The following is a 72,089-nucleotide window of genomic DNA, read 5'->3' as shown; positions in this document are numbered from 1 at the left end:
ATATGGTCAATGACGCGATGAGAGCGTGCATGAATTTTGAAAAGCTCCGCCCACGTAGCATATTGCACGTTTTCCATGTCAAGGACAATAGGAAGATTGTGTTTGATATTAGAGTTAGAAAGATTTGTGAGAGAAGGAGACGAGGAGGAGGAGGAGGAAGGGGTGGCGCCGATCATGGGTGCCGGTGTGAAGTGGGCGGACGGCTGCTAGGGCAAAGCGGAAGAGAGAGGAAAAAGAACCCTAGGCTCTGATACCATACAAGAAGATAATTCCTTAAATGAAAATATGTTACAACCTAATTATTTATACTTAGCACAAGATAAGATACACAGGATATTTACTAGGCTATAATTCAGGAGAAGGATACAACTAATTGATTTACATAAATACACAGAGAGTGATATGAAAAACTAATGAAAGAATATTTTCATATCATCTAACATTATGCAAAAAAGTATTAGATATGTGTGATAAACTTTGTGCTAAAATAGAAATGTGAAATTAGAATGGCTGTTATTTTCATAGAGTTAAGAAAATAGATAATCATATTAATTTCATATATCTATATAAAAAGGAAATACTAGTTCGAAATTTAAGACTATCAAAGAAAATATTTTTAAATAAAGATTTTATAAAAAAACCATTTTGAAAAAGGCTTTTAGAAAAACCGAGTTTAAAAAGATTTTGTAAAAATCGATTTTAAGAAAACATTTTGGAAAAGAATTTCGCAAGTAAAAGAAGTGTTAGTAAAGATAAAAGGAAAACTAATTTGGTCATCAAGTTTCAGATAAACATTGGTTTGAGAAAACTTATCTTATAAGGGTTAAAGATAAAGATGAAGTTATAAGAGGATAAAGATTGTTTTCTAAAGAAAAAAGTTTTATCTCTTAATCTTAGGAGTAATAGATAATCATAACTTAGAGAAGGATTTTCTAAAGGAAAACTTGGGGTATCTGGTGAATTTTTTTAAAAGTTAGGGGTATTTGGTGAATTTTGGAAAAAGTTGGGGTATTTGGTGAATAATTTTTTTTGTTAGGGGTATTTGGTGAAAAACCCGTATTTTCTTGGTATTAGTCGTTTAATAGTGGTTCAAAGCAAATCGAAGCTAGTAATAGAACGGTCATATGTATTGATTGTAGATTCTCTTTTTCAATTAATGTATACACATGTATAAGTTTGTATGATTCATAATATGGAATGATTTTTATGGAGAAAGTAGCCTCATTTAGTCGACCAACGAGGTAATGAACTGTTCCCCATGGACTGCGAACCTTGGGGGGTTACATAGGGAAACGGGAAACCTGCCCATAGCTCTATGGAACGATAATTGGGCGAATTCAAGTAATACGAAACTTGAATATGATAAGTGATTGGAATTGGAAATATGAACTCCAGACTAGTCGCGGTAATGGCCATGGAAAATGAAAAGGTTGGGTGACGACCCCCACAGTCGGAGATGTAGGCTTTGTCCCATCCGCCGCGTTCTCTTTCTCCAAGGAACTATGTTTTATATAATAATCTTATTACTGTTTTATGCATTGATTGACTCATGGTAACTTGTAATTATCTGGTGATTCATGGATTATTTCGAAAGCAAGTACCACTAAAGTATGTTTTACATGGTAATAAACTTAGTAGTCAGCTTTTTGGCTGACGCTTGTTCTTGGAACATGTTCCTGGTGGGGAGCAGTGGTTGTGTCTCTGCTTTTGCTATGCTCAAGTGATGACTTGTATATATGCAGTGTTGCATGCTCTGTAGTTATGTTTAAAGTGTAGCTTTTGATCTCAAACTTTATGCTTTACGCTCGTGAGAGGTCCTTTTAAAGGTAGTTTTTGTAATCTGACTTAATTGGTTGATGCTATATATGTATGTAAATTAGTAAGTTTAAGGAATAAGGGTTGTATATTATTAGTTTGGTTGCATAAAAGTATTTCTCTATGTAAGTTCGTTGTTTCTCGCGATATCATCCAATTTCCCTTAGATGATGTCATGGTTGGTGCGTGATATCATCCAGTTTTGATATAGCTTAATCTAGCCTTGTCCATCATCCACAAAGGGAGATCCTCTAATAAGGTAGTTGACTGCCTTGCGAAGTAAAGCTTGGTGCGTGATGCAGAATTTTTGGCATGGCTTGATTAGTTCATAAATCCTAGCTATCATTGTATGTATCCGAGTATCAATCTTTGAATGTATCTACGAATATAGACAATCTTGGTAAAAAAAAAATGAAAATTTGTCAAAAACTACCTTTTTATAACCATTGTTTTGTCACAAACCACCTTTTATAACCACTGTTTTGTCACAAACCACCTTTCTTAAAAAATCGGCCATGCAATCACTTTTTTTGTTCTTTTTTGTGTTAGAAGCCACCACTTGTCGGATTCCGGCCATTGACTCAACTTTTCCGGCATTGACCGTCATATGCAACACATGTGAGGTATGTAAACCCTATATGCACCCCTTTTTTCAAAATTCCCCCTCTTTCTTCCTCCTTCACTCCTCCCTCCTTCGATGTCGCCGTTGTTGGATGGTTGCAAGCTGTCGTCGTATATCTTGTTGGTGTTGGTATTGCATCTTCTCGTCTCTCTCCTCTACATGATGCGTTGTTGTTGCTCGTCTTTTCTTTCTATTGTGGTTTGTATCTACTGCTACCGTTGTTGTTGTTCCTTGCACCGTCACGAGCAATACTCGCTAGTGTTATTGTTGTTTTGCTCCATTTTTTTGCCTTGTGTTGTTCAAGCATTGATTGTTGTTGCTAATTCGAAGAAGAAGAGATAAAGAGTTGAGAATGTTGAATGAACCTTTAAAAGAGTGAGTGAGGAAGAAGTGGATTTAATGGAGAATTGAGATGTTAATGGTGTGTTGGGGCGGTGATGAACAAGAAAGAGAGGGGACGGTTGTGGTGGTGGTAGCGAAATCATAGGAGTGGCAGTGGAGGTGCTTGGGACACCACAAATAGAATGAGGAAGAAATGAGAAGAAGAGATGAAGAAATAAGGAAGAAATAGAGGTGCAAAAGGGGGTCAATGTGAAAAGTTGAGTCTATGTCGAAAATCTGGCAAGCAGTGGCTTCTCACAAAAAAAAAATAGAAGAAAAAGGTGATTACATGTCTGATTTTTTTTAAAAGGTGATTTGTCACAAAAAAAATGTGATTTTAAAAGGTGGTTTCCTACAATTTCCAAAAAAAAAAAATGAAGAGATAAGTTTTGAAACTTCAACTTCTTATTTAATACAAGCGCACTCAATTAATTTTATGTCGATCGCACCAGCTTTTATAACATGTAATACTTAAAATAGAAAATATATATACAAGCTAAGGCTAGGCCCCGATTAACCATGATGGAAGATCCTTCCTTATTTATTGAAAGCTTACGAGGCTACAATTGTACATTTTATCATAGGATAAATAATATACTTACTCCGTTTCAAATTATAAGGCATTTTAGCTAAAAAAATTTATTTCAATATATAAAGCATTGTACAATACCAATGTAAAATTAAATGCAACTTCATACTATCAATATAAGTTTATAGGTTATTTTGTATTATCAATACAATATTTAATGTCAATTCTTATTATCCATGCAAATCTAACTAAAAATAACTAATTTTGATATATATGTAAAGGTAATTTACATGCCTTATAATCTATACTAATATATTAAAAGGCGTGCGTAAACCAGACACGGTGCCACGTGGCGCTTTCCCTATGGAGTTTTAGTTCATGTAACCCATGTACAATAAAAAAAAATAGAAATTGCATAGTATAGGTTTTGATCTCGTGACCTCAAGTTCATGAACTAAAGTTTTAACCACTAGACCAAGTTGTATTTAGTGCTATCATATCAAAGTACAATATTAATAAATGAAATTTTTCTTACCCGGGGAATAATCCGGGCCTAATAACTAGTTTGAAAAGAAAGGAATATATTGTAATTAAAATGACTAATAGGCATTGGAAATATTGATTTTCTCTTATGGCTATGGGACATAATTATGGTAATGTAATTTTTTTTTCAGAAAAAACATGAGAAGCAAGTTGGTCTCCTAAAGTATGTCAAAAAATAAAAATTCTCCGGACTCCGAAATCATGTCTCATCTTTCATTTCAAGAGGAAGTTTGTCATGCACGTTTTTATAAATACAGTAGTTGATGAGGAAGTCTCACTAAATGCAAAACCAAACCTCTCATGGAACACAGTTTATCACCGAATAATTTGACCACCAGATTAGATAATATATGCGGCTAGAATATAGCCACCAAATCATAATTTAGTACTTTCGTAGTCCATATTAAAAAGATGCTTCACAGCTTCAGACCCCTACTCCTATTTGTCTTTTTTTTTTAAAAAAAAAGTTCTCTCTGGTGGGGAATGAAACTTGGTAGGGAATGTAACTGTACTATCCCTTGAGTTTCTTTGCAAAGTAAATCTTCCTCCGTTTTGTTTTAAATTAAATATTTGGTGAAATGACACTATTTATTAATCAATTCTGACTTCAATTTATTGCCATTATATAAAGAAAAACATAGTCAGGTGAGATGTTCGTTGTTAGTTTCGTCTCGATGCAATACTATCAGATTATAACTTTTTTAATATTTTTTTTACATATGCATAACTAAAGATATTAATGACTATAGAAGAGTTTTGAATTGCGTGAAAAAACAAACGTTTCATTTGAAACAGAACGGGAGAAGTATTTGGAGTAAATAACTAGCGATTAGCCCGGATGATATTTCAAGTCATGACATGTATACTTCCTCGGCTTCTAATGAAAAATAATTTGGTGATCTTATACGTTGTTAGTCCGCATTACAGATATAGAGAGATCAATGACATTAAATTTAATCATTTAGCTAGGAGAACAGATGTTATCATAAGTATTACATTTAGGCCTTGTTTGGTTGACAAAATAAATCATAAGTGCAAATTCCTAGGAAGTAGAAGTATATGAAGTTGTTTGGTTGGCGAAACCATGGGAATTTTCACTTCCTAGGAAGTTCTACTTCCTCCAAAATGGAGGAAGTTACTTACCTAGGTCCCCCTAGGTAAGTAGAGCTTCCCATAGGAAGTTCTACTTCCCATTATCAACCAAACACAATTTTACACTTCTTAGGAATTTCAAATACATGGGAAAAATAACTTCGTAGGAAGTATGACTTCCTATATACAACCAAACAAGGCCTTATTACGCTTTCTCTCCATCTCTCTTGCGAGGGCCATCAACCGTACCCTAGTTTAGGATCACTATCTCATTAATAGTTCGAGATGTAGATAGTACGTACTTAACAGAATTATTTGGCCATGCTTGCCAATGCATGCTTCATCCATTCATATATTTAATCTCCAAAAATAAAAATCATGAAAGTTTGATATTCTAAAAGTATATATCGAGACATATCTCTAAAAATTACATAATTGTATTTTTCCTTACGTAAAATTTACAAAAGAATGTCAAAATAGAATGTTAGTATGAAAATCAAATAGAGTCCACTATCTTCGAACGTGCGTAAAGTACAATTTTTTCAAATGACGGAAATGTGTTATGATAATTAAATAGAAGTATATGTTTATTTTATTTTTTACGGGAAGTATATGTTTAGTTGATTCAAGTAAAAAGACGCATCATATCAGAAAAGGAGTTAGGTACAGCATATGCAATAATATAATCAGCATGAGCCATGATGAATTAAGTTAATTAGAATAAGTTGAGTGATGTGTTGCTCTTTTAGCTGTTTTGGCTGAAGAAGTTTTAAATGACGTGGTCCCTGTATAAATTGCTGCTGCTCTGGATGGATTTCAACCACGTGAGATTTGACAATGGGACTAATATTAATATTAAAAAAGATAGCTAGGAATTAAGTGAAAAAATTGATTGCAACCCTTTTACTACTACTCCATAAGCATTGGGATGTGAGATTTTGACTTTTTGGTTAACTACATGCTATACCAAGACAGACCAGTCATCACGGAAATCTGCCGGAATAAAGGCGCAGAGAAAGATGGTGAACTCAATCTCCAGTTTGGTAGAGATGGGGTTAGGTTTGTCTTTCATGTTTTAAATTCCTATCTTGTGTAAATAACTTATGTACCGACGTTTTTTTATCTACCACACACGCCCAAAATCTTTTGAAAGAAAATAAACTGAATTGAACTGAATTAGAGACTTGGAGTTAAATTATTTAACTAGATTTAAATTAAATGAACCGAATTGAGAGAAACTGAATTATAGAGAGAAACTAGACTGAACTGAACTGAAAATAAGTCCAAAAGAATAAGACTTACTCCCTCCGTTTTTTTTATCTATACACTTTCCTTTTTGGTCTGTTTCTACTTAATCTAATTTTTTTTATGTTGGCAAGATAAATGGACCCTACTGAACTGACACCTCGCACATGTACAACCAGTTAGGTTTGCAGGTAAGAGAAACCTCACCTCCAAGGTGCCCCCTAGTGGGATTTGATCCCATGACCTTGAAGTTATGAGGCCAAATCTTTACCACTAGGTCAAGTCTTGCTTGATGTTTCTTCTTAATCTACACATTATTGTTTTTTCTATTCTTGGTAACATGTTTCATCTACTTTCTCCTCTTTTTCCACTCATGTCATCTACTTTTTAATATTTTAGCCAACTTTTTAGTTTATCTCTCTCACTTTTCAGTTTATTTATCCACCTTTTTCAGTTTCCCTCTCATACTTTTGGACTTCTTCCTTAGTTCTCCCTCAAAGTGAAGTAGTAAACTAAAAAGAAACGAAGGGAGTATATATTTTACCGGTTCAAGCCCTAGAGGAGTATCTTCAACCTATTTTGGATTTATGGCAATTTTACATATTGAGAATTTTTTACTCTGCCCTTACGATGATTTTTAAAAAACACTTCTCTGATCTACTCTTTCTCTCTTTATGTATATCATCTTACAATCTTTTTCCACTCAATTCTCTTGACAATGACAAAAAAAAAGATCATCGTCTTATCTGTAATTAATTTCAAAAGTATTATTAAAATGGGTTTTTATTTATAGAACTCGAAGACATACAAACTGACTACAAGCCTAGTTAGGTCTTAAAACCACTTGTTGACATCAGTAATATCATATTAACCAGACTTGTAAAAACTTTGGATTCGAAAGACACATGACTCCAACCCATCTTGCTCTTTCCTTTCTTCATTGCTAGCTTTTTCTTTCCGGGGGATGAAGTTAGAGTTTCCATGGAATTATCACCAAAATGAAAGAATCAAGTATCCTCACCCTTACTTTTATCGGTTTGGGACAATACATTGCACGCACTTAGACAAGTCTCGAAACAGGGAAAGGGTATGCAAGCCACTTCCCACTTTCTAATTAATTTTATGCGCCAAACAAACAACATATGTGATTTGTAAGAATTCTATGTAATTCCCCCTGTAAATATCTACTTGTAACTAAATAAGCACTTAAGGTTGTTACCGAGTTCGCGTACTTTAATTTTTGTTGGGGTTAATTACATGGCTAATCATATACTTAGGGTTGTAAAATACAGATTGTTTCTCTCAAGATTAAGGATGCTAATGCGTGCTGAGAGACTTGATATAGGTCCCAAGAAGGTACGCCTGAGTTCCGTTATCCGTACGTCGGAATCCTGCAAATCAAGGTTAGCCTACCCCGGAGGTGGTCCCGTGATCGCCCCTCCGACGCTCAAGTCAGTAAATGATTGAGGTAGAGAAAGGAAGTGAAAAATATAGAGAGAGATGCTATGGGTTTTGTAGCTTTGGACTGCTTACCTTTGACTGATGAGACAACCCTTGTTTATAGAGGATGGAACCTCCAATAAAGGAGGGTATTTTAGTCAGCTCTAACTGGTGGAGGATTGGCTTCCCTAGATATAGGAGTATTTTAGTAACTTTGTCATAGGTGGGCTGGTTCAACAAATGGGGCCAAACAATTAGCCCCACGCTAAGTAATCGGAGTGGAAATTGCCATTTTAATTCGGTTGATTGGCGGAATAAGGTGATTGCATTTTTGCCGATATTAAGCGGGATCCAAGAATTTTCATACCGGCTCGTATTAGAGGAAATCTTCTGGCGCTAGGATTAACCAAGCACGAGTCGGGTCTAGGGGTGAAACACCCCCAAACTTTTGCAAGGCCTTGGCGGAGTGGCCAACCGACTCCCATCAGGAGCCGTGGCCAAGCGATTCCCCTGGCCGAGCGACTCCCCTGGCCAACCAGGTGCCGTGGCCGAGCGTCTCTCCTGGGCGACAAGGTACTCTGGCCGAGCGACTCTCCTGGCCCACTAGGTGCCCCGGCCGAGCGACTTCCCTGGACGAGCGACTCCACCAGCCGACCAGGTGCCTTGGCCGAGCGGGTGCCATGGCCGACTGCCGAGTGGGTGCCCTCGCTAAGTGACTCCTTTGGCCGGGTGCCATGGTCGACTGGCCGAACGGGTGCACTGGCCGAGTAGGTCCTTGTGCGGATTGGACGCCACTCGATGAGGAGCTAATGAGCCCCATGCCGTCCGAGTGGGTGCTAATGAAGTATGTAGCTTTAATTTGGCTAAGTATGAGAGCGACTCGTCAAAGGAGAAGGGATCTCCTAATGGCCGAGTGGGTCGGACGCCACTCATATGAGGAGATAATGATCCCCATGCTGTCCGAGTGCGTGCTAATGAAGTACTTAGTTTGAATTTGGTTAAGTATAAGAGCGGCTTGACAAAGGAGATAGGGTCTCCTACTGGCCGAGTGGATCGAACACTACTCGGATGAAGGGGTAATGAGCCCCTATGTTGCCCGAGTGGGTGCCAATGAAATACTTAGCTTGAATTTGGCTAAATATGAGAGTGACTCGTTAAAGGAGAAGGGATCTCCTAATGGCCGAGTGGGTCGGACGCCACTCAGATGAGGAGATAATGATCCCCATGCTGTCCGAGTGCGTGCTAATGAAGTACTTAGTTTGAATTTGGCTAAGTATAAGAGCGGCTTGACAAAGGAGATAGGGTCTCCTACTGGCCGAGTGGATCGAACACTACTCGGATGAAGGGGTAATGAGCCCCTATGTTACCCGAGTGGGTGCCAATGAAATACTTAGCTTGAATTTGGTTAAATATGAGAGTGACTCGTCAAAGGAGAGGGGGTCTCCTAGTGGCCAAGTGGGTCGGAGGCCACTCGGATGAGGGGATAATGAGCCTCATGTTGTCCGAGTGGGTGCCAATAAAGTACTTAGCTTGATTTTGCTAAGTGTTTGAGTGACGCTCCTCGAAATACTAAGGGAGGTCATGGACGCTCCTTGGCCAACCGGGGGCTTATGATCCCCAAGTGGCCGAGGGAGGTCCTTAGCCTTATCTCGGTTAAATATTGGAGTGACGCTCCTTGACATGCTAAGGGAGGTCGTGGACGCTCCTTGTTCGAGGGAGGTCCTTAGCTTTATTTCGGGTAAGTGTTTGAGTGACGCTCCTCGAAATGCTGAAGGAGGTCATGGACGCTCCTCGGCCGACCGGGGGCTTATGATCCCCAAGTGGCCGAGGAAGATCCTTAGCCTTATTTCGGCTAAGTATTTGAGTGACGCTCCACGAAATGCCGAGGGAGGTCATGGACGCTCCTTGGCCGACTGGGGGCTTATGAGCCCCAAGTGGTCGAGGGAGATCATTATCCTTATTTCGGCTAAGTATTTGAGTGACGCTCCTCGAAATATTGAGGGAGGTCGTGGACGTTCCTTGGCGAACCGGGGGCTTATGACCCCCAAATGGCCGAGGGAGGTTCTTAGCCTTATTTCGGCTAAGTATTTGAGTAAGGCTCCTCAAAATGTTGAGGGAGGTTACTGACGCTCCTTGGCCGACCGGGGGCTTATGAGCCCCAAGTAGCCGAGGGAGGTCCTTAGCCTTATTTCGGCTAAGTTAGTAGGACGCTCCTCTTATGACTAAGGAGGTGCCAATGATGGAGCTTCTCGACTCAGAGGAGCTGAGGAGATCCATGTTTTCCAAGGAGGTCTCACGACGCTACTCAGATCCCGAGTAGGTCCAATTGTTGATACTTAGCCATTTTTCGGCTAAGTTAGTACGACGCTCTTCTTCTGACTGAGGAGGTGCCAATGATGGATCTTCTCGACTCGAGGGGGTAACGAGATCCATGTTTCTCGAAGAGGTCTCACGACGCTACTCAGATCCCAAGTATGTCCAATTGTTGATACTACTTAGCCGTTTTTCAGCTAAGTTAGTAGGACGCTCCTCTTCTGACTGAGGAGGTGCCAATGATGGAGTTTCTCGACTTAGGAGAGCTAAGGAGATCCATGTTTCCCGAGAAGGTCTCACGACGCTACTCAGATCCCGAGTATGTCAAATTGTTGATACTTAGCCGTTTTTCGGCTAAGTTAGTAGGAAGCTCCTCTTCTGACTGAGGATGTGCCAATGATGGATCTTTTTGACTCGGGGGAGCCAAGGAGATTCATGTTTTCCTAAGAGGTCTCATGACGCTACTCGGATATGGAGTAGGTACCAATTGTTGATACTTAGCCGTTTTTCGGCTAAGTTAGTAGGAGACTCCTCTTCTGATTAAGGAGGTGCCAATGATGGAGCTTCTCGACTCGGGGGAGCTAAGGAGATCCATGTTTCCTTATGAGGTCTCATGACGCTACTCGGATATGGAGTAGGTACCAATTGTTGATACTTTGCCGTTTTTCGGCTAAGTTAGTATGACGCTCCTCTAATGACCGAGGAGGTGCCGATGGAGAACTTCTTGGTTCATGAGACTTTTTAGCCCCATCCTTCCTCCTTTGAGAGTATTTATTTGTCCAACAATGGGGTGTCAAGTTATTAGCCCCACACTAGATGAACGGATAGGGTAGCATCATTTCTTCCCAAGGCGATCGTCCAGCGAAAATCGAGAGAGATCCATGTTCTGGGGTACCCTACCTCTTCCGAGAGGGGAGGTGGCTCGGGATTATGCGTCACTTCAAGTTAGGTGCCCTGATGTGCGAGTCATTTTATTTATCCGAGTTGGTTCTTTGGATCAGGGGGGGTCATGTTTGGATGCAGGTAGCTTGCGCACGCCAAGTTGGCCGAGCGGGTTCGGATATGGCGGAGATGGGTGGCTTTGAGCGTTGCCACTTTGACATATTGAATGTTTCAATATGTTGTACTGAACCATTTTCGGCTATGTTAATGATACTCCTCCCTCATGACCGAGGAGCTGCCATGGCGAAATTCTCGCCTTTTGAGTCTCCTGTTGCTCGCCTTTGTTGACCCGATAGTATTCAAGGTATTTACTTAGTTTTTCTTGATCGATCTGGGTGATGTAAGGCTTTTGATAGCGTGCCTTTGAGACTGAGATAAATTTCTCATTGGTTGAGTAGGCATCTAAGGCCGAGTAGATGCCCTAGCTGAGTGAGCACCCAAGGGTGAGTGGGTACATTGAAGGAGTAGGTATTGTTGACGAGTTGGTGCCTTTGATGACTAGGCACCTCTATCATAAACTTGAGGGTGCCATTATTTATTCTAGAGGGGATTTGCAGTTCAGAGTCACCACACCCCTTGTTCGGATCAGTCTTCATGAGTTGTGCTCTTCGATACATATTCTTCCGAGTGATAACATGTTTCTTGAGAACCTTGAAGAGACATGAGTAGCTTACTTAGCTGAGTTGCCCTTTGAAGGTTGACGCGCTCCTTCCCTCTGTCTAGATCCCACCTGGTTAGGCTGAGCATCTCAGGAAGGACGAATGATCTCCTCGCGACGAGTGGAAACCATACCGATCCGAGTTTGCTGGAGAGTTTGTTGAAGATGAGCTGCAATCAAGGTAACATCTATTGCAGTTATGGGTGGAGGGTTAGCTGCTTATATCTGACCCGATGCCGTAGGATGATCGACTTCGCGATGGATTCCCCATTTGGGTGGAATCATCATCATTGGGATAGAGGGATAGCACCGTAGGTGCATATGGGATGCTTGAGCTCTCCCGGGACAGTTGGCTTGGGAGCGTGCCTTCTTGGTTGGGGCCATTGCTGAGCAACAATGAGGTGAGTTTTGCTGAGTAGCAACAGGGTGAATCTTGCTGAGTGGTGGCGAAGCAACTTCTTGTACTATCCTCACAGACGGCGCCAAACTGTTTCTGTCAAGAAATTAAGGATGCTAATGTGTGCTAAGAGACTTGATGTGGGCCCCAAGAAGGTACGCCTGAACTCCATTATTCGTACGTCTGAATCCTGCAAAATAAGGTTAATTAGCCTACACCGGGGGTGGTCCGCAGATCGCCCCTTCGACGCTCAAGTCAGTAAATGATTGAGGTAGAAATAGAAAGTGATCAATGTAGATAGAGATGCTCTGGGTTTTGTAGTTTAGAATTTCTTACCTTTGATTGATGAGACAACCCTTATTTATAGAGGATAGGACCTCTAGTAAATGGGGGTATTTTAGTCAGCTCCAGCTGGTGGAGGATTGGCTTCCCTAGATATAGGGGTATTTTTAGTAACTTTGCCATAGGTGGAATGGTCCAAGAAATGGGCCCAAACACAGAACTTTATCAATTAACCAAGCTTTACTATGTAGAGTTACATTGATGAGATTGATCTAAGTGGTAAGAATAATGTATGTATGTATGATACAACAAATCTATGAAAGGTAGGATCATGAAAGATATATCTTATGGACATTTTAAGGGGAAGCATCAATTTTGAACTATGACTCATGCATTCAGGGCCGTCTTAAAAAAATGAAGGCTATGTGCTAATAAATGCATTCAGGGAAGTATATAATGTCACAAACTTTGAGAGAAGAAAATCTGAAGCAGAGAGCTTCTGCTCATATTAATGATAAAAGTTTGGTTTATATAATAGAGATTCCGGAATATTAATCAACATTTAGATTTTAAAATATTATCAATATAATTATTAAAAGGAAGTTCAAGTTTTTATCATTTCTTTTGATTGTGTCAATCAAGTATATTGTAAAATTAATTTTTATCAGAGTTTTTCACACATACGTAAGAAGAGAAAATCATTGTTCTTAATTTAACATTTAATTGAAATTTCAATTTATTTCCATTGTTAATTTGTTCAATATATATGGCAAGTAGGATGGAGAAAATATTATTTATGTATGAAAAGTTAATTTCATTAAGGGTATATAAGACTTTTTGTAACAAGGACATCATCTTCCTCTCCACTTCACTTATATAATAGACATTTATAATCTTGTTTGTTTGCTTCTCATATTTCAAGCTTTAACATCCAAAATATGGTAAAAAAGTTTCTAATATCACAATTCTTAGGTGTAACAACCATAAACTACCCGTTCTTTTGTAAAAATAACTCAAATAACATGAAATAAATGACAAATGACTTGAGATTCATGTTATTATTTTTATAGTTTATGTCATACTTTTATGAAGTCTATGTCATTATGCATGTCACACTATAAATTATGATGTAACATGTTACACTCAAAACACATTCTTCTAATATTAACCTTTAAAAAGGAAAGAGAATATACCCCAAGAAAATGAAGGGACAAACTACATTGAGTAACACAAAAAGAATGGAAGGATAAGAGTTACCCTAACTCCTCTTCATAATAATATTGACTATATATATTATACTGATAAGAATTCATGATATCTATCTCTAAATAAAGGTAGATTAAGGCAAAATTGTCTCATAATTTGCATAGATTCTAAAATGATTGTATAACTAACACATACATATCATATTGGATCAAATGTAATTCTATTATGGGAAATCATGGTTGTTCAAATGTAATGTAAACTCAATTTCACATCCTACGTTATAATTGATCGAACTTCTACAAGAGCTTTGTAGATCAATTGTGGTACTCAATTAGAATTTGCTTAAATTCAAATGATTGAAGATAAAACTGATATTTTGTTGTGACACCGTACCTCACACAACCAAAAAAAGAAAAAAGTATTAGGGTGTAGATTAAACAAAAACATTTTAAAAAATATGTAAATTAAATAGGAACAAAGGTAGAAAACTTAATTAACATGTAAAAAAAGAGGCTACCTTTGTAGTCCATGAATCAAAAAAAAAAAAATTAGGATTTTGAGAAAATATAAGGAGGGAGAATTTTGAAGTTATGCCTAGTAATTACTAATTAATAGATGAGAGGAAAGGATTAAATTAGAATGAAAACAATTTTATTTTTTCACTAATACACTTTTTATTTTGATTAAGGTTTGTAATTTGTACATAATGAAAAAATAGTGAAGTGGGATCTTGTTAGATTCGTCTCGTGACGTACTTTCATAAAATGTAATTTTTATAATTTTTACTTTTATATAATTATAAACAATATTTGTGGTCAAAATAATGCATCGACATACGTAAAAGTAAATTTGTTGCATTTAATTTGAAACAGAAAAAATATTAACATGGTGATTCGGAGATGAGAGGAAAGGAAAGGATAAAACTAGAGATGAAAACTATATAGTATATATACACATTTCAGGCAGACATAGTCATTAATAAGTGCATCCTTTCTAGTGATTACTCAAAAATATATATGAACAATAACTATCACACATACAGACATATAATAAGTGCATCACTTATAGTAAGGACTTAATAATTAATATTGATGAAAGTACAATAACATCAAATTAATTTTTTTTTATTTGGTGCAAACAAATAAAAAAAAAATAGCAACAATAATATCTCTCAAGTGATCATACCAGATCTGTTAATAAATAGTATTAAAATGTAATTATTCAATTATTACTACAAATCATTAATTTAAATGAGAAATTAGTACCCAATTAAGAGAGTACCCTTGTTCATTAAGACAGCTCTTGGCCCACTGTCCATAAAGTTTGATGTATAAATGGATGAATTTGTTATTTAAAACAATACACCACTTTCTTCCTTTCTTTCTCTGTCTGACTGTCTTCCTCCTCCTCTTCTTCTTGTTCTTCACTTACTTTATGAAATTTATTAGTTTGGGCTTCCTACTCTCTCATCACCATTATTAACTCTTAATTATTAATCTTGATTAATTAATTCAAACCTAAAGTTTTGTCCTTTTTTATATTCTCTATACTTGCAAATTGAGATTTGCCAGGGATAATCTCCACTTCATCAAAGATCTCTTCAAATCATCAAACCCTAACCACCAAATCTTCTTCACTTTTCTACATCCATTGAACCAAATCTTTAATCTTCATCATAGAATAATTATCTATATTATTATTCTCCATGTTTCCATATCAAAGTTGTGAGTTATCTTTCCAATCTTCCAATAATTTGGAAAATAATAATACTAATACAAGCAATAATTATTATTTTCAGCATAAAGTTGACCAACATGCTCCAACTGCTCCTCCTACTACTGCTACTACTACAACTCACCTTGTTCATGAGCCTCACAATGCCCTTAATTCAAATCTTAAAACCCCAAAACCACGAAAACCGCGGTCAAAAAATTCTACCGTTGGTAAAGAAGGTGAGGTTAGTGGTAATGATATTGCTAAGAAGAAGGATATTCATCGAGAAGTTGAACGCCAAAGAAGGCAAGAAATGTCCACTCTTCACTCTTCCCTCCGTTCTCTCCTTCCCATGGAGTATATTAGGGTAAATTGTATTCCTTCTTTGAATCTCTTTCTCTCTTTTGTTTTAGGGAAGGAACAATTTTTTTTTATATATAAGTAAGAAGACATGAGGTCTAGACCTTGAGACCCATTACAAGCCAGACAACCTCCAACTTCCTCTTTAAATCCGAAGCAAATTGTTGTTTTGTTACGGAAGATGGAAAAGCTCACGAAGGCAACCCCAATTCTCTAGGGAAGGAACAAATGCAGTACGGAAAAAAATATCCTTCAAAAATGAGAAAATGAGGGGATTTGTAGTTAGGGGGTAATATAGAAATTTAGCTTTCTACTCTTGATTCAACAAATTCTTGGCTGAGATGGTCTGAAGTCTGAGTTACATACATTAAAAAAAAAATACATATGTACAGAAGTTGTCAAGTTTATATTAAAAGAAATGCTAATGTTAGACGACAGACGTTCTATTAGAAATTGAGTGTTTTCGCTGTTAGACTATTATGTTTCCTTCTGAAATACTCCCTCCGTCAGTCCGTCTCCATCGTAATATAGTTCTTACATTTTTGTTTTTTGTGTTCCAATATATTGTGTCTATTTTTTCTTATCTTTCATTTCCACATAAAACTTTTCAAAATACCACTACTTTTCTTTTAAAATATGTGTCTGATTTATTGTTTTACACCATCCCAAAAAACTTTTATTGATCTTTTATATTATTTTAGATGAAAAAGAAGAAAAAAACGAGTTTTAAGACAAAAATACCCAATAAACATTTACTTGAATATACATTTTTGTGAAATCCTGAAACTCTTTTTATTTTCCTTAATTTTTGTGAAAGATGAGAAGTGAGCACTATATTATAGGACGGAGACAGTAAATGAAAAGCTTCTCTCTGTCAATTGTGCAAATTATGGGTTTATCAATGCTGTATGTTGATGGTGATGTATTCAATTTTCAGGGGAAAAGATCGGTATCGGATCACGTAACAGAGGCTACAAGGTACATTAAAGACTTGGAGAACAATGTTAAGGAGCTAGGAGATAAAAGAGACAAGCTCAAAGAATCATTATCTTCTTTAGAAAACCAAGTAATTACTAAAGATATAGGATGCTCATCATCAAGTAGTATGACTTCTACTACTTCAAGAAGTAGTAATAGTAAAACAGGTGATTATAATGTAAGCATTCAAAAATTTTCAAGAACACTTCAGATTGAGATTGCTGCTGGTGTTGAGGAAGAAGGTCCATACCCTCTTTCAAGAGCACTCAAGGTGTTAGATAAAGAAGGTCTTGATGTTGTTAGTTGTGTTTCCTCTAAAGTTAATCAGAGATGGATTTATGTGATCTATTGTGAGGTAAAAAAAATTCTCTGTTGCCTTCTTTATTGAACCATGGACTAAAAACTTAGGTTGATCTAGTGGGTAGTTAATGTCCTTCAAGTTAGATTAAGCTAAGGAAAACACGGAAAATAACTAGTCTACTCACTGGGTAATATATGGTAAGTGATGATAGTGGAATCCAACTCACATGATTAATAACATTTTAATGATTCTATTAGTAGTGGGTAGATTACCCACCGGATAGATGTAGCAATGTCCGAAAAACACTAAACTACACTAATTTTTTTTAAAGACAAAATGTACATCACTACTACTGCCTTTGCTTATTGTTAGTAAAGACAATAAAGTTTAACAACCCTTATAATTTGTTTTTCCACATAATAATTAGATCATAGGTGCATAGCCCAACTCCACAGTTAATATTGTGTTGATGTTGCTGTTGTTAGGTTACTGATGCGACGTCGGTTGACTCAAGTCACTTGCAAGACAAATTGATGAGTGTAATTTCTTCATGCATGTGATTAATAAAGATTGACTGGCCTTTCATATGCAGGTTTGTTCTTCTATCATTCTCGAATAATAAGCTTGCTTTAGAAATGTAGTTACTTTAGCCAATTAACATATAACCAATTTGCTTAAACAAAAACAAATTATGTTAAATTCTAGGGATATAATACAAAGAAGCTGAGAAGATTTTCTTGGTACTTGGAGTTCTAGTGTATGATGAAAATTATGTACTTGAACGTTTTCTTAACATACCCATGGAGTTTTAGTAATATGCTATCGGACCATTGGGTATTTTGTACAGTTTTTACATGCAAGAACTTGTTTTGCGCTAATTAATAGTAAAGTATCATGAACATTCCATTACATTTTGTCATGATATGACTTTTGTCATTATACTTTCTCTGTTTTTTAAAGGATTTAAATGGACGTTTTTGACCTTATGTATGTGCTCTACATATGCGGTTTTCCATTTAAAGTAGAAAAACATGCATAACAAGGCTAATATCCGCATATTAGGCTTCTCATTATGGAACTTTTTAAACATAATTGTAAGTATAATACTATATTTAAAGCGAATTAGTCTCAATGTAAGAATTGGGATTAAAATCAAATCAGAAAAACAAAATATATTTTATTGCATGAAATTTTTTAAAGAGGTACTTGCATGGCATCTTGTTGTAAGAAAAAGCCACATCCACAAATAACATGTCCTCAATTGTTCCATATTGTATATGGCGCGATTGCTATTATGTTCACCACATAAATATGGTCTGATATCTAGGATGAAACTATGATTAGCTATCGTTAGAAAGAGGATGAGATGTCATTTTTGAGAAAGTCCAAAATTACATAAATTATTGATATTGATAGCATACTATATATCACTATCAATAATTAAAGACTAAGTAGCTTTATTTCACTTTTGAGTATGACCTCAAGTAGTCCCTCATAATAAATACAATTTAAACACATGGACGATTAGACGTAGGAGAAAGCTTTTGAGATATATCTAACAACGTGACTGGAGAGAGATGTGGGAGTACAAGCTCAAGTATAGTGCACATGTTGAGGATTTATTCCAAGATCCATTGGCAGTTAGACATACAGATAGAGTTTCTGCATACAGGGTTCGAACTCGAGACCTTTTTTAAGCGTCAGCAAACTGCTTACAACTTGAGCCAACTCTTATTGATTTCTTTTGGATGATGTATCATGCCTATGGTCTGTTTGTTTGTGCGCGCATTTTTGAACAAAAAGACCAAATTTTTGATAGAATATAAAGGCTGAACAATTGAACATGGGAAGCTAAGGTCCATGAAAATCCAAATATACAAACAACATATCTTATGATCTCTTAGTAATCAAATATATTTCGAAGAAATTGTTCTTTTTCTATTTACCCAATTAAAAGATATTATGAGAATGAATAGGCAGACTAGAATGCTTGTACTTACGATATAGAGTATTAGCTTTATATACACGTTAAGCACGTAAAGTCAAAGGATGAGTGATAACTGTTTTGCAGGTTGTTAGATTGGTTTTTTCCTTTTATATTTTAATTTTTAAGTTAATAGAGGTAAGTGTTGTAGTTTTTTTTCTAGTTAGGGGTATATTGGTCAAAAAGGATGGACACCAAAGTATATTCAAGGATTCTCATGTATACGATATAGAGTATAAACGTAACATACATTTACCTCTTTTTCACACTTAGTATTTCTATTGTCCCAAAAACATAGAAATAGAGAGACTCGGATAATGTATCGATGTGATAGAAAAGAGATAGAGAGAAACCAAACTTCATATAGAGTAAAGATGCAAGCTTGAATAGGGACTCATCCGTGGTAGGTGCAATTGGTATTTGGTACACCCCATTAGTACAATCCTCTAATATACTTGATTTATTTGAATCACAATCAAATCAACCAAAATGAAATGTCACCATAGATATATACCACAGTAACTAAACTGAGCTATCATCATAATTGTTGTCATTACCCGGAATTGCATCAATTATATTCATCACCAGGAATTGCAAAATCAGTCAGTCACTTAGAGAGTGTTTAGTAATGCTTCTTTAGGGGTTCCTAAAGTACAGAAAAATAAAGTAGATGCGCTTCAATAATTATAGGTTAGGTAAAAACTTTGCCTTGAGGTACATCTTAATTAAAGGACCCTCATCCAAGAAGTTTTTGGTGATTTTTTATTATTATTAATATATTCTCTCATTTTTTTTCCCTCAAGAGGTTTCTTGAGGAAAGAGAAAATAAAGGAGATGCTCTTCAAAGATTAACAAGGTTTCAAATTTTGGCTTGATCAGTTACTTCCTGGAGAGTTCACCTTGGTTAAAGTCATATTATTTTATATATACTTATTGATCATTTTTTTTTTTGGCTAATTAAGTAAGTAGATTGATTAAACAGAACATTTTACAACCAAAACTATCGTAAAGGAAGCAAATCAACTAGGTTGGACTCCCTTACCCTTTAGGATAGTGAGAATCAACAAGTTCAAACACTGCCATACAACCAATTACAAACGTTGATCTCTTCTTATTGATCATACTTTTTTACTCCTTTAGTCTTAAAGTGATCGACTAGGTCACACTCGAGGAATGCTCATTGTTTTAATTTTTGAGGAATATAATCTAGATTGAATTACTGAAAAAATGGTTATAAATTAAACAAAATCAAAATATTCAATGCAAACATATTTATTAATAATGGCAATGGAAGTTAGTAATAAGACCCTTATTATTCATAATTTTTTATTAATTTTTGATATACTTAGGAGTACCTCTAGGAGGAATACAGCACATTTAGGAGGGAACTTTAGAAGAGGTAAGTAAACTTTAATGGCTAAGTGGCTCTAGTGTTAGTATTTAGTATAGATAGAGTCAATATCTAGTGAGCAGGGGTTTCAGGTGAGAAATAAGAAAGAGTTAAGAGTAGTTACATCACTTGTTTTTGTAACACTTTAAGTCAAGAGTTGCGTCTCACTTCTCATGTGAATTAAGAAGATTTCACATGAACTTGATTTCCAATAAACAGTTTCCTAAATTGAAAATTTATCTGCATATTTTTTGAACTACATATGTATGTTATACTTTTCAAACTGCAAGTGTTTGTTATTGAAACAAATGAGATCCACATTTTGTTAACAAAAAATGCAAGTGAAAACAGTTGCACCTTTTTTATACCAAAAGCTACGCAATATAATCCTTCACGTTTTAAGAATCTTCTCATTTGTTCCTAAATCTTCTCAATTAGTACAAAGGTTTTGGATACTATTCTCAATGACTTTATCAACTTTTGTTATTGTTGAGGATAATGTAGTTATCATAGTTCATAGAGTAACATATATGATATCATTATGATAATAGAAATCTAGTTAGCAGACATGATTAAGTTAATAAGATAGGATTATTTTAGTTCCCCATTCAATAAGAATTGAAACATGTAAAATTTCATGCTATCTAACGTACAACTTATCATTAATATCTTCAATTATTTATAAGCAAAAGTTATAAAAATTTAATATTATATATATATATATATATATATATATATATATAATATATATATATATATATATATATATATAATATATATATAATATATATATAATATATATATATATATATATATAGAAGTAAGTTCATATGAGAATGCATATTTATATGAGAAATGAGAATGAATTTTACCTGCTATAACTCTAATGAAAAAGTGATGTAACTCCAAAAACAAAATATTTGAAAAAAAAATTAAAAGAAAAACATTTTTTTTTTTGAAATTCAAATTTTTTTGAGGGATATAACTCTAATGAATAAGTGTTGTAACTCTAAACCAATCGTGTGGTTGAGATTCATTCTCATTTCTCATGTAAGGAGCATTCTCATGTGATCTCGCCCCTATAATATATATATATATATTATAATATAATATATATATATATATATATAATATATATATAATATATATATATATAATATATATATATATAGAAGTGAGTTCATATGAGAATGCATACTTATATGAGAAATGAGAATGAATTTTACATGCTATAACTCTTATGAATAACTTATGTAACTCTAATGAAAAAGTGATGTAACTCCAAAAACAAAATATTCGAAGAAAAAAAAATTCAAAAAAAATAATTTTTTTTTTGAATTCAAAATTTTTTAGAGGGATATAACTCTAATGAATAAGTGTTGTAACTCTAAACCAATCGTGTGGTTGAGATTCATTCTCATTTCTCATGTAAGGAGCAATCTCATGTGATCTTGCCTCTATATATATATATATATATATATATATCGAGACTAATCTAACAAGATCTTACATAAATATGTTAATCCTTGTGTATAATAGTAAAGTCATGATAGATGGTGAAAGAAGAGGGAGTGATTGGAGTATAAAATGGAGGTGTTTGAATCCTCTAGAATTGTAAAATAACTTTACAAGGTAGAGTTTGAGCAATATCAACTATTGAATAAAAAGTCAATGGCTCATATATTCTCTTTTTAAAATCTCCCCAATTTTATGTCATCAAAATCCATCCCTAAATTTTTCCCTTCCACCAATACAAGCCATTAATTTTAAAATGTGTGGCTCAAATACAACTCTATTTTATAAAATCTCACTAAAACTTTAGAGAATTCATATTCAAAATTGGAAATACTAGATGACATAGGAAGATTTTACCATCCAAGCAAACTTCTCATAATCTGTGTGCTGGATGCCAATCAACAGCCAACTGATTTGTTAAGTTGTAGGAAATCAAGGATACATCAAGGGGACCATAGCAGCAATTATGTAAAGGCTATCAATCTGCTAAAAACAGCTATACTCCTACCATAAATTGCATGCATGCATGATCAAAGTTGGTTGGTGTGAGTGGTAAGTGCTCTCATCCTTTGAACAAATAGTCAGGGGTTCGATTCCTAATTCTTACGAATAGACTAACTAAAGTTGAGAGGGGTCTATCCATTAAGTTGACTTTAATACCTCGAGGAGATTGCCTCTACTATCGGTGGAGGATACTCCCTGGCTAACACCAACAAATTAAAATTGCATGCATGAGATACTTTGTTAATTACTCGGTTACTCCTATCGTATAACTCAGGCCATGGATGCTGTTTGATATAAGATTCCATGAATACTCCATCCATCCTATTTTATAGTTCCCATTTTTCATTTTGGATGTCCCAAAATGTTGTTCTCATTTCCTTTGTTTTTATTTTTTAACATCTTTTTTACTCTCTCTCTCCACTTTTTCACATTGGTTTTTGATACCCTCATTTAATGTTACTTCATTCTCAATGGTTGGGTATAAAAAAATATTTTTTTTACTTTCTCTCTTCTCTTTTTCACATGCTCACCCATGTTCTAATTCTTTTTCGAAATTTTATGACAACAATTCCAAAAAACACAATTCTTAATGCAAGTAGATAATAATAATGGTTTTCTTAATTCCCGTACTCAAAGTTAAACGGAAACTATAAAATGGGACGACGGAAATAGTATTAGGCAAGCACAAAATATGAGGGGGAAAAATTTACGAAAAGCAAGATAAGAAAATTTCCTTTTTCGGGTGATAGAATTTCTCAATCTAGAATGTAACCACTTTAATTGTCTAGAACATTTCTGATAGAATATAAAACTATATAGGACTTATTCTATGTATAGGAGACTACTTAATAGACTATTTCCGAACCACGTACCGGCTTAATTTTTTTTTTTTTTTTGAAATTGTTTCAATTATTTATTTTGTTCATTGTTATGCGCTTAGTGAAGATGCGACACCATGTAATTTTTCCTAGATTATACTCCCTCCAGTTCAAATTATATGACATGTAAATCAATTTTACGCATATTAAGAATTTAGTTAGTTTTAGTTAGATTTGCATAAGTAATAAGAGTTGACGTTAAATATTGTATTTTTTTAGGAGAACATTAAATATGGTATTGATAATAGAAAATAACCTATAATTTTATCTTGATAGTAAAAAGTTACATTTAATTTTATATTGATATATATAATGCCTTATATTTTAAAATAAAATTATTTAACTAAAACACTTTATAATTTGAAACGGAAAAAGTATATAAGAGTCGGTTACCCACAAAATTATGGATTACGAAGAAGTATTTTTTCCAACTTTCAAGATTTCCACTACTTTAATAATTTGTACGTGTTCGCCTGTTGGGACTTGGGAACCTATCTAGTAATAATTTTCCAACTCTTCTGACTCTTCACATTTATTGCTCGATATTATGTCCTAGCTGCATGCAATGTCGCTCTGCCAAGTTGCCAATATGTGTCGATGCGTTGAAAATGCTGTTATAATCTGGATCTTCTTTCTTTGCGAACTACCTTCCGTATAGATTTATACGTGAGTCAACAACCCATTACTAATAGAAATAGATAAATAGTAGAATCTAACTTCTCAATTTAAATAGTTTTTTAGTTTTTTATTTCTAATGGTTAACTATCCACCGGGTAAATATTGTTTAAATTTTTTTTTTTTTTGAGGGGAAACGCGAAACCGTTTTATTAAGCTAGATCCAAGTCCACCAAAGTTGTCACACTTTGGGGAAAAGAGTTCGTACAAACTATTTCAGAGTTAAAATTAACATCCCACCTTGCCACTAGATATTGTTTAATTTACACTACTTTGTAGTTTCATAATATTAACTTTTTATATTTTTTATCAATACGGAATTGAAGATATTAAAGATCAAAGTTACGTCTTGAAGACCGTATAAAAAAGAAACAAGCACTATATTACGGGACGGAGCTAGGGAGTATAACATAAACATATTGTGGGAGGTACTACCTTGCTTTTCATAATTTATCTTACATTTTAACAAAAAAAAAACAAACAAACAAACATAAACATACTCTGTTGTAGTCTATTAGACGGGTGAACAACAGATTTCATCATTTTATTGTTATGGTATGTTTGTTTAGTCTATTTCGCCTCAAATCATGCTGCATGCACCACATAATGTTATAACTTCCTATTTCAGGTATGCATGATATGGCTAATCTTCCTACTAAGCCTGCCTATAATAAGTTCACACATGATCAAGAAGGATCTTCTTTATCATAACGCATCACAGCAGATTTGAAAATTATTTATAGATCGGATAGAAGAACATATCTTTCATTTTATGAGTTATTTGGTAGGCGAAATAATTGTTTTTAGAGGCATTTGGATATTGATAATGATAGTAATAGTTATTTCATCGTCCGATATCATTTAGCAAGATAACGTTGAATCTTTTTTCACGTTCAATAAATGTAAGGTGAGAATTACAGATTCATTTGTGGTGCTCATATATTTGTAATAAACGATCATATCAGGTTGGATCTTTCAGGAATCATCATATCCTTGTAAATCATTTCAGAGTGGTTTAATCATCACATTCAAATCATATATATAGCCAGCCATGTTGTGGTCATGTCTCGTTGCTTTTTCGACAAAGGGACAAATTCTTAATTGTCATGTGTTTATTATTTTCGTTGGCACTTAGCATCTTGTGTCTTCTTGTACTTTCTCAAAACAATGGGGACACCTTTGGATTGTTAGTTTTGGATATGTAGGGTTCTATAAAGAAAATACTTTTTTCGTATCAATTTTTTTTTTCTTCATGTTTTTTTAATTTCAAAGTCACGGGTCATCAATTTTGATAATTGATTTTCCAAATCATATTTCTTTTTCTTTCAATATATTATTTTCAATATATCAATTATATATATTTCTTACTAAATGTAAAATTACACATAATGTGATCAAAAATATCTTTTGGAAAGAGAAATAAATCATAAATTACATTTAGTTGGAGACATATGATGCATTTTCTGTATAAAAATTCAATAAATGCACGTCTTTAATATATTAAGGTATTGCTATTTACCATCCGTATTTACTTAAAATTGTCTCTATTTTTATACTTATTATATTTATTTATTTTTACTTTTTAACCTCAAATAAAATTTTAGTTTTTTTAGCTTCAACCGCACCGTATTTTCGCTTCCACCACAACCATTTTTTTTTTTGTAAGTGAACCATTTTTTCATTACAGTGGAATTTTTTTCAGAAAAGGTTGTGAAAATGAGGAGGAAGAAGAAGAGAAAGGAGGAAGAAGAAGATATGCAGGGGGTGCAGAGGGGTCCTGTTAGAAGGCAAAAGGGAGGATTTGGGGGTGATTGAACATTTTTAATTATGTGACCTTCTTGCGTATTAAAGTGGTGCCGATTTACTAAGACTAGTGTACTAGATTGATATTAAGTTTGAAGTTCGGTGTTGTTGAGTGATTATGGGAAGTAGTGAAGATGGAAAGTCTTCCAAGTCCGATATATCATCTCCAATTCCAAATGTAAGATGATAATTTTATGAATCATAGTACAATGGGCGGCCTGCAGTATGGTTGTGGTAGTGTGTTGGGTTTGGTGGAGATGCTTGAAGCAAGGCACAAAGTGTAAGTTCTATTGACTGTCAATCTAGCAAGCAATATCAAACAATACTAGAAAGACAAATAACAAAGCAAGAAAGAACACACAAGAACATTTACGTGGAAACCCAAGAACTGGGAGACGAACCACGAATATGTACTAGGTTTCGATGAACGTTCAAGAAAGATTACAAAAGCGTTCCAAGAACTCTCTCTATAGCTTTCTCTCTCTTAATTTTGTGAATAATGATAAATAATACAATTAATGGCGTATTAGGGCATCTATTTATACCCCCTTGGGGAAAATCGCGTTTTCGAAACTAAACCGCACCAAATTACACACCTCCCGATCGGGCACTTAAGTCCAAACGCTAACATTGCTTCGGGCCCGAACGAACGATCATTGCCCGTGTCGTAGTTCGCTAGCATGGCCCGATCGGGCGAGAAGGCCCGATGGCGAAGCAAAACATACCCCTGCTGCCAGATCTGTTGCGGGCACGATCGAGTGGCCTTGCATGACCCGATCGGGCGAACCCCCTATACAACCCGGTTTTTTCGTTTTTTGTTCTACGCAACCTCATCTTCACATCCATACACCTCCATGAGCTTTATATGATGCTATATACCCAACAATCTCCCACTTGGAGATAGGTGTAAGTGAAGAAATTTCATACCTTCATCATCCTGCTCTCATTCATCTCAACTCCTAATGCACCATCTTCACTAACAATCAACGATGACCAACTAAGGTCCTGCACAACCATAGTTTATCACAACTCATACTCTTACTGAGCATATCCGCTGGGTTCTTAGCGCCCAATACTTTCTCTATACTCAACTCATTCTCCTCCACTAAACTCCTGATGTAGTGAAAGCGCCTACTAATGTGCTTAGTTCTACAATGATACATGGGATTCTTAGCCAAATGCACTGCACTTTGACTATCACTATAAAGTATCACCTTCTCCTGTTTAATACCCATCTCCTCAAGAAAATCGATAAGCCATACCACTCCTTACCTGCCTCCGACATAGCCACATACTTAGACTTTGTAGTAGACAAAGAGATACACTTCAGTAACTTGGACATCTAACTCACTGCAGTACCCCCACATAAGAACATATCCTGACGTGCTTTTGCTTGTATCATATCTCCACTAGATCAGCATCAACATAACCTTAGCTTTACTCCCTTCTGCCGAAACAAAGCCCATACTTGAAGTACCCTTCAATACCTTAGTAACCACTTTACAGCATCCCAATGTTTCTCACCTGGATTAGAAACAAACCTACTAACAACTCCCACTACAAAAGCAATGTCTTGTCGCGTGCAAACCATGGCATACATCAAGCTACCAATAACTGAAGCATAGGGAACAGTGGCCATCCACTCCTTTTCTGCTTCTGTAGTTGGTGAATGCTCCCTTGTCAATTTGAGATCATTAGGAAGCGGCGAATTTTTAGGTTTTGCATCTCCTACATTAAACCTCTTCAGCACCTTAAGAATATAATACTACTGAGACAACTTCAGCATACTAGTAGTCTTGTCCCTGAAAATCTTCATGCCCAAGATTTGTGTAGATTCACCCAAATCCTTCATCTCAAATACCTGTGACAGCTTTTCTTTCACACTATTTATCACCTCCATGCTCGTACCATCGATCAGCATATCATCAACATACAGAAGTAAGTAAACATAATCATTTACATACTATGAAAATAACAACAATGATCACTATCAGCTCTCTTGAACCCACTGCTAAACATGAAAGTGTCAAACTTTATGTACCACTGTCTAGGAGCCTGCTTCAATCCATATAAGCTCCTCTTGAGCTTGCACACCTAAGTTCTCTTTACCCTAAACTCTAAAGCCATCTGGTTGCTTCATGTGGATCTCCTCATCCAAATCACCATGTAGAAATGCGGTCTTAACATACATTTGTTCTAAGAACAAATTTTCAGCAGCAACAATAGCCAACAAGATACAAATGGTAGCTAGTCACCTTCACAACAGGAGCAAATATTTCATTACAATCTATACCCTCCTATTGTAGGAACCCCTTTACTACCAATCTCGCCTTATACCTGACACTTTCATCAGGTTCTTTCTTCAATCTGAAGATCCACTTGGTGCTAAGTGCTCTCATTCTTGCAGAAATGTAGGCATAACTCCCATGTCTGATACTTTTCTAGGAACTGCATCTCTTCTATCATGGCTACACTAGTGGAAAAAAGCCCATCTGATGCGGTCAGAATCGGGCTTATTACTGATGCAGTTTTGGTCCGCATCAGATGGGGGCGCAACAGATCCGAATAATTTACTAATGCGAATCTTAAGAAAAATCGCATCAACTACTTGTTTTAACTGGTGGGGTTTTTGTATGAACCGCATCAATAAGTCCAAAAAACTGATGCGATTCTGTATAATAACCGCATCAGATACTTAATTGTAAGGGGTAAAAAAAGCACTTTATACAAAGCACGGTATTGTGCTTTATATAAAGTACTACTGTAGAGGCTAAAGGCCTGCTAAGTTTTTGTTGATACTCCAATTTAGTACTATTATGTTTACATATAAATATGTGAAAAAAAAATTCGACATCAAAAATAAAGATTGAAATCCTGCCAACTTGGAACTTAATCCATATAACTTGTGTGACCATAAATTACAATTATTTCAACTTATACACAACTGTTGTCATATGCTTAAAGTCACTTTCTCAAACTCCCAAACATCAACATTATCTCAAAATTCCAATAACTATAACAAATCCTAATGGGAGGAGGTTCAACAAAAACTCAATCTCCAAAAGCACACCGTTAAACTAACTTGAATTTAATTTAATTATGAGCCACAAAAAACTCAACTTATACCACATAATTACAACAATATATGTACGATAATTTAAAAAATACACAGGAACATGAATACAGAAAATTATACATAGAAACAACATTTCAACATAAATACAGAAAATATGTGTATAGAAAATATATATATATATATATATATATATATATATATATATATATATATATATATATATATATATATATATATATATATATATATATATATATAATATATAATTATATATATAATTATATATATATATATATAATTACAGAATCAGATCCAAAAAAGAAAAAGAGAAATAAAGCGAAAATTAAGAGCCTAAAAACGAAAAAGAGAAAAATTAAGACATAAAAAACTAAATCAGATAAAAAAAAACTAAAAAATGAAGAGCCAAAAAAAAACAAAAAACAAAATCATAACCGAAAAAAGAACGAAAAAATTAAGAGCATGAAACCAAATAAAACCGAAACAAAAATGCAGCCCAAAAAACCCAAATAAAAACCCACATCCAAAATCAAACTCAAAAACTAAATCCCAAAATAAAACGAAAAAAATCTGGTAAAAAAAAACACGAAGAAATATGGTAAAAAAAAAAGAAAAAATTACGCCAATTCGTTCTTCGATTCTTCGTCAATTCGTTTATGATCTTCGATTCTTAGTCAATTGATTTCGTTCTTCGTTTCTTCGTAAATTCATTTCTTCGTTACGCTCTTCGTTTCTTCATCCCTATTTTCGCTCTCCGTTCTTCATTTTCTGATTTTTCTTCATTCATCTTCGTTTCGTGAAGGAGTAGAGAGGAGAGAGAGGGGTAAGGTGTTGTGTGATACTGATGACGGCGTGGTGTGAGGGAGGAGCATAAAGGAGAGAAAGAGAGAGGGGAGATGAGGGAGATTAGGGTTTGATAGAAGAGAGAGGGTGTGGAGGAGAGAGAGGGTCTGGAGGAGGAGAGAGAGGGTCTGGAGGAGGAGAGAAAGTGGGTCTAGTTAGGAGTGAGGAGAGGATTTAGTATTAGGAGGCCATTTCTTGTTGGGCCATTTCGTGCGTGGGCCATAGTTCAACGTGTTGGGCTAAGCGAAAAAATTACAACAATCTGATGCGATCCACTGAACCGCATCAGATTTTAAAAAAACCACAGCGGTTTTTTTAATCTGTTACGGTTATTTGAGGACTGCATAAGATTTTTTTGGCCAAATTTCCCTCCCATCTTTTGGTTGATTTTCGAATGCGGTTTTACAAAAACCGCATCTTATACTAAGTGACATATAAGTTTTTTTCCACTAGTGCTATCTCCCACTTAGATGAGTCAATCGAATTTATTGCTTCCCAGTATGATTCTGGTTCACCTGCATCAGTTAGTAGCAAATAAAACATAGAAGGTAAATATCGAATAGGTGTTTTGGACACCCTTGCAGATTTTCTAAAGTCAACTTGAGAGACTATTCTCCCTGTACTAGAACTAGAGCCTCTTGGTTGTGTGCCAGCAGCTTCCTCTGAATTACCTAGCTGTGCGATATCTGACTCATCTGAATCAGACCCTTCAGGAGTGCGAGCTTCATCTCTATGTTACTCAACCCGTTCTGGAACAATGACATCCCTTCCATCAATGCCTCTAATGTCCACAAACTCGTTCTCCTGAACACCCACTATCTCGGTAATCTCAGATTTATCACCAGATACACCCTTATACAGTTTAGTCTCATCAAAAGTGGCATCACATTGTCTCAAAATCTTCCTACCTTTAGGTTGCCAACATCGATACCCATACTTCTCAGAACCATACCCAATAAAATAACATTTAACAGTTTTTAGATCTAACTTGTCACGTTTTTCAGACTGAACATAAGCAAGACAACCAAATAGTTTTAGAAAAGAAATATTTATCTCCTTTCCACTCCAAACCTCCTCTGGCAACCTGAACTTTAATGGAACTGATGGTCCTCTGTTGATCAGATAAGCTGTTGTACTAACTGAATCTGCCCAGAACGTCTTAGGTAGCCCTGCATGCAACCTCATACTTCTAGCCCTCTCAGCCAGTGTCCTGTTCATCCTCTCCGCGACTCCATTATGTCGAGGTTTCCCTGGAACAGTCCTCTTCAGAATGATGTCGTTCTCCTTACAGAGTTTTGTATACGCTGCCAGTTCATACTCACCTCCCTTATCCGACTTAATACACTTAATCTTCTTTCCAGTCTGATTCTCAACCTCAGCTTTCCACTTCTTGAAGGTTTCATGAAGCTTTTCTTCTTCATGAAATAGACCCATACCTTCCTGCTGTGGTCATCAATGAAAGTAACAAAATACCGTGAGCCTCCAAGGGATCTGACTGGGGAAGGACCCCACAGATCAGTGTGTACCAATTCTAGTTTCTTAGATTTCAACTCTTTGTTGGCTTTTGTGAAAGTCACCTTTTTCTGCTTGCCATAAACACAACTCATAAAATTCCATGTCAACTGATTTCAACCCTGACAATTTACCACTTGAAACTAAAATTTTCATCCCTTCTCTCTCATGTGACCAAGTCTAGTATGCCATAACTTGGTCTCATCCACTGTAGCTGCAACAATCATGTCTGTACACCCTGCAATAGTGTATAGAGTTTTCATCTTAGTACCTCTAGCTAAGATCATGGAACCTTTAGAAATCTTCCACTTTCCCCCACAAACACAGTTTTGTAGCCACAAGAGTCCAACTGACTCACAGAAATCAGATTCTTTGCTAGGCCTGGAATGAAAAATTAAAAGAAAATGGGAAAATGACATTAGATCTTGAAACCCTAACTTATGAGGTGTTGGTGCGGACGAAAGCTTGGTGCGGATGATGGTGTGGACGGCAAACAAACTCAAGACGCCCAAAACAGATGAACGAAGATGGCGAACGATGCCCAAAAGAGGCGAACAAGGGCCAAAACAGACGAACGAAGATGGCGAACGACGGTGGTGGAGACGAAGACGACGATCGACTTTGGTGGAGACGAACGCCGGTGATAAGTGGAGACGAACGAACACCGCTGATAAGTGGAGAAGAGAAGGGGCGGAAACGAAGAGGGAAGAGAGAGAGGAGATGAAGAGAAGGGAGATAGAGAAGATCTGTGGCAAGGGCGGTTGCTGTAAACCGGAAATGAGAGAGGAGGGAGAGAGAGAAAGAGATGAAAGAGATATTTTTTGGCCTAAACGGCTGAGGAGGAGGAAAATGAGAGGGAGAAATATTTTTTTTACTTAAACGGCTGATGATGTGGAACAAAACCCTAATTGGGCCGCGCACAATTTTTATTTAAAAAATCTTATTGCTGCGGTTTTTTTTGAAGGAACCGCAGCAATAGGTTTAAATATTAATAAAAAAAGTAATATTTTAATATATTATTGCGGTTCTGGCTGGCAGCAATAGAGCTGGTCAAAAAACCATCACCTCAGGCCCACATATTAAGATCTAAATAGCTTCCTTCCCCCCACTTCTTTATGAATACAAATCACCCCAACACAATGATCATACTCCCCTTCAGGAAGATAAGTGACGACACCATTTTCAAACACATCCATCCACTCATTATTTGCCATAACTCTATCAATCTTGAAAAACACCATATTCACACCATTTTCTTTATTATTCCAAGTATTCTCCCAGCCTGCTTTATATCATCCAAGCCATGCTGTAAAACACAATTCCTAAACCCATAATTGTGCTCTATCATTCTTGTCATTAGAGCCATAGATAAATGAACAAAAGAAGTAGGAAAATGTCCCATTGGATCCACCTTGCAATGAACCAATTAAGATGACATAAACACATTGTCAACTGTAAAAGCACTAGGGATCCAAGCTATAACAATCCTTCCTCTATCAATAATGTTGCTGTTTGCGGTGAAACACCACCCATGACATAAATGTTGATAAAGATTTCCCATCTTGAAAATCTTTACTTTGGTTTCCAATAGCAAACAAGGCAATATTATGGCTAGCAATGCATTTCTTCACCTCCAACTGCTTATTGCTCCTATTTAACCCCCTGATGTTCCACACTAAGATCTTATCCATGACTCCCATGGGCCTTTAACCCTTGCATCTCCCCAGTTGTTTGTTGCTGAACTTCATAGAGTAATTCTTCAGTGGTGGCTTCAGTCTAAACCTGAAAACCCTTCTTAACCAGAGTACTCTCAATCTTCCTAAGTTACCAGTCCTGTCACAATCCAACATTGATTGTTGTTGCACCTGACCAGAGGAGCCTGTCCAGTGTTTTCAATTTTATTATCTTGCTGCACATGCAAATTAGGCTTATGATGATGCTGAACCTGAAAAGTAGTCTTAGACTGGTTAGACTTATGCTTCTTAACCACCCATTTCTATTGTACCTTGTGTGTCTTCTTAGGCTTGTGACACTGAACCTGCCTATGCCCAAATCCAGTACAACTTGTACACTTAATGGTTTTCCAAGCATAGAAGATAGTTTGCTCCACAATGTGTCCATGCTCATTCCTAAACTTAATGATTTCAGGGAATGGTTGATCAATGTAAACCTCAACTAACACTCTAGCAAACAACAAGTTACCCTTTTGAGCTTGATCTAATTTCACAAATTTTTCAATTACCCCTATAATCTTACTTAAGCTTCTTACACCCTAGTATTTAAGATCCAGGCCATGTAATTCAATCCATATTGGGACTTGCTCAACATTCTTTTTACTCTAGTCAACATCAGACATCCATGATTGAATAATCAGTGGCTTGCCATAAAAAAATGACAATCCACAACCAAAATTTTCTCCTGATCCTCCAAATTACACAATCTAACCATGTATATACCATTCCCAATTATAGCATTTCTGTCAATAGCCTTTTTCACCCAAATTCTTCGAAGAAAACCCTCAATCACATGTTGTGGTGGGCTTCCCTCCAAAATATAGCATACAAAAGAATTCTTGTAATAATCGATCTCATCATGAATATCATCCAACTCAATTATAGGCAATTCAATTGAATTTTCAATATTATCAGGTGGTTTCACGTTATTATCATTCACAATAGCAAGAATTGACTCATTATTCCCTTCAATATCCTAAGCCCATGAACCCTTCTATTCAACCCCAAATTCAATTGATCATTTACAGATTGAGGTTGTTTAATTCCACTATTCAGCACATTCAACCATTTAGAGATTAAAGATTTTTTAGTATATTGTTTTTGTAAAGCAATTAAGGATGATTTGGGCGATAAAATCTCATCTTCCTCTTCATCGGATTCAGAACTTTGAATATCAAGCATTTTCGCACCAAGACTTCATCCATGGAACGAGTTTTTCCTTATGAAGATGGACCATTTGCCTTCCCATTCCCTTTGTCATAGCCTTCGGATTTTTCGACCCTCGAGGTCTACCCATGGCTACCAGCGAGTCACTAGAAAACCCGCGAGAGAGAGAGAGAATTCCAATGTACGAGGCTACCCATGGTTTCCCACGTTAACATTGGTGTGTTCTTTCTTATTTTCTCTCCTTTTGTTTTACTTGGTTGTTGTTCTGTTTTCTTGTTTGTTCATGATTATTGTTATTGCACAAACTAGTTACCACTTGTTTGTAGATCACAACACAGTGGTGAGGCGGGGGGGGGGAGTTCGTGGTGATGTTGGTGGTGGTTATGGTAGGTTAGAAAAGAGAAGAAGAAGTAAAGGAGGGAGAAAGAAGCAAGAATATTAATAATGTATAAATATAAGCAACGTTTATTAAATACGGGCAACAAATAGAGTGATATATATTATCAAGGGATTTTTCTGGTTTCTTGCTAATAATGAGAAAGTTTCTATGTACCTTGGGAACTTTAGCAAGCAAGTGCAACTAAGCATTCTGAATGCTTATGGGTTTAACAAGGGCCATATTCTATTTAGTTATCCAGAGTATCTTATGACATCTAAAAAAATTTCGTCCAGTGGTTGCGTGATATTTTAGTTGACAAACTGCTACAAAAAATTATGTGTTGGAATTATAGAAACTTATCATATGAAGTAAGGGTCACCTTGATAAACTCTATGCTTATGGGAATCCATACTTAATGAGATAAATTAAGTGTTCATGATTTATGACAGTTTTATACATAAAGTGTTTGGATTAGGAAGGAACAAAAGCAAAGTAAACCAAAGTTGATATTAATAGTGTTGGTTGTACTAGTGCTTCAAAGTAGTGGATTGTTTAGTGGGTCAAGGTTCATATAGATTTTATTGTTGGTGACTACATGGGATGACTTCCCTAGTTATTAGCATTAGGTGGTTATTTATTTTGTTAATTAAATGCTTAGTTTAATTAATAAAATTATAGTGAGAAAACCAACAAGTTGAGTTTATTATTTTTCATTTTCTTTTGTTGTCAAGTTTAACTCTTATAACTATCATTAAAATTCCAACAAATAGGACTACTAGACCAGTTATTTGTATATTGTATGATTCATATATATCGCGAGGCCAACCAAGCTACAAACTAAATTATATTGCATCTTATGATTATCTTACTACCTCCGTATTGAATATAGTGCTTGAAGCTCCTTGCTATTCTTTTTTCAAATAGTTTGGATACTCATGATAGGAGGATCTCTTAAATTGTAATTCTTCTTACTAATAATGAAAAATGGAAAAAGCAGAGTAAACCAACGAACTAATTGTACGAATTATGCCTTGAATATGTTTGACGAAATGTGTGTTCGCAGCCCAGGCCGCTCGGCTCAGATAGTGCTGCCCGATCAGGCTGGTTGAAGATGCCTAGCAGGATTATTTTGCAAGGCGCCCAATGGCATTGGCGGGTTCGCCCGATCGGGCGTAAGTACCGACCAGGCGAATGTACCTTGTATGTTTTGCAGGGTTCTACTCTCTCAGGTTCAACTGTTGTTGCTTCTTTTGAAATTCAGAAGAAGGATATGACCAAGCTATGACACATGCGACTTGGGCATATGAGTAAGTCAGGTCTTCTAGGTGGCCATAAGGTCACAAACCTTGAGTTTTATGAGCATTGTGCTTTTTGGAAACTACATCATAGCAAGCTTCCTAAGCGGATTCATAGAACAAAATGTACTCTGGATCATATCCACTCTGATTATTGGCGTCCTTCACATGTGGAATCTTTTGGAGGTCACAGGTATGTCGTATCCTTCATTGATAATTTTTCAAGAATGAGTTGGTTAATTGTTATGAAGTCAAAAGGTGAAGCTTTCAAGAATTTCAAGCAGTGGAAGGCATTGGTGGAAAACCAAACCGTGAAGAAGATCAAATGGCTATGAACTGATAATGGTCTGGTATTCTATTTGTGTGAGTTCGATGAGTCTACAAGAATGAAGGGATTGCTAGGCATCATACTGTAAGTAATACACCACAACAGAATAGTGTAGCAGAATGAATGAATTAGACACTTTTGGAGAGAGCTCGGTGCATGCTCTCTAATGCTGGGATGACTAGAAGGTTTTGGGGAGAAGTCGTCAGTACATCATGCAATCTGATCAACCGTGGACCTCACTCTTGAATCAATCTTAAAATACCATATGAGATTTGGTCAGGTAAACCTGTAGATTACTCATATATGTGAGTTTTTGGTTGTAATGTTTACTATCATGTAAATTAGGGTAAGTTGGAGCCAGAGTCGAAAAGGGAGTGTTTGTAGGGTATGGGGATGGGGGTGAAAGGTTATAGAATTCGGTCCCCATCTGAGGGTAGGGTTAAACTGAGTAGAAATGTTGTCTTTGATGAAAATTCTATGCTTAACCCCACGTTGAAGTCCATTGTTGTGGTAGATACTGGTAGTGTTGATAAATAGGTGGAGCAACAAGTCACTCATGAGGAGAGTGATGATCAACACATTGATTTTGAAGCACCACCATCTTCAATACCAAATGAAGAGGCGCCTAGCCTGGCTCGGGAGTGTCCTATGAGGAAAAAATTTGGGAAACCCACAAACAAGTATGGTTTTGAAGATATGGTGACTTATGCACTGCAGGGTTGTTGAGGAGGTGGATGTCTATGAGCCATTTACATACAGGAAGATAGTTACATGTACGGAGTCTACCCATTGGCTTGCTGCAACGGGAGATAAGAGGGAGTCACTCTACAAGAACGAGACTTGGGAGCTTGTGCCTAAGCCTCCAGGGAGAAATTTTTTTACTTAAAAATGAGTTTTCAAGAAAAAGGAGGGGATGACATCTGCAGAGAGGGTCAAGTATAAGGCTCGACTAGTTGCAAGAGGATTCACACAAAGGGAGGGCATAAAATACCATGAGATTTTTTCACCTGTAGTTAGACATACTCCAACCATGGTGCTACTAGCAATAGTTACATAGCAAGAATTTTAGCTTGAGCAGCTAGATGTGAAAACAACTTTTCTACATAGAGAGTTGGAGGAGGAGATATACATGGCTAAACCAAATGGTTTCCAGGTTCCGGGGAAGGAAAATTGTGTTTGCAAGTTGAAGAAGTCCTTATATGGGCTAAGACAGTCTTCAAGACAGTGGTATAAGAAATTTGATAGCTACATGATGAAGCTAGGCTACAACAGGAGTTCATATGATTGTTGTGTGTATCACAACAAGTTGACAGATAGATCTTTCATTTACTTAGTGTTGTATGTAGATTATATGTTGATAGCTGCTAGGAACAAGTCGGATGTTCAGGAGTTGAAGGAGCTTCTCAGTGCCTGAATTTGAAATAAAGGATTTGGGTGCAGCTCGGAAAATTTTGGGTATGAAGATTTATAGGGAGAGGGCTCATAAGAAGCTTTTCTTGTCACAGAAAAGCTACATTGAGAAGATGTTGTCAACGTTTGGCATGTCAACAGCAAAACCTATAGATACTCCAAGTGCTTCCAATAATCATCTGTTCGTTGCTTTTGCACCTAAGTCTGCTAAGGAGAAAGAGTACATGAGTCGGGTTCCTTATGCTAGCAGTAGGGAACTTGATTTATGTTATGGTTTGCACTAGGCTGGATCTTGCACATGCATTCAGTGTTGTTAGTAGGTTGATGGGTGATCCTGGTAAGGAGCATTAGCAGGCAGTCAAGAGAATCTTTCAGTGTCTTAGAGGTACGTCAGATGTTGGTCTCATTTATGGAGGTGATATGACATGTTTAGTTACAGGTTTCTTCTTATTCTGATTATGTTGGGGATGTGCGCGGTAGGAGATCTATGACTGGTTATGTGTTCACTCTTGGTGGTTCTGTTGTGAGCGACTTTGCAGTCTACAATGACTTTGTCTACTACTGAAGTAGAGTATATGGTCTTGACAGAAGTAGCTAAGGAGGGATCTTGTTTAAAAGGACTAGCACTAGTAAAATAATTGCTTATTGCTGCGGTTTTACCCATACGCAGCAATATATCACGTAAAAATAAAAGGAAAAATATAAAATAACCATATTGCTGCGGTTTCGGTTGAAAACCGCAGCAATATGGTTTGAACGAATTTTTTTGACTATTTGACCAAATATATTGCTGCGGTTTCGAGTAAGAACCGCAACAATATATTAAAATAATATAAAAATATTATTTTAATATATTGTTGTAGTTCCTTCTAAAAACCGCAGCAATAGGGTCATTAGAGTTTTTTTAAATACCTACTAACTGACTAAGGGCGCCATTTTCACTTTCTTCCTCACCCTCCTTCCTGTCTCTTCCCTTTCACCTCTCATATGGACGCCGTTTCACTTTCTTCCTCACCCTCTTTGTCTCTCCTTCCTCTCTCTTCACTTTCACCTCTCATCTCTCAAAATCTCATCCTCTATCTCCCAGCCTTCCTCTCACTTCACTTTTAATCTTTGTCGTTCTTTTTCCTGCCTCGGCTCTCGTCCGCCGACGATATTAACCAGCTGATATTAACCGACTGATATTAAACGCCGACGATGACTTCCTTGATGGACGACAATGACTTCCTCGATGGACGACGGCGACTTGCTCGTGTGTTTTGCTGCGCAGTTAATAACGACGATATTATTATCAACGTTGATGATGTCGGCGATTACTTTTCTGTTTTAGAAGTCGCGAAGCCATGAACGTGACAGTGGAACGTTTTTTCCTTTTTCTCTTTTAAATCTTCAAATTTAGTATACAACGAATATAAACCGAGTTTTATTTTTTTTTCTTTTATAATTATCAGATCTGATTAGGTGGTGTTAGAATTAATTTTTTTTTTTTTTTAAATTTATGGCTTATATATCTTTTTACATCTTTGTTTTTTTAATATAAGTGTGATTTTATATTATCTTTATTGTTTATGTATCAGTAATTGTTTTCTATTACTTCTCGCTTCTATAGTTTTATTTTCGTCTTACATTTTTATATTTCAAATTTAATAGCAAAATGCAAAAAAAAAAGAATTTTTTTTACCTGTACCAGTATCTATAGCTGCGGTTTTCTCCAGAAACCGCAGCAATATGCCTATTTTTTATTATTAAATACAGTATATTGCTGCGGTTTTCTCCAGAAACCGCAACAATATGCTGTATAAATTTGATATAAAATAAATATATTGCTGCGGTTTTACACAGAAACCGTATCAATATGTTCAAATATTGCTGCGGTTTAAAACCGCGGCAATATATTAATTACCTATTGCTGCCCCTTTAATTGCTGCGCAACCAAAACCGTCGCAATAGGCCACTTAATGACCGCAACAATAAGCATTTATTCTACTAGTGTAGTCAGTGATTTGGGTTTACATCATGATCAGGCAACACTGTATTGTGACAGCTTGAGCGTATGCTTGCCAAGGGTCAAGTTCATCATGAGAGGACTAACCATATAGACGTCAGGTATCATTTTATGAGGAATGAGACAAGAATTAAGGTGAAGAAGGTAGGTACAACTGAAAATCCTACTAATATATTCCGCGGAGTAAGTTTCAACATTGTTTGAACTCGCTCAATGTTCATGATTGTTAATTGCCCTTTGTGGGGAATGTATGGGGTCCTTAGGGGCTAATCTGGTGTCCTTATGGGATAAATCTGATCTGATTGTCTTTCGGGAAAAATATGTTTGCAGTGAGAATCTGGGAGTTGTGATCAATGCATCTGTTATTTGGTTTTCTGGTTTATTGTGAGAGGATTCAAGTCAAGGTGAAGATTTATAGGAATTAAGCCTTGAATCTGTTCGACGAAATGTGTGTTCGCAGGCCCATCCGATCGGGTCGGGCAGTGCCGTCCAATCGGGCGGAGTCGAAGATGCCCGACCAGCAGGGCTATTTTGCAGGGAGTTCGATGGCGTCGGGTGGGTTCGCCTGATCGGACGTAGTTACCGAACTACGACTGGGCGAAGGCCGCCCGATCGGGTCCGCATGCAATTATGGATTAGGGAAATAGGCCGCCCGACCCGATCGGGAGGATGTTGTTTGACCTGATCGGGTGGTAGTCAGTTTTGATGCCGGAATGCGTTTTCCTAAGTGGGGTCTATATAATTTTTGAACCTAGTTGCTTTATACCACGAATTAAGTCTCAGTTACTAGGTAGTCAGTTTTGACACGGAAATGCGTTTTCCTAAGCGGGGTCTAAATAGGTTTCAAACCTAGTTGCTTTATACCATGAATTAAGTCTTAATTATTCTGTAATATGATTTTTCCTCATATTAAGAAAATATTCTCTCTCTATTCATGGACGTAACCAATATTTTGTTGGTGAACCATGTAAATGTAATATGCATTTTTTTTGTTTTACATTCGATTATTTATTTTTTCCGACATCTGTTATAACACTACTCTTACACCAGTAACAAAAGACATTTGAGTTGAAAACTTATCATGTCTCACCTAGGACACCCACTAAACTGTAGTAAGAGATAAGGTCCAAATGTGAACATAATGGAAGGGAAGCATGAAAAGGCCGACCAGATTCGGGCATTAACAAATAACAAGAGAGCACATTTAGGTCAGTGCTAGCTGCTTAACTGGGATATAAATAGATGATTTGACATTCTACCTAATGTAATGAAGAAGATCATATGATAGAGTAGTATTCTCCTTTCTACCACAGTCCAAACACAATATTTTAATTTCCCGCTATATTATATTCTAATAAGCTGCCTGTGTGACTTTCTGCTGTGACTGTGTATTTGACTGAATATTCTGTGCTTTGGTAAACTCAGCTTCTCCTCTAAGCATCCAATTTCATGCTAATGTGCATATTTTAGTGAATACTTTAATTGTTTAATATTCTCCTGATACATATTTGTAGAAAGAGAGGAGAGAGAGCAGATTCCCTGTGATCTGTCACCATATCCCTAACTCTTAAGATTTCTAGCATGCATGACAAACCAAATCTGTACAACTTTGCAAACATGCATCATTATATTGTCCATTGATTTGGAATTGTTTTTTAGCATTTCCCCAATCCCTTATAAATTTGGAATTGTTTTTTAGCATTTCCCCAATCCCTTATAAATTATATAATATTTTAAGATGGATGTAGGGAAAAAAATCACATTTTTTTGAAATCAGCAACTAGTTAGTGGCTTTGGATTTGATATCTTCACTTTATTATTTTTTGCCGATTTTCTAAAAAATTAAGAAAAATTTAACACTTTAAATAAGAAATGTTAAGAAAAAATAAGGAGAAGAGAAAAGATACTTAGGCTATGTTATCTTTATTGAACTTTTTTAATAAGGTTAGTGATCTACTTTTAATAATTGATTACGATATATTTCAAATTGGCTAATAAGATGAGCTAATTTAAAACTGATTAAGAAATGAGTTTGAATTTTTTTTATCTAATTTGATAAGACTTGGTCTAGTCAAGTTGGATTGAACTTTAACCTTATTTTGATGGTAATTCATAAGAATAACATATTTGTACCAAATCTTGTAAGATTAGTCTTGGTGTGAATTTTTTAAAATCTAAGTTTCATAATGTATCAATACGGAATCAAATATATTTGGTACTATACGGTAAACAAAATCAAGAAGGTCTATCGTGGTCTAAAATTTGAGATAGGTTTGATCTATATAAAATAAGAATAAGTGATAAGTTTCTGAAATTCGGTAAAAACAACATAGTATTACAAACAACGTGCAACATAAAACATCGTCTATTACAGACAACATGCAGTATTAGATGATGTTTTATGTTGCATGTTATTTTGGTGGGTAGCCAAAACATTGAGTTTAAATTTGATGATTCGACTTACCTCTTTAAATTGCTTGCTTCTGTTGTTATAAATATATTAACATTTTTTGCACGCTATGCGTGCATGTCATATTAACCTTTTTTAAAATTATTCATGCATTAGTGTTACAAAAAAATTAATTCAAACAGACACTTATAGTTATTTTAAATTTTTTTAAATACGTTTGTTTTAAAATCAATGTTTCGTTGATTTTTTAGTTATTTGTTCAATATTATCAAGCTATAGAATTGAGAAAAGAAAATATAAAGCAAAAGAAAGCTTGTACTCAAATAAAGTGGAAGATTTTGCGTATCAGTTTCAATCGTTGAAACGAGTTTGATTTATATATAAAAATTACCGAATAATAATCAAAACTTAGGTTTTAATATATTATCATTATAATTATTAATACGAAATTAAAGTTTTTATTTTTTTTGTTCTGATTGTGTCGATCAAGTTATATTGTCAATTTAATTTTTTTTTATCAGAGTTTTCACACATATGCAAGAAGAGGAAATCATTCTCCTTAATTTAATATTTAATTAAAATTTCAAATTCAATTCTATTGTTGACTTGTTCAATGTATATGGCAAGTAGGAAGAAGAAAAGATTATCTCTATTATATAAGGGAAGGGGGGAGCTATGGTGTTTCCGAATGAAAATACTATTTTACCCTTCTTTCCTTTCTAAATTACAAATTCACCTACAAATGAAAAGACGCTTCAAACAAAAATACTGAAAATAAAATTATAACAATCGCTCACAAGTCAACTAAAACTATAAAATTGCATAATTTACATTATACAAATCACTCAAATGAGGAAATTTTACAAAACTAAAAAATTCACTTACAAACTACAACCAATACACTACAACGTCAATACATACTCACAAAAATTTGACTTGAAATAAAAGTGTCCACTTTCTTCACCATCTATGAAGTAATGTATTTAATTCAAAAATCAACTAAAAAATTATAATATTAGAAATCATAAATAAATTCAATAAAATTTCTATTTTGTTCATATAATTTAATTACTTTGAAAAGAAAAAAAAGGATTGGAGAGAAACTTAAGTGATAGAGACTAAAACCAATCAAATTTTGCAACTAAAAACAATTTTTACTTCGTATGTCTAATATTCAAATTTTGACTCTTACTTATGTCGAAGAAAACCGAATTTCTGTCTCGAAAAATATCGAAGAACACATCGCGTGCAAAAAATAATATATATGACAATTTTAATTCATTAAGAATAATCAGACTTTTTGTAAAGAGAATATCATTTTTCTTCCCTTCACTTATATAATAGAGATTATACGAGTATTAAGTTTTACTTATATAATAGAGATTATACGAGTGTTAAGTTTCTTTTGACAAAATATGCTATAAGATTGTCTAGATAAGCTTCTTGCAGAGTGGCATTCTGTCATGAGTTACTAGCTCAACATTGCATTGATACTTGGATAAAGAAAGATTTACGGGAAAATAAATATGAGAGTATCTACTTATGGATTTGCATGTCATTAGCAAAATAACCTTGTCTTACTGACTAATATCAACGTATCCCGTAGATTTTGCTGATCTTCTAGGAGATTGTCCGAGAGATAGTATCTTTTAAATTGTTTGAGATAGAATTATGACTTGGTTAGATATCTATTTTCAAAATATATCATATTAATGATGCATTATCCCGATAATAAAGATTTACAAGTAGAATTTTTATATGGCTATGCTCCATTAGTAAAAGTGTCCAAACTCCTAACACCAGGACATGGACAGCGGACCTTATCAACCTACCAACTACAAGTATGTTCAGCTTAATAGTCCTTCTATAATTTTTAAATTGCATTGCTAAGCTCCATCGAATCTTTTGACATGGTTGTAAGATTTTGTTTTATGATTGATTTTTTTCCTTATGTATGATGTTTAATTTTGAATGACTCTTTATTCTATTTCTATAAAAGTCCTTTTGAACATATATATTTTTTGTGGTTTATTTGTCCTCTTTGCCTTTAAAATCCAATTATCAAAAAATAATAATAATCCTACTATATAAATTAAAGTTTGTATAATTCTTTCTGAGTTATGACTTATGACTCAAGAAAAACCCAATTTTCAAAAAAAGAAAAGAAAGAACCAATAACCTAATCATAACTGTTGTAGATGTCACTAAACTAGCTCACCCTCAATATTGAGAATAAACTTTGTAAGACTCCTGAAACCTAATGTTTTCACTATTTATTCACAAAATTTTGATCGATCTCAAGGCTTTTGGTGGGGCAAATTTTTTTCCCTCAATAATGCTAAAATAGATATTATTTACTATTCTTTCCGTCCCAAAATAGTTTTTATCTATCTCAAAATACTCTTTACACTTCTAATTTGAGATTGACCCACTATTATTTTAATCATTCTACCTTTTAATTATTGGTCCACTCTCTTTGTCCTCCAAATAAAATAATGCCACTCTTATTTCCTACCAACTCTAACCATGACTCACATTCTCTCTCCTTAAAGTTAGATAATACTACTTTCACTAACTATTAACTCCTATCACATCTATTTTTCAATAAAATAACAATTGATAACCAAACAACAAGTTATCATCTGAAACTACGTGCCTTAATAAGTGTCAAGAGTATTATGGGACGGAGGGAGTTTTTTTTTCTAAGCAAGAAGTAGTATTAATAATTCAAACTTTTTACAACCTAAACATTTTCAAGGCCAAATAAACCAACTAGGTTGGACCATTTGAGCCAAGAGAAGTTCAAACTTCTACTTCATCTTACAGATTCATAAACCATCTCTGATCCTCCCTAGAAACATTAGTAGGCATAACAGCCCTAACTCTCATCTTTGTATCAGAATTAATATTCCTAACAACACAAATAATACTAGGAATAGCCTGCTACCAGTAGCTAGTAATCCTACTTTTCCATATCTGATACATACGTCCCAACAACTGTGCCAGACTGCCAGTCATAATCACTTACTTTTGAAACTTTGAGAGCTTGCTTCTTCTGACTCTTCTGCAGGTCATACATAATTCTGCGGCACCTGTTCTAAAATCTAACCACTGTTTTATTTGTAGGAAATAGGCAGTGCTATACACATAGTGAAACAACATATGTTGATGAGTTTCATTATGAACACCACACAACAGACATAGATCACAATTACTTAGTCCAATTTGTGCCAACTTAGCCTTTGTTTGAAGCCTCCCCTGCATTGCCAGCCACTGAACGAATTTGTGCTTAGGAATGCTTAGTCTATTCTGTACACATTTAGGGGGCGTTTGGTTGGTTGAGTGGAAAGGGAAAAGGTTTGAGAAAGGGTTACAAGGAGAATGGAAAGGTTTACCCTTTGATTTTCAAAGTTGTTTGTTTAAATATTATCAAAGGAAACCCTAGTATTTCCCACCACCACAACTTTTTCCCTAAAACTACCACCACCCATGTAAAACTACTAACTTTCCCCCTCCTCCACCTTCCCCTCCCCGCCGCCGCCGTCGCTCTTCCCCTTCCCTGTTGCCGGTGCGCCGCCCCTTTCCCCTCCGTCGCCGGCGCGCCCCCCTTTCCCTCCTCCGTCGCCCCTTCTCCTTCCCTTCGCGGCCACTGATTTTTACGGTAAATCATCTTTTCTCTTTCCTCCTCTCTTGTAGATCTAGAGTTTTTCGGCAAGGAAGAGGTGTTTTCCATGGATGGTGGTGGTTTTCGTGTGGATTATGGTGGTTTTCGTTTGGATGTGGTGGTTTTTCAGGTAGTGGTGGTTAATTTCGGGTTGATGGTGGTGCTTTTAGGTGGTGGTTTTGGGTGTGGATTGGTGGGGGTGGTGGTTTTAGGTGTGGAGCGGTGGTGGGCTGGTGGTTTTGGGTTGATGGTGGTGGTTTTAGGTGGTTTTGGGTGTGGATTGGTGGTGGGGTGGTGGTTTCGGGTGTGGAGCGGCGGTGGGGTGGTGGTTTCAGGTTGATGGTGGTGGTTTTAGGTGGTGGATTCCGGTGGAGGGGTTCTAGGGTGGTGGTTCCCGTGGCAAAGTGGTTGTGGTCAAATATGATGGTCAAGGGTTTTCCATTCCCCCATTTCTAAGTGGAGGGTAGGGGAATCAAAATAGAGGGATTTGGGGTAATGGAGAGGAAAAGAGGGGAAACAAAACCCCCAATCCAAACAAGTTTTAAGGGAATGGAATCAACTAATTCCCTTACCCTTTCTTGTAACCCTCTAACCAAACGCCCCCTTAGACTATTCAGTCTTAGGTTTAGAACCTTTCAACTTCTCATAAACACCCTTGATAAAGTATTTCATAATCGTGAATAGCTCTTCTTTAGTAGACTTAGTCTTCATTTGCTCCTTTATTGCACAAATTTTCTTCCAATACCAACTTGCCTCTGTTGTAGGCTTGTATTCCCACCAGTCCTCAACTCTAAGGTATACTGAATTAATCCACTTAATCCAGACATTATCTTGCTTGGATGAAATTGCCCATACATATTTCCCTAAACAAGCTATGTTCCATAGCTTCACATCCCTAAACCCAAGGCCTCATGACTCCTTATTACTACACAATTGTTTTCAAGATACCAGTAGGTTTAGCACTAAAATGTTGGCCACACCAAAGAAAAGCCCTACAAATTTTAGATACATCTTCGAGCACTTTTTGAGGTAATATGAACACTTGAGTCCAATAGAGGTGTAAGCTGATAAGAACTGAATTAACCAGATTGCATCTAGTCATGTATGATAGGTTTCTAATGCTCAACACTCGAATTATAGTTGTCATGTCAAAGCTTCACATTGAGAGGCTAAAACTCTCTTGGCAGAAATTGGAACACCAAGATATTTGAAAGGTAAGGAACTTCTTTCAAAACCTGATGCTAGTTGAATCCTCTGAACTTCCTGCACTGGCATACCACACACATACATTGTAGACTTCTGTATATTGGCTTTCAACCCTAATGTATTTGCAAACAACTTGAAAGCTCCCAGCAATAACTAGATGGAAGCATACCCACCTTTGCAACAAATAAAGTATCAAATCATCCGCAAAACACATGTGAGTCAACCTCATGGCTTTACCTTTTAGATGAAAATGAAACCTGTCCAATGCACTCATCTTATGTAATACCCTAGATAGGTATTCTATACATATCACAAATTGTAGGGGAGACATAAAATCCTCTTGTCTTAATCCCCTACTGACGTGAAAAAACCCTCCATGGATCCATTTATCATCAATGAGAGCATAGGTGTACACACACATTCTATCATCAATCCTACAAATCTCTCTGGGAACTTTAATTGCATTAACATCTCTCTCAAAAATCCCAGTTGACTATATCAAAAGCTTTTTGGATGTCTATTTTCAGCATACACCCTGGTGTAGCTTTTTTTCCCCATAGTTCTTCACTAAGTCTTGTACCACCATGATATTGTGCACTATAAATCTTCCATGCACAAACCCCCCTTGATTCTCCATTATGAGATAAGGTAATATTTGTCTCAATCTTCTACGTATGACTTTAGTAACACACTTGTATATAGTGTTATAACATGATATGGTTCTAAAGTCCTTCACACTCTTAGGGCATTGGACGTTAGGTATCGGTGTAATTTTAGTTGTATTGAGCTCTTTCAATATTTTACCACTCTATAATATATCCAATACTACATCCACAATTTCAGTGCCAACTACCTCCCAAGCATCCTTGTAGAAATAGGAGCCAAAACCATCTGGTGTAGAGGATTTAGATCCAGGTATGGCCATCAAGGCTTTCCTCACTTCATCTGATGTATAAGGTGCTTCAAGAATTACTCTATGCTCATCTATCACCACAGGCCCACATTCAATCACTAGAGACAACACAATTTATCTTGGTTCAGTTCTACCCAACAAATTTGTGTAATAATTCAAAAAGGCATCAGATACCTCCTTTGAATTATCAACCCATTTCCCATTTTCATCATGTATGCTATATACATGATTATTCATCCTTCTAGCTTTTATACTATAATGAAAAATAGCAGTATTTTCATCACCATGTTCAATCCACTCCACTTTAGCTTTCTGCTTCAAGAATTGAACATAAGCTTGATGTTTCTGTATATAATCCTTAACAGCTATCAGCTCTGCATTAGCATATTGCTCAGTCCTAGGGTGGTGATGCATAAGTTGTTGTGCTTCTATCATTGCACGAGAAGCTGCTGTTTCAGATACATGTAACTCAGAGAAGCCTTCTTATTGAGAACCTTCAACTCAGCTTTGACTGTTTCAAATTTCTGCATGACAATAAACATTCTAGTTCCCTGTATACTAGAACTTCAGGCCCTCTGTATCACTTTCATGAATTGTGGAGCCCTTTTTCATATAGCATAATATCTAAAAGGCTTAACACCATTATTCTCTCTAGGATAAACTGTAATTAATGCAGGTGAATGATCAATTTCACCTTCATCCTGAAAATAGACTTTAGCTGAAGAGAATTGATCCATCCACCTAGGTTTTGCCATGACTCTATCTAGTTTAGACTTTAGAGTACACTCTCTTTCTCCCTTCTTGCTTATTGTTCCATGTGAACATATTCCCCACACTCTCTATATCAGTTAATTTACATTCAAGCATACACTCCCTGATGTCTCTTATTTCTCCATCCCTTACAACTGTGCCAATTCTTTCATCAGGATTTAAAACACAATTCAAATCTCCACAGATAACCCATGGATCTTGAGTTTTCAATAATCTCATATCACTCCATAATTATTCTCTCCCTTTACTATCATTAAATGCATAGATAAAGGTACAGAAAAAAAAATCCAACAATACCACTCAATGATTGTACAAAACAATGCATATATTGACTAGATGCACTTACAATATTGAGGTTGAAGCTTCCAGCTTTCCATGCAATTATGATCCTGCCACCATTATGATACTTGAATTTGATGTAAAACACCATCCTGTGAACATTCTTTGGTAAAAACTCCCTAAATTAGGAGCCTTCACCTTGGTCTCTAGGAGACTAACAAGGCCAACAGAGAATTTGTTAATATAGTTTTTAACATCTTCCTGTTTCCTAGCCATGTTATGCCCCCTAATATTCCAGCAAAGGATTCTATTCATTTGGATACAGAGAGTTCCCCCCTTGCTCCAATTGGACCTTCTCAGCAACACCAGACACCTCTTTCTTCCCCAATTGCATTCTGTTCAAATTGTTCATTCAAAGCTTGAAAAACATTGGTGACACTTGTTTCCTTCCCTGCATCCACTCTAACCTTAATTGGCTTGAGTGCTCTCTTGAATCCCTCAACATCAATTTCACATGATGGATTTACCACTGGTGACTCAATCACTGGTGGGATTTCCACTAGTGGCTCTTCCACTGCTGCCTGGACCTGTACAACTCTCGGAACCCATATCTTCTTATTCTTCTTGACTCTGCAATCCTTTTCATCATGCTCAATCCCTTTACAATTTGCACATTGTATTGGTTTCCATCATAAGTCATTGGTACATCAGTGTTGCATCCATGTTCATTCATAGAGGAAATTTTCTCAGGACACTTTTGATCCATCTTAACCTCAACTAAAATTCTAGCAAATTGCAACTTCTCTCTCTTCCTTGTAGCTTCATTTCTCTTAATAGGATCCCCCAACTGAGAGACAATATTATGCACTGATTTTCCCCTAATACTTTAGGCCAATCTTCAATTGCACCCAAATTGGAACTATTTTGATTTCATCTCGCTCAAAATCCATGTCTGAGCGCCATCACTTCACCACCATTGGCTTATTATCAAAGAAATAATGTCCAAATAACACATGATCCTAGAATCCATCGTACTGAATCTCACAAGGAATATTCCAAAAAAATTGGTGCCAAAAAAAATTGGCAATGTCAGATTTTTTTCCCACCTTGGGCGTGCAAAAATAGGGAAGGAACCAAGTTGTGGTCTCTCTTTTCTCTCTCCTCCCTTCTCTTAAACTCCCCATGTGTAATGGTCCCCACTACTTTAATCCCCACCCTTACTTTATCTTAATCCCTCATTAAAATTTTGCCTAGGTAACTGAACTTTTCAAAAGAGTAACATGTAAAAAAAGACGGAGGAAATAGTGTCCATAAATTTACTTAAACGCCCATTAGGAAATTTACTACTACCAAAAAATTGGAAAAACAAAGTCAAATTTAAATATAGCATTAAAAAAATTTAATTAAATGTTGAACACAATCAAGTTATATAATTGAGCCACAAAAAAATAGAAATATTGACTATATGATTTAGTAAATTTATTCTGAAAAAAAGTAAAAAGGAATACTACATCAATCAAATATCTTATTGATCAATTGACAAACACAATCAAGTATTATATCAAAATGGAAAATTTAATCAATTAACAAAGTGAAATGATTAATTTAACACAAAAAATCGTGTTAATACAACATAAGAAATCTTATATAAATTCACTTAACATTTGTTTATCGTTTATCAAGTTTAATTTTAAAAACCCCAAAGAAATAAAGAATAAAAAAATTAATAAAAAAAAGGTTAAGTGATATAAGCCTACGACATTTAGCAAAAAACTATATTTAATATTTACATATTTACCCATGTTTATGTTAAAAGGCTAGAATTTATGTTTGTAAAAAAAAAAAAACCAGGCATGCATCGCGTGCATAATTTGCTGGTAACTAATAAGTAAAAGGAAACATCCAAGTTATCAAATTTGATTTGATCCAAGATAAACTTATATTTCCTCCATCCCATAATATAGTGCTCAATTCTCATTTTTCACCGAACTTAAGGAAAATAAAAGGAGTAGTAGGATTTCTAAAAAAAAAATTAAAAAAGTGTTTATTTGGTACTTTTGTCTTGGAACTAACTCTTTATTTTAATTTTCCTTTTAAATAAATCAAAACGCAATGAATGTTTTTTGGAATGGTGTAAACTAATAAACAAGGACGCATATTTTGAAAGAAAAATAGGGGTATTTTGAAAAATTTGTGTGGAAATCAAGAATAATTTAGTTCAATTAAATTAATAAAAAAGAAACAAACACAACATTTTGGGACACCAAAAAAAGAAAGTAAGCAATGTATTATGAAACGGATGGAGTATATTTTACCAAATTTAATTTTGCTCACTCAATAATTTTATTTTGGATCCGCCACGGTGTTCATCCAGTGCAAAAAAAAAAAAACAGTGGAAATAACATGACCTTTTTATAGAGTTAAACTAGTTATTAGGCCCGGGCTACGCCCCGGGTAAGAAAAAATTTCATTTATTAATATAATACTTTATGATAATAATAATAAATACAACTTAGCCTAATGGTTAAGACTGTAGTGTATGTACTTGAGGTCTCAGGATCAAACCTATACTATGCAATTTCTAATTTTTTTATTGTACATAGATTACATGAACTAAAACTCCCTAGGGGTAGTACTGTAGTGGTCAACACTGCTCTTCAAATGGTATCATGCATACATAATTAATTTTAATGAACATGCAAATTTATTTATTTTTAAGGATGTAAGGGATATGTTTAATAACATTAACTAATTACAACACATATTTTTAATTTTGTGGAAATATGGATCATTAAGAGATGTTAGATGAGATGGTGATTCTTTGAAAACCCTTACATAAGGTCAGAAGTTCGAGCCCAGGCTTCAGCATATTTGTTTTTTAAATAATGACCACTTGACTTTGTTCGTTAACAGACATATGGCAAAATTCTAGTGGCAGGAGGAGTGTCACGTGGCGCATCGACGTTTTTACACACGCCTTTTAATATATATGTATAGATGTATAGATGTATAGATGATGAAATGCTAATTTTATTGATTAGCACATTGGGCAGTGCAAATGATGGTCAATAATTGTTTCTGTGGTCAACAATTCTTTTAATTTATTTTCACGGCCATCCATATCTTGTTGTGTGCTGGAAGAAAATCCTCTTTGATACACTGTAGATTTTGCTGCGACCCTTTGTGTTCTCACCATTCAATGATTTGATGAATCGGGTCGCTTTCCGTTCGTGTTACTTTGTTTAATTTTGATTTAATTATCTAATTTAAGAACTTAATAGGTTGTTGGCTTGTTGCGCTATGCAAGCATAATACTGATTCCCATTAATTAATTATTTCGTTATGCTTATTCTCTTTTTCCTTTATGTGGAGCGGGGTGTCGTGGTTTAGTAGGAATGGGGTTTCTACAAAGTTGAACTGTTAACCCATGACCCATTTTAACCTTGGAGCCCAACTTACAAAGACGTATGCAGATCCAGTACATTAGACATGTCAGCTTTTTTTTTAATAAGGAGAAAATTTAACAAATTGGGAGAGTAGATAGAATCTCAATAGTAGGGGTGGCAACGATGCGAGACGAGTTCAAGTTTGAGCTAGCTCGACTCGACTCATTAGCATTTCGAATCAAGTTTGAGTTGAGTCTAGTTCACTCGAGTCGAATTTTGACCGAGCTTTAGCTGAGTCGAGCTTTGATCGAGTAGATTTAGAGTAGCTTGCAGGTGTCTCATGTTAAAAGAAACAATAAGGTAGAAAAGTGTTAAATTTAGGTATTTAATTTGCTATTGATATTGGTTCGAGCTTCTCACGAGTTTTCAAATCGAGTATCAAGTTGCTCAACTCGATTCACCAACATCTCGAGTTGAGCTCGAGTTCGATTAGAGCTCACTCGAGTCGAGCTTCGATAGAATTTTGACCAATTCGATCTCAAGTATCTTACAAATTATCTTGTCCCAGTACCACCCCTACTCAACAGTTTTGACATTACATTTTTATTTTTTTTGATGATTTAGGATTTCCATTATTAAGGCGCAAGCCATATCACAAAATTATATCAGCCATCAGTCCACAAAACATGAGCTATTGCCACTTGAAATAAGAAAATGGATCCTAAAGTCATACAAAATTTACTAAAGCCATGCTATAAACTCATTTCTCCTACTTAACCTATGTTCAGTTCACCTTATTTTTGCTTATTTTAGATCTCAGAAAAAACAAGTTCAGATCAGATAATTTCAAATCAAATCATGCTTATATTTAAAAACTCATTATTACTATTAATACTATTATTTAATAGTACATTTGTTCAAAAGAATTACTATTGTTGCTGTTGTACTTATTAATTATTATTAATCTCGTTGTTATCATTATAAATGTCATTGTTATCATTCTTTTAAGTTATTTTGTTATTATTAAATAATAGAAAATTAAAAGTCATGTGTTAAGAACATAATATTGGCGCAAAAAATAAGAAATATGTAAAATATGATAGCTCAAATTCATGACAACGAAACTACTAAGTTCGGATTACATTTCAATATAAGCTAAGTGTGAGGTACAAATTATAAATTTAGATCCGGTATACCTCTTATTTTATTTTATATGACAAAAAATGAGTTGAGTCTGCCGACTTCTATCAAGTGTGAAACATCTTTTTTAAGGAAAAGTGTGAAACATTTTAGAAGTGCTCTCATAAATTAATGACTTGGGTTATAGAATTATTTTAAGTAATAATTATTATTATTATGATTATAATTATTGTTGTTGTTATTATAATAATGATAATAATATATTATATTATTAATAAAAGTTGTGTAAAAGTTGTGATAGAAATAAAATGATAATAATAATAATACTATAAATAAGATCTGACAATGTATTGCATAATAATGTATATAAGTAAAAGTGACCTATTTAAGAAAAAAGATTACTCAGGTCTAAAGGGTAATTTTTTGTATCAAATAAATCACTCTTATATAAGTTTATAAGTGTCTATATATTTAAGACAAATAGTTATCTGTAGCATAATCTCATATCAGACTGGTCCTTCAAATAGTTGATTCGACACTACAAAGTTTGTAATATCATTTTTCAAGTCATAAAGACACGTTTCATTTCCATTCCTACCTATAATTGATTTAAATTTAGTACAATATATTATTCTCAAATTTCTCCTTCAGATAGGTAATACCCTATTTTTTATTTTGTAAAAGACTACGCATACATAAGGTTTGGCGGGCCCATTGGAAATTTTTATAATGCAACAAAGTTGATTTGATATTTTACTATCACAAATATGGTAAACGAAAACTTAATAGGTAATATAGCGTGTAACACGAGGGTATATTAATATATTAATCATTTACTTGATAGGTCAATTAATCTAGGAGTTCAATTTGTCTGTCAACTTAATAAGCATAATTACTTCTACTTATAATGAAAAATTCAGTATGAGCTTGTAGATTAGTTGTTTAGTGCTTTTGTATTTCAAAGGAGATGTTGTGGATTCGAGTCTTAATACACACGCTTTTATTACAACATAACATTTGTTTGTTTTGGGTTTTAGATATATATAAAGATATAGATTATAAAAAGACAAACTATAGAAAAACTCGAAAACGCCGAAAATGGATTGTCCTATTGCCCAAGGATAATGATCATTATATGCCATGAACTCGTTTTGCTTAGTAATAAATTTGATATCGATTATTTATACACCAAATTTGTACTTCATCCGAAGTAAATTAGTATCAGAGTTACGATATGTTTAGGGTTCTACCACATACTCTAGTGACGGAAGTGAGTAAGTGACCTAATATAAACCTACTAGAGCTCCATAAGTCTAAACATACCATAACTCTAATAATTTGCATTTTTTAGGGGCTAATAATTTTCATTTAATATGGTACAGTATGAATATTTAATTATCCAATAAGGGTTTGATCATCATGTCAGATTGTCGAAGAATTTTGATAATCACTAACAAACAAATGGGATAAGTTTGAAATTTAATGGATTGACTGATATCTGAGGAGCTTCCGAGCTTATCTAGGAAGTTGTATCATGATCATCATGGTGACAACTGACGCAAATAAGTACATGCATCCAAGTGCATGTTGTAATATCCCGAAAATTTAAACTTCTTTAAATTATATAATAATAATTAGTGGCCAAATTTTTCAGTTAATAATAAGTTATAATCAAAATTTCGTTATTTTATGTCCAAGTAATGGATAATTAGTTCATTAAATGTATATATATTATGTATGGTTAAGAGTTACAAATAATAACAAGTTATGTTAAATGATTTCATTAGTTAAAATAAGAAAACAAATAAATACACAAAACAATTACTTGAACCTTACAAAGTTGGGTCAAATTGGTTTTGGTAATAAAAAGAAAAAGAAAAAGAGAAAAGAAAAGAAAAGAAGAGAAAAAGAAAAAGGAAAAAAGAAGAATTTGAGAAAAAAACTGAGTTTTTCTTCTCCTTCGACCCATTTCAGTTTTTTTTCTTCACAAACAACCCATCCATGAATTTCTAACCCAAAACGGATTTTGTTGCACACAAAAAAACTCAACTTCAAACTAAATTCATTACTCACCCCAAATCACCCAATAACCCGTTTAATTCCATTCAAATTTCATCAATTCAATTGGGTAAAATTTGAGCTCAACCATGGCTATAAATAGCCATGTTCATTCCCTCAAACCACCATCCACTCATCACTAACAATTCATTCAAAAACTCCCCGGAATCCCCCTACCACGCCGGAAAACACCACCCCAAAACACCCCTCAAATTCCCTGTTTTTTTTTTTCGCACAACCCCTCCCTTTTACTCCTTTGTTTTCGGACAGCCACCGCAGCCCCACCGCGGCGCCGCCGCATTCCTGCGCCTCCTGTGCGCCACCATAGAACCACCTCACCGACGCCTTCTCTCTCCTCTCGCCTACACCCTCACTCGCTCGCCCCTTCTTTCTCCTTCTTCTCTCTCCCTCGCACCTCACCTTCGTCGTCCTCACGCTGCACCAACAGACTTCGTCGCTCGACGGAAGCCGACGAACACCATCGTTCCACTGCTGTCGGAGCTCTGACCCCACCGCCGGCCATTCTCCTTCCTCTGCCCTGTTTTCGTGCCTGCTCAAAATGAGCAGAGGTATGAAAATACCTCTCACACCTTTTGTTTTAAAACTTTGGTTGTTTTTTTTTTTAGTTTAAGCCCAAGTATAACTTATTGTTAGTTAATTATAACATGGGCTTGAAATCTGATTTTAATTTTAGTAAAACCCACTAATAAGATTCATGTACTTAATTTGTTAACCTTAATGGGCTAAATAATTAGGTTACTTCTTCAATTAATTTTTCTAATCAAGCAATATGAACTAAACTAATTTAGTTAATTATCACCAATGATTCACCTTATTTTGTAATATCAAATTGTTAGACTTACTTAAGTTGATATATTAAATTTACGACAATTATTTATGATAATAAACATATAATATTACGAATTGACAAGAAAACTTAGCAATAACGTCACTTAGTAATTATCAATATATTCTATAATATGAAAATAATAAAGGAATGTTAGTAATTTACGATAAATTGGGTTACGATAATTGAAATTGTTTTATTAACTTGTTGAAGATAATTTACGTATTAAATTGAACAAGGTACTTAATAGGATAACATATAGTTAAATTATAATTCTATTAATTATAGTAACGTAAGAAAATTAATTATAAAAGTTGAAATAATGAATCTTTGTAACATCACCAACGACCACTGTTTTAATTTATAAAATGACGAATATGTTTAAAAGGGACCCTATGACTAGTGGAACGAAGTTTCGAACAAAGGTTAACAAGAGTATAACATGATCTTAATGTTCAATTTATAAAATACGAAATGGTTATAACAAGACGTTCATGCTCACAAATAATGAATTACGACTTAGACGCTTAAAGTTGTTAAGTAAAAAGGGAGCCTACGACTTTTATCAACCACCAAAGAAGTTAATATATAAAACTCTACACACCTCCTAAAATGGACACATGATGGAAACGGATCAAGAAACTCAAATTTAGAATAAAATATTAACAAGTCTTTTTATTAATCCCTTAATTGATTAGATTAAACGGAAAGGATATTACAGCCTCCCCCGGCTTTCAAGGATATTAAGCAGGAATCCAGGTAACATCTACTGCTAACACCCGCACTCCCCTTCCAACTATGTTTTATGGTGCTTTTATATAATGTTTTATGCTATGTTTTATATGGTGTGCGGGATATAAAATGTGCGACTATGTAACATCTATTGCTAACCCCCACAATCCCCTTCGAAATGTGTTTATGAAATGATGTTTATAATTATGTTAAGGATTTTGCGATGTGATTATTATATGGATTGTGGGATTAAATTGTTTTCGAATGAGCTTCGTAAATGATGATATTATGAGTTATTGATGCTCAAGTATGATTCATGAAAGATCTATGGCTTATGCTGATGAATGCTAAACGAACGAAACATGATAAATAAAAGTGAAAGAGGTTCTGGCAGTATAATGTTACGCTTATCTACTTTATGGTCGTGCACGTACCTTCGCACCCGCCGTACATCCGAAAAGGGAGCTGGGCTCCTTGAGGGGTACCGCATGCTATTTTGGTGCGAGCGGTGTATCCAAAAAGGGAGCGGGGCTCCTTGAGGATCATCGCATGGTGGTGTATCCAAAAAGGGAGCTGGGCTCCTTGAGGATCATCACATGGTGGTGTACCCAAAAAGGGAGCTGGGCTCCTTGAGGGTCATCACATGTCTATACTTGCCAGTTACCAAGCTAAAAGATGAAAAGATAATGGGAACTTATGAAGTATCAAGATGCTATTCATAATCATTTACTTTGCTATTATTTCATTACGAATTTGAAATATGTTTTACTATATTCTCTTCTCCCTGTTTGCAAATAAAATGAATTGAAATGAATTTACGCTGTTAGGGTAGTATGTTACTGAGCTTCGGCTCATGATGTTTTGTTTTCTGTTTTAGGTATGAGCATAGCCATTGCAAGTGCGCAGTTAATAAGGAACATGTTCAAGGGAAAGTGTGCGGTATCTGCTGTTGGAGAAATTATTATTATTATTTGGGTCGAGTATTTATGTATAGTTATCAAGGACTATTTAAGGTTGCATTGTATTAGTGGGCCAATATCCCACAGGCTTAAGTTCCATTTCCGCTGCTAAGTATGAGCAATTGTGTTTAATTAAGGTTATGAATTTTCGGGGCGTTACACATGTAGAGCATGGTGCACCCTTTTTTAAACTACGTCGTTTTATCATTTTTAGAGTCTATAATTTTTAAAAAGTATTATTATTTGTTTCCCTAAAATTTTGCAACTAAAGATTCCTTTTTCAAATTTAAATTTAAAAGGTATATGTTCTTTTACCTTAAGTGTAGATGTTCATTTACTATACGTTCTTTTCGTTATAACCTTTGTTCTTTTATAAATATAAATTTATACGTTCTTTAATTTTAAGTCTTGTGTTCTTTTTTAAAGTAGAAAAGTTGTTGAAAAAAAGTTCGTGTTCTTTTATATAAATGATATGTTCCTTTTGGGTGCACAATGAGCATTGTGCACCCTAGTGCATAATCCACGCTTTGGACAACTGATGACAAAGTTTGCATTTGTTTCTTGTTTGCTGATTTTCTTTAAAAACAATTTAAATAGATAAACAAATCGGATTTACTGGATCAAGGCTATGTTCAGTTCACCTTATTTTTGCTTATTTCAGATCTAATCAGATCAGATCAGATCAGAAAAGATAAGTTCAGATCAGTTCAGTTCAGATCATACTTATATTTAAAAATTATTATATCTTTCATTACATATTAGTAAAAATTATAATAATTGAATATTAATAAAGTACTCATTGAGACGAATCAAACAAGACCCCACATGACTATATTTTTTCTTATATATTGAGAAAAATTTAAAAGATAAGATCTTGTAATCAGATCAGTTCAGATCAGATCAAATCAAATCAGAGAAAATAAGTTCAGATCAGATCAGATAAGTTCAGATCAGAAAATTTCAGGTGAACTAAACATAGCCTAAAACTAAATTAATTAAAAGTATTTTTATTATTTTAGTCTTTATTAAGATGCTGCTGTAAAGATCGGATCGTGTCATCGTGTGAGCTTATCTTTGTAGGGAACACTTCAAGAAATTGCGTCCTACCTAAACCACGGTATACTAGAAGATTGGCTGAAAAGGTAATGCTCGGGATTTCAGGTTGTTATAATTTGGATAAGTTGATGAATAAAATTTGGTAGACTTCACAATTCATATGATAGTTGTCTTAGCTGTCCCTTTATTTTGTTTTAGGCATTTTCTTTATGCAAGCATGGGGCAATCAGATTAAGATGTTTGTTTTAGGCATTTGATATGGTGTAAAAGTGACTTTTTTTTTTTGTTCTTTTTCTATTTTTCTTTTTTTTTTTTTTTTTTAATAAAAAATTTTCTAATTATTTTTTAAAGAGATTTCTTTCATATATACTTGGGTATACCATGTGCATAATATACCTAATAAAATATTTTCTGCTCATTTGCTCAAGGGCAACTCTTATTTTTAGAAGATTTTGTTTTTTTGGATTATTTCAAATGAATAATGAGCAAAATTTTATCTTGAATTTACCGTGCTCACAGTACACCTGGAGGCTAAATGCACGATAAAATTTGTATTTGTAAGATGAAGATCCCTTATAAGTGTGAAAAAAGTTTGAGAATCCCATTTTACAGGGGACAAAAATTGAACTCCTATGCTAATATCATGGGAGTGGGAGGAGAACATATACATTCAATCAATTATTGTCAAGTTTGATTCTTATAAAAAAATTTCTAAATTAGATTATACTACTTTTTAGACACTTCCAATCAGTTTGTCTTTCAATTGCTCCCTAATAATTCTTCTATTATTATAATTGCTATATTATTGGTTGCTCTATATTTAGAGGTACTATGAGGTCTTTATTTATTTATTTATTTTATTAGGAAATTAAGTTAGCCTAAGAGCTAACCTCTACAAGGCTACTAGCCTGTAGGAAACACCAACAGGTTGGCTGGTAAGACATGCATAGCATGCTAAAGAAATATCCGAACATAATGATGGGAGTAAGGATCGAACCCCTGACCTCAGGGGCCAAGGAGGAGTGCTCTACCCACTTGAGCTAGCTCCTATCCTTTACTATGAGGTCTTTGTGGCTGCAATATTTTGAATTTTTCTTTATTATCTCTCTCTCTCTCTCTCTCTCTCTCTATATATATATATATATATATATAATATATATATAATATATATATAATATATATATATATATATATATATATTATATATATATATATATATATATATATATATATATATATATCTTGACTCTCATTTTTTACTGATATGTATGAAAAAGAACACCTTATTTTCCTTAATGTACATGCTAAAAATATAAAAAAAAATAATTGATATTTGATAATTGATAATTAAATTTGTTAATGGTCAAAGTTGTGCATTGATAAACATGAAGTTAAAATATAGCTACCATAATTAGATAAGATCTATGGTTTCATATTATAAAATTTTACATGATAGCTAGTTACATACACATTTAAGTACAACAATAGTATTTTGGATCCGGTGATGTCTTGAGTCAGTTATAATTGTCAAATATATTATTATTTCTATGTTTTATAACCGATCTTGTTAATTTTTTGTGATTTATTGTGTAGTGCAAAATTGAAAAATTAACGTTATGGTATGATAAATTATTTTTTTTATAAAAAATTTTAAATAATTGAAGATAAAAATAACAATTTCAATAGAATTGAGGTACGAGAATGTTATTACCTTAATAAAAGTGTTACTATCAAAAAATTTATTTATGTCTTTATAGGGATGTCGAATTATGAATGTATTTTTTTGTAAGATTTTGATTGTAATTTAGATTATAAATAAAATAATGATGTAAGTGATGTATGGTTTACTATTTTTGAATTGTATTTCAAGGTTTTTTTCCTTCATATAAACTTTCCTCATTATTCAAAGATTCGGAATAAAATATTAAATGGAATATTTTTTGAAACTTGTATTGATCGAAAATTATGCCAAATAGATAATTTTTTTTTGAAGGGGAACAAATTGATATACCTGACTTATTGAATATGGTTGATTTTTTAAAAGAATTAGTCTTTATTATTAATTACATGATTTAGTGTGTAAGAAAGGGTATAGGGTCATTTTATGTGGACACCATTTGCTCCCCCTATCCTTATACTCCCTCCGTTTATAATATAAGTTATGTTTCATTATAAAGTGTACCAAAATATAAGTCCTATTTCTATTTTCAATCAATAATTATGCTCAAAATACTTTTATGAGAACAATTTAATTCCCAAAATATATATCCTCATAATTTCATATCCCAATGTACCATTATTAATGACAAAATGGGATCTTTTACCCCATTGAACTTTTCTATACATTAAACCGTGCAACATTAATGTCCAGTTTTCATTTTTTGCTAAAAATAAATAAACAATGTAATTGCTTTCCAATAGAAATAAACATTAATACCTGTGTAAAAACAAAATCAGAACTTATATTATAAAATTGAGGGAGTATAATAGAGATATAGTAATTATAATACTTATTATGTTTTACTTTGAAACATTAAACATTTAAATTGTAGTAAATTGATGGTTAGATTCTCACATTTCATTTCAGATGCCAAGTTTTATTAAGCATATTGTATCTAGGGTGTTAATGAGTCTAGCTGGCTCGCAAACTATTCAAGCTCGGCTTGAGATTTTTTAAAGTCGAGCATAGCAAAGTTCGAATCGAGAAGTTCGTACCATGAGCAAGCTTGAAATATGTTAACTATATTATTTTCCATATTATAGAAATTAAATGAAATTTGTACTTAAGTTGTACATAATACTTGTGAAAAAAACTCAAAGTAAGCAATGTGAACCAATTTATAGAATATATTTTTAACTCAAATTGAGTTTCAAGGTAAATTAAACTAGAAAATTCAAGCTCGAAAAGCTCGAGAGTCGGCTCGAGTTTGAGCGAAAGTGTTATGAGCTGAGCTAAAAGCTAAGTAATCCTATGCTCATTCTCGTTTTGACTCGTTAACACCTCTAATTGTATCAACAAAATAATAAAAACAACAAGAGGGATTAGAATTTCCTAAACTTATGTTTAAGAAGCATAAAAACATTCTCCCAAGTCCCAACTTGACCATAATAAAATAAACTAACTCACTGCAAGAAGTAACATAGCTTACATACAAGCCAACTAGAAAAATTATTATATACAACAAGAAGAAAAATATAAATATGGTTACCAAACATATGCAATTTGTTAGTTTTTATTAGGTTGGTAATAATTAACAACAAATGAATCTCTTATAAATTATTCTAGTAGGTTATGTCCTAAACAATAAGATCTTCATGATCAGAAAGAGACTTTAATTTCCCTTAGTTGGTGAGTCTACACCCAACACTTAATACTATAATGTATGTAGGATAGTTAAAGATACTGTAGATCTTCCTTGATCATAATGCACCTCATCATATCTTTCCTTGATCACACTACATCACCTTATGATCATCACTATATCATCAGAGGGACAGAAAATATGCTAGGACATCATGAGAGTGTATGACAGTTGTAGTGTAGACCCACAAAGATTGAGATTCCATTAATAATCGAGAACCCTCACTTCAGATCAACCACCCAAAAAAAGCAACAGGTAGTTGCCGGTGCAGGTGAGACCATACTATAAAAACCCTTAGTCCTTTTTCTATGCACAAATTCTTGAAAATATCAACATATTTACAAATATTACATTATAAATGTTCATACTATGATGAACTCATCACCACTCATGCTTGTATTTTTATGTTTTATAATGACCGTTATTTAACGTAAATATAGAAGTTATTGTTTTATGTACTAAAAGCACTATTCCAAAAATGGTAAATTTAAGTATTATAACTAATACTGATTTTAATACGGTAAAAGATGACTTGTGCGAAAATGAACTTGGACCAAGTCCATATGAGATAATTATATCTTCCTTCTTCTTTTTTTTTTTAATATAATAAACCTAGCTCATCTTTGAAAGATCTAACAAATCTCCAAGCAACAAAACATAATCTTTCTTCCTTTTTTCCCCAATTTCTTCATCTCTTTGTCTCTCTCAAAAGTAGACATGTTCCCTTTTCAACGAAGTTGTGAGCTGTCCTTCAAAATTAGTGATGAGGGAGACCAAAATGAACAAACCAACAACGAAGATCAGATTACGCTGGACAATAATGCATTTGTTGGTCTCAATAATGATAGTAATAATGCTAATCCAGGTAGAGGTAGAGGTAGAGGCCGAGGTCGAGGCCGCATATTATCATCGTCATCATTAGCTGGTACTAGTAGCAATACTAATACTAACAATGATGAACATGAAAGGAAGATTATACATAGAGAGTATGAACGTCAAAGGAGGCAAGAAATGGCTACTCTCTATAATTCCCTCCGCTCAAACCTTCCTCCTGAATATATACAGGTATGTTTAGCTAGGTTATATATTCAATAGTACCCTTTTCATATTTAGGTGATGATTAGTGAGTTAAATAGTGCATAACCATGGTTTTTCTTCATATTCGTATGTTCAATTTGATGGGTATTTTCCATATACTACTATAGTTTTTCTAGGGTTTTTGCTTAGGGTTTTATGACTATAGAGATCAAGTACTTAGATCTTACGATTATTAGGTTTTTGAAGGTTGTTAGTTATGGAATTATTCAGGGAAAGAGATCAATAAGTGACCATGTTGAAGAAGCTATCAATTATATAAAACACTTGAAGAGTAATGTGAAGGAGCTTGAAGAGAAGAAAGATCAGCTTAAACAATCAGTAGAATCAACTAGTTCGACTAGTGAATTCAGTGGATCAAGCAATAGTGCTGGAGTAGTAGGCAGTGTGGTAATCAGACAATCTATGGTTGGTTTACAGATAGATATTAGTGTTGGATACGAAGATGAAGGCTTTTCGTTGTCGAGCGCCCTCCAAGTAGTTAATGATGAAGGACTTGAGGTTGTAAGCTGCACTTCAACCAAGTTCAATGATAAACTTATTCACAATCTACAATGTCAGGTACATGCACAATTTTACATATGTAGTGTATGTTTTGAGATAAGCTTGCTATCTTGAACTTTATGTTACTCAGACTCAACTAAACAAGTTGGATAACTGTTTGTGTCTGGATATCACACTTGACTATTTAGGGAAGTTTTCAGTATTTATGTTCTAAAGTGAAGTATCAAATGTTTATATTCTAGCTGATGATCGGAGTGTGGATATGTGATATATTTTCATTATTATGTTCCAAATGAAGTGTCAAAATTATTAATACCATATCATAGTGTGGAGAGGTGTACTGTTCAAGTATCACCGGTTATTTGAAGATCAAAAGGTTGGTTGATCTTGGTGTAAAACAAACTGTCAAGTGTGCATACAATGTCATAGTGTAGATATGTGAGGTAATACCAGTGATAGAGTATAAAGCGTGATAGAGTATAAATATATTCCTGGGGCCTCAACAATCGGCTTAAGCTTTTGGTTGAGTTGGTCCTTTGACAAACAGAACTACACACCAGATGTTTGTCCAAGGTTGCTAATTACCCCCATAAACCCACATGTACATTTCCTTCCAACGCATTTTATCGCTATTCATGCATACTTTCGAAAGTTTGTATGGGATCACCCATCACAAATCTACTCTCAACCATGCACACTTAACTGCATGAGTATCTTATTAGCGTATAAACTCTACATACAGAAGAAAGGTACTAGACTTTGTTGGTATAGCCAGAAATATCAAATCCTCATAAGTGGATTGTGAGTATTAGATGAAGAAAAGAGATTGATATCTTATTGTATGAACTCTACGTACAGAAGAAAAATTCTGCAATTTGCTGTATAGTTAGCAATATCAACTTCTCACATAAGTGGATTGTGAGTATTGATGAAGTAAAGAGTTCAAAGAACATGATAGCTTAGATTGGTTATTTTCCTTCGATCAATCCTTTATTTACATAATCTCATCTAAAACTTCTGAACCATACAAATAGCGAAAATTAATCTATCTAGGTGGTTGATACTATTGCCGTAGTTGTTGTATCATGTATGCATGCAAAAGCAGAAAACAAGATTAAATGTTCGCAGAAGTAAAATATATGTGAATATCCTAAGTTCGATGTATTCAGCTGATAGAATAGTATTACTAGATCAGTTGTCTTTATAGTTATCTGTCCTGCAACGTTATTCATTCTTTAACCTGCCCTAATTAGATTTTCTACTACCTCCTTAGTTAAAGTAAAGTTCTTAACGATAATTCTGTATTTCTGTAATAAGACCTTATGAGTCAGTCTAGACTTGTGACTAAGATCTTGTTAATCTCTCAAGGCATGTGACTGTTGCTTTCTATCTTTGATCAGGATATTCAGCTACCAGAAATCACCGGTAATAATAATAGTAGATTATGTTGAGATTTTAAGATTGTAAGAAGTAATGATGACAGTGGAAGAATAACACAAAAGAAAGCAAAATGAACACTGATATTACTGCACACATAAAACTGAAAAATACATGAGATTATATAGGCTAAACAAACACAAACTAACTCCCTAAACTTAAGCCCTCTAAACCCACGACACTAACTAACAAACTTTTCTAATACTTGCCACTAACCCACTAACTTAACAAAACTAACAAACTTACTGACATTAACTTAGAGTTAGGAAAATAACTATCTAAAAACAATGAAACAAATATTTGAATCATTCCAACAGATTAGTACTCAGTAGTTTTTTTCTTTTGGCTCCATAAAGGAGATTTATGTTTTTATATGTATGTGCATGGACTTCAGTGAATTATAGCATATATATATATATATATATATATATATATATATATATATATATATAATATATATATATATATATAATATATATATATATATATATATATATATGATAGAAAAATAAGATGGCAAAGAAAGGTAAAAACAAAAATTTAACTCATTTTGAGAACCTATTGATTACCAATAATATGGCGATAAGAGGAATAGCCCCTTAGTCTTATATCAATGTGGGATATAGGATACTCACATGTGTTGTTTACTGGTCTTTCATTGCAAAGGTAAGGCAACTTGCACGCATCCAACTCCATACTCTCGAGATTGGAAGTTTTTATAAAAGTATTGAAGCTAAGGAAAGTTAACATTATTCTTAAATTATGAGCATTTGGTTTATCTTTGTCATAGTAGTAGAACAATTCTGATATAAAAACTCCATTGCAGGTAAGAAACACAATATCCATTGATGTGAATCGGCTTCAACAGAGATTGAGTGACCTTGTTTCCTGATCAGATGATTTCGTTTATATCTTTGTATGGTTATTGGATTAATCTAGATCCAGGTTTTTCTTTTACCAACTTAGCTTCAAACTGTTGGTCATATGCGACTTTTTGTCCAACTTTAATCATTGTTACTGAATTTATGTATATACCAATCTGCAATATATTGTTTCATTCGTTTAAAACTACTTTTGTCATTTCTACTCGTGTTGATTGGGTGTAGAAGTTTATGGTTATATATATTATATTACTTATTGCTGTTCTTTTATAGTTATCCAATCTAATAATGCTAGGAGAGTGCATATGCGTATGAAACTAAACACTTGTCAGAGAATTTTATTGATTCGTACTTATGTATCATATAATTATTTGGCAGGCAAATCTATGACATGTAATGTAAATATGTTCTTGGAAGTACTTGAATGTTCAAATATTGGTACTATATATATTTTTTTTTGACAGGAGATTTGTACTAATTTTATCTTGTCATCATGACAGCAATTTTTACAATACATCACAGATATGTTCCAGCTATGTCTATGTTAATTAATCGACTAGTGCGTAACCCTTACTCCACATGTGGTGTATTACTCTTTCATAAAGGAGTTTATTATAAGATGGTAACATGGCTCAAGTACACCGTATCACACCATAAGAATGTTAGACCTCAAGTTGGTTAGTTTTTGATGTAGCTCTTTGCAATTTTACTTGGTTGGTTTGATCCAACTGTAAGTTTGCCTAGTTATGTTAGTCGTGGTTACATTCTTAGGTTTTTTTTACTTGCAATATAGTTATTGGCACGCTTTTTTAGGATGATGCTAAAGTAAATAAACAAATTGTTTAATATATTTGGACAACGGTAAGAAGAGTAATTAAGTTATTAGGTATTCAAATTGTTTCAATTAATGTGTTTTTTTTTTTTGGAAAGAGAGCCACAAGAGTAAATAATATAGACGGGGCTCGATCCCAAGTGTTGGATACCACCTTTCAAGACTACATTAACTAAATTAGTTAACATCCACTAAATTCTAAATGAACAAGTCAACTTTACACATGCTGTAACTCTAAATGAGTTTAATTACAGGTAGAGATGGCAATGGCTCCTGGACCCGACACAGACCCGCTAGGATCCGACCCATTTATAAGGGTATGGGTTCGGGTTGGGTTTGGGTCCAGAAGAGCATGGTTCGTGTCTGGGTCTGGGTCCACATATGCTAGATCCAGACCCGCCCGCAGACCCATTTACATATTAGAACTTTTTTTTTTTTTACTAAACTCTAAGGTTTATAAGTTGTGATTTTGTGAACTCGTTAGTGTTGTAACTCCATCTAAACCTTGTAACTTTGTAAGTTGTAATATTTTAAAATTTTATGAGTTAATTCTTAAAATTTAGTTTAGAGAATGCTTTAAGCATGGATACAAGACCTATATATATTATTAGGGTAAAATTTTTAATTACATATATTCAAAAACGTGATGAAAACATAAAATTAAGAAGGACCCATTTAGGACCCAGTTAAGACCCATGGACCCGCTAGACCCAGGGGATATGGGTCTGAAAAATCTAGACGCAACAGATCTGGGTCTGTGAAAAATAAACGGGACTGAGTCCAGGTGGACCCGACCCAGACCCGTCCTATTGCCATCCCTAATTACATGTAATTGTTAGTTACCCGTTGACTTCTTTTCCACCCAAAACCCTTCCCCACCCTCTCCCCATCCTTGCAAATAGCCCTCTCCCTACCCTCTCCCCCACTCTTGCCAACACCCCAATCCTCATCCTTTCCCTCACCTCTTCAAACACCCCTCCCTTCCCCACACCCCCTCCCCCACCTCTCCCCCACCCCTGCGAAAACCCTCTCCCTTCCCCCACCTCCACCCCTGCGAAAACCCCCTCCCCATCCTCTTCCTCACCCTTGCGAAAAACCCATCCCCCGCCCACCCCAGCAAAAGCCTATCCCTCGCCCCCCCTCTTCTCGCGACCTCCCCCTCCCCCAACCCATATGAACATATCCCCTGCCCCTTCCTCCCCCCCTCCCCCTCTCTCAAACTCTGCAACCTTCACCGAGCAAGATTAGTGTTGGGTGGGGGAGTTTGAACCTCATGATGGTGGAATTAGTGGAGCTGTTGGGCGAGGGGGCTTTTGGACTGGGACGATGACATATGAGAGGAGAACACAATAAGGGAAGGGGATGATTGGATGGGTGTTGGGGGGTGGTGTTGGTCGAAACACAGCAGGGGCAAAGGAGGGGTGGGGGTTGCTATAGGTGGAAACATAGCAGGAGCACGGGGTAGAGTGGGTTTGGAAATGCTGCTGGTGGAGATGCAGGGGAGGGCCGGAGGTGGGGAAGTACGGGGTATGGATAGAAACACATCAGGGTTAGGGGAGGGGAGGGGTGGGGTGGGGGTGCCTCTGTTGGGGATGCAAGGGCAGGGGTGGTCTTACGGGAGAGGGAAAAGAAACATGAGAGAAGGAGGAGGAGGAGGGGAGTAGAGAGAAAATAAAAGAACCAAAATAAAAAAAATTAATAGCAAACCAATCATATGGGGACATATAACACATGTCACCTACTAAACAGGTCACAAGCAGGTTAAACTCAATAGAAGAAAATATCCTTACAAGTTTAACGTAATCAGGAATAATCCAAAACTTGACTTATTATGGGAAGATCACGCAAAGATTGGCTTATTTGAAATATTTTTTTCTTAAATTAATGTGTTTGTTTACCTTGCTTAGCATCCTACTAAAAGTGCGCACCAAAGGACTAGGTTTAGTAACTGCACCAATTATATGTTTTTGTAAAATCAGTTGTTCGTGTTAATTATTTATTTGCATCGTGAAAGAAAAATCCTATATTTAAAAGTTAATAAATAGAAAGTCATTCAAAAATTAGACTTTTGACTATCTTGAAGTCATTTATTAAATATCTTTTTCCGGTTGTCTGACCATATAATATAAGTTAAAAGTAAATAAAAAAGTCACTCAAAAATAATTCAACCAAATATATTTCACATTAGCAATATAATGATAAGGCCAATAAATTATACTCCCTTCATTTCTTTTAATGTTTTGATATTGACCTCAGTATTTGACTTCAGTATTTTAATATTTTGATATTTTGACTTTAGTATTTGAATATTTTGATGTCAGTTAAAATTTCTTAAATATAATGATAAGACCATATACTAAAATTTCTTTTCTAAAAAACTTAATTAAATTACTTTAAGTTCAGTTGTCTAGCACAATTAAATCTGACTAATTATTAGTAAAAAGAAATTCAAATTAATATACATCTAAAATGGAGAAAAATCAAATATTTCACATAACTACATTTCTGCTATTTATTAGTTAAAAAATTATGGTAAGTGAAGCATATAAATATTGTAAAAAGATTCTCGAAAAGGTGGAGTAAGTGTGACTATGAAGTGATTAATTAAATGTGAATCATTCTCGTTCTAAAATCATATTAAAACCAAAAGGGAAATATTTTCCTGTGATGTGATCCAAATATTAGGAAGTCTATTGTATATATAGAATTACAATATCTTGTATTTTTTTGGAAAGCCTATCTTTGGTGTATGTGGTATATTTTGTATAGGAGTTTTAGTATTTGTTTAGGGTTGTATAAATAGGTGTGATATTCTAATAAGAAGGTTAAACCGTTTACTCTTTATAATTCTCTAAGTTAACTTGGTATCGCAACCACCTAAATAAGGTTTTTTTTTCGATCCTTTGTCTTCTTCTTCCCTGTGTGTAATGCGTTTCTCCTGCTGCGTGCCATGGGAGATGCCGATAAATCTTCTTCTTCTTCCACCCCACGTTATGAACCCTTCTCCAGTTCTTACCTACATCCTAGTAAAGGTACCGGTGCTGTTATCAGTCCTATTATGTTGAAGGGAGACAACCATGAAGAATAGTTTCGTTCTTTGCGTAATAACTTATGTGCCAAGAACAAACTGGGGTTCATTGATGGCACAATTATTTTTGGGGCCCAGAGAATGTGTTTTGAGTGTTGTGCATCTAATTAATTTGACTCCCATTCTTGTTTTACATGGTAAATCTCCCTATGAGTGCTTGTTTGGTGTTGCCCCCTCATATGCTCATGTTCGGGTTTTCAGTTGGCTTTGTTATGTTGCCCATATGTCTCATTTGAAAGACAAATTTGATTCAAAATCCCGAAATTGTATTTTTGTTGATTATCCTCATGGGAAAAAAGGTTGGCGCCTCTACGATTTGGAGTCTCATGATTATTTTTTTTAGTCGAGATGTTGTTTTCATTGAGGACACTTTTCCTTATCTTACTTCTCATTCGAATTCTTCTCGCCAACAATGGGAGGCTTATTTCTCCCAACTAACCTTTGTTATGGGATGATGATTTTGGTGATGGTGTTATCTGATTATGTTGGTGTTAATGATGGTTATGTTGTGTTGGATAATAATGATGGTATTTTTGGTTCTCGTACTTCCGTCGTGCATAATGGTAAATTTTATGTGATACGGCTACCCCCTTAGATTAAGGGGGAACCTTGCAGCAGCGCGTCTCCCTCCTGCCGAGCCTGTTGTTCGTGGTGTGTGACCCACTTGAGGGTGATGCTGGGGTTCGAAGTGGTTATATTGTAGGAAGAGGTCATCGTGTGAAAATTATGTGCACTAAGCTTTGCGATTATGTTGCGAACACTATTATGTCCCCCTTGCTATTACTTTGTCTCTTTCTCGCTCTTCAGGTACGCCTTTTGACATCGCTTGTTATATTGATTATAATAATTTTTCTACGAGTCACGAATGCTTTCTTATAGTTGTTATCAAAGGTTGTGAGCCTCAATCTTTCTAGGTAGTTGTTCAACATTCTGGTTGGCGCAAAGCTATGCAAGAAGAAATTGATGCTCTTGAACGAAACGACACATGGACTTTAGAGGATTTACCTCCGGGTAAGTGTGCTATTAGTAATGGTTGGGTCTATAAAATAAAATACACTTCATCTTGTTGAATGTCTTAAGGGACATCTTATTGTTCATGGCAACCGCCGGGTAGCTGGTCTTGATTATAATGAAACTTTTGCACCTGTGGCAAAGATGGGTTATTGTTCGTCTCTTGTTGGTTTTTGCTGCTGCTTGTAATTGGGAACTTCACCAGATGGATGTTCATAATGCCTTCTTACATGACGATTTAGATGAGGAGGTTTATATGAAACTTTCTCCGAGTTATAATTGTTCTTCTCCGACAAAGGTTTGTCGATTGCATACATCTCTCTATGGTTTGAAACATGCTCCCCGTTAGTGGTTTACTAAATTGTCTGCCGCATTGGAATCGTACGGTTTTGCTCAGTTTCATGCAGATTATTCTTTGTCCATTTGTCTGCAGGGAGATGTTTCTCTTCATGTGTTGGTTTATGTTGATGATGATCATTGTTGGTTCTTCTTATGAGGTTGTTCAACGTTTTAAACATTATTTGAGCTCTTGTTTTCACATGAAGAATTTGGGTGTGCTCAAATATTTTCTAGGTAATTAAGTGGCTAGGATTCCTTCTGATATTTTTCTTTCTCAGTGTAAGTATGCTCTTGATGTTTTGAGTGAAGCTAGTATGCTAGGATGTAAGCCTCTTGATACGCCTATGGAGCAAAATCACAATCTTGCTCGTGTGACAGGCGCCCTTATGAAGGATCCTGATCGTTCTCGGCACCTTGTGGGTCATATTGCTTGTTTATTTTTGTGTTACTCGTCTAGAGCTTAGCTAGGTTGTTCATACGCTTGCTCGATTTTTAAGTGATCCACAAATTCCTCATTAGGATGCGGCTATTCATGTGTTGCGTTATCTTAAAGGTAGTCTCGAGCAGGGAGTCTTGCTTCGTTCGACTAATGACATGTGTTTGTCTGCTTTTTGTAATAGTGGTTGGGTTGCTTGTCGTTTGACCCGACATTCCTTGTCTGGCTAATTGGTGTTTTCGGGACATTATCTTGTCTCTTGGAAAACCAAGAAACAACCTATTGTGTCTTGCTCCTCCGTTGAGGCAAAATATCGTTCTATGGTTGTCATTACTTGTGAGTTAATATGGT

General features: G+C 34.9%; 2 protein-coding genes and 1 long non-coding RNA gene across 5 annotated transcripts; all 3 read left to right on the top strand.

Moving 5' to 3' along the window:
* Positions 1–14,817: 14,817 nt before the first annotated feature.
* Positions 14,818–24,864, top strand: LOC104906576 (transcription factor bHLH120). 3 transcript variants are annotated; one of them, XR_008968704.1, is made up of 5 exons: positions 14,818–15,545; positions 16,476–16,871; positions 17,303–17,409; positions 24,090–24,191; positions 24,392–24,864. XR_008968704.1 is itself a non-coding variant. In XM_010695345.4 (4 exons), the coding sequence occupies exons 1-3, from the start codon at positions 15,171–15,173 to the stop codon at positions 17,375–17,377; spliced, it is 846 nt and encodes a 281-aa protein (XP_010693647.1). In that variant the 5' UTR covers positions 14,818–15,170; the 3' UTR covers positions 17,378–17,409; positions 24,392–24,864. The 3 variants fall into 3 exon arrangements, 1 of the variants encoding a protein (XP_010693647.1); XR_002041303.3 differs by lacking the exon at positions 24,090–24,191 and adding an exon at positions 22,135–22,258; XM_010695345.4 differs by lacking the exon at positions 24,090–24,191.
* A 29,679-nt stretch (positions 24,865–54,543) lies between these two features.
* LOC125495815 (uncharacterized) lies at positions 54,544–57,933 on the top strand. Its single transcript, XR_007272225.2, has 3 exons — positions 54,544–55,728; positions 56,705–56,765; positions 57,616–57,933. It is a non-coding gene; the product is annotated as an uncharacterized LOC125495815 (long non-coding RNA).
* A 4,747-nt stretch (positions 57,934–62,680) lies between these two features.
* Positions 62,681–66,355, top strand: LOC104906575 (transcription factor bHLH118). The gene is made up of 3 exons (XM_010695343.4): positions 62,681–63,180; positions 63,424–63,771; positions 65,978–66,355. Exons 1-3 carry the CDS (start codon positions 62,833–62,835, stop codon positions 66,041–66,043), a joined length of 762 nt encoding a protein of 253 aa, XP_010693645.1. The 5' UTR covers positions 62,681–62,832; the 3' UTR covers positions 66,044–66,355.
* The last annotated feature ends 5,734 nt before the right edge of the window (positions 66,356–72,089 follow it).

This window comes from Beta vulgaris, chromosome 3 (assembly GCF_026745355.1).
Source record: "Beta vulgaris subsp. vulgaris cultivar EL10 chromosome 3, EL10.2, whole genome shotgun sequence".
Lineage (NCBI taxonomy): Eukaryota > Viridiplantae > Streptophyta > Magnoliopsida > Caryophyllales > Amaranthaceae > Beta > Beta vulgaris.
The sequence above is the reverse complement of the archived record's forward strand: the minus strand, read 5'-3'. Positions and strand labels throughout refer to the sequence as shown.

Bases quoted from the DNA above. Each gene is read 5' to 3' on its own strand.
- LOC104906576 (XM_010695345.4), top strand. From the start codon at position 15,171: ATGTTTCCATATCAAAGTTGTGAGTTATCTTTCCAATCTTCCAATAAT. The intron at 15,546-16,475 runs GTAAATTGTATT...TTCAATTTTCAG, and splicing joins TTCCCATGGAGTATATTAGG to GGGAAAAGATCGGTATCGGA. The intron at 16,872-17,302 runs GTAAAAAAAATT...TGCTGTTGTTAG, and splicing joins TTTATGTGATCTATTGTGAG to GTTACTGATGCGACGTCGGT.
- LOC104906575 (XM_010695343.4), top strand. From the start codon at position 62,833: ATGTTCCCTTTTCAACGAAGTTGTGAGCTGTCCTTCAAAATTAGTGAT. The intron at 63,181-63,423 runs GTATGTTTAGCT...GGAATTATTCAG, and splicing joins TTCCTCCTGAATATATACAG to GGAAAGAGATCAATAAGTGA. The intron at 63,772-65,977 runs GTACATGCACAA...ACTCCATTGCAG, and splicing joins TTCACAATCTACAATGTCAG to GTAAGAAACACAATATCCAT.